The following is a 63,948-nucleotide window of genomic DNA, read 5'->3' as shown; positions in this document are numbered from 1 at the left end:
TATAGTCAAGTCACCTTTATTTATATAGCGCTTTTAACAATACAGATTGTGACAAAGCAACTGAACAGTATTAATTAGGAAAATAGTGTCAATAATGCAAAGTGACAATAGTAAACACTCATTTTTCAGTTAAAGACAGTTCATCATTGAATTTAGTGATGTCAACATCCAGCTCAGTTCAGTTTAAATAGTATCTTTGCAATCATGTCAACGATATCGCTGGAAATGAAGTGTCCCCAACTAAGCAAGCCAGAGGCGACAGCGGCAAGGAACCAAAACTCCATCGGTGACAGAATGGAGAAAAAACCTTGGGAGAAACCAGGCTCAGTCGGGGGGCCAGTTCTCCTCTGACCAGACGAACCAGCAGAACGGAAAAATCAATATAAGACGTAATAAAACAGACGATGAATAATATTAACAGCAATTATTATATGATGCAATCAAACTTGTAGCAAAATGTGGTAGTTCTGTATGTTGTTTCAGGGTTGGCATCATCTGAGGTCCTCTGAGGGGTTGCATCATCTCTTCTCAGGTGTTCTGGATCCAGACTGAAGCTTGTGTAAATCCTAGTTACCACGGGATGTTAATCCCGTGGCAAAAGACAGAGAAACAAATACAAACATAATTAGCGTAGCTGCTGTTCCAACCAAGCAAAAATGATTTGTTTAACCCAAACTAATGAATAATAATGTGCATTTGATTAGATATAACTGCAGTAAAAGATTATGACTGCAGTAAAAGATTATGAGATGCATTATTTGAATGCTTGGCCAAAGAGATGTGTCTTTAATCTAGATTTAAACAGAGAGAGTGTGTCTGAACCCCGAACGTTATCAGGAAGGCTATTCCAGAGTTTGGGAGCCAAATGCGAAAAAGCTCTACCTCCTTTAGCGGACTTTGCTATCCTAGGTACTACCAAAAGTCCAGAATGTTGCGACCTTATGGAGCGTGATGGATTGTAGCGTGGTAGAAGACTAGTTAGGTATGCAGGAGCTAACCCATTAAGGGCCTTATAGGCAAGTAATAATATTTTGTAACTGATACGGAATTTAATAGGTAGCCAGTGCAGAGACTGTAAAATTGGGTAATATGATCATATTTTCTTGACCTGGTAAGGACTCTAGCTGCTGCATTTTGGACTACCTGTAGCTTGTTTATTGAGGATGCAGGACAACCACCTAGCAGTGCATTACAGTAGTCCAGTCTAGAGGTCATGTATGCATGAACTAGCTTTTCTGCATCAGAAACAGGTATCATGTTTCGTAACTTGGCAATGTTTCTAAGATGGAAGAATGCTGTTTTTGTAACATGGGAAATATGATTTTCAAAAGACAAGTTGCTATCTAATATAACACCCAGATTTTTGACTGTAGAGGAAGTAACCGTACATCCGTCTTGTTGCAAATTGTAATCCACGAGATTCGGTGTACTGTCTTTTGGCCAATAAGTAATATCTCTGTCTTATCCGAATTTAATAGGAGAAAATTATTGGTCATCCAATCTTTTACATTTTTAACACACTCCGTTAGCTTAGATAATTTAGAAGTTTCATCTGGTCTTGTTGAGATATATAGTTGAGTATCTTTTTGTTGTTTCTATCAACGTTTGAGCCTTAAATGGAAGCTGTATCAAAGCAAGTGTGTGCAGGAAGTTTGATGCTGTCCTAATCTACCGCACAGTTAGTTTTGATGGCCAAGGACAAAGGTATTGAAAATAAAACAGCTAAAGTGGAGCTGCTGTTAAGCACTACCTGTGAAGTAAAAGAAAGTAGGCGGTAGATCCATCAATCACATACAGGGGGTGTTGATGACAGTTTTGTGGCTGGCAGACACTGTAATTGCATATCATTAACTGCAGAAGCTCCAGTTTGAGGACTTAGATAGCTGTTTGCAGGGCCTGCGATGACATCAGCTGGTAAACCTGTCTTCTCTAATGCATTTCTGCTCATTTGACACATCTAACATGCACTCTAAAGACAGACAAATATTCTGGAAGTGAGGGTGAGACTATTTTAGAGTGCCCAAGCTGAGTTTGTTTTTCTCTGGTTTCTATGATCTGAACCGATATGCCCAAGCACTTGGGGTCATTAGATAGTAGTCTGATTCATTTCGGGTGTGTTTTACGGTCCTGTGGCAGCCTAGGGCAGTCTCTCACAGACAGTCAGAGAGGTTGAGGGGTCTATTCAGGTCACAGAGTGAGAGCTGATGGATTCCCATGCCTGTTTTCTTGTTTACAGCTGCACTGGCAGATATGTAGCGTGTTCACCAGGCCCCCTTTCTTGCCGACAAATTCCTCCCAGATTAAGCAACAGTGCTCTGCCTTCGCGTCTAGTGGATCTTGCATTCCTTGGACAATGACAAACAGATCTAGGCTGAATTCTTCCTTTGCCCGCTGTCTCTTAAATTAAAATTGAATGGTCATGTCACTGCTCCAACACTATAGGGTTGAATGAACTTGTTTTTTAGGCATGTTAACAGCGAATTGGTATGGTTGCTCTGGCAACTGCAAAAGTGAATGAACGCATAATTTTGACATCCCTGAATGCTTCATATAATGAGACAAATGACACATTAAAAGCGATTTCAGTGTCTTGGGCTGTTTTCACACTTTATTTGATTTTGATTTGCTTGATCCAAACCATTGTCAATTAAAAAATTGCTGTATACAATATAATAAACATTAAAAAAAAAAATTTAAATGAAATAATTTAATTTACAAATAAATGAATTAATTACATGTATAATTTAATGCTAATTTTTTTCATTACCTATGGCTCGGACTGAGCGAATCAAATATTAATTTTTTTAAATAAAATAAATGGATTCAATTTTTTTTAATTAAATTAATTAATTATATTTTTATTATATTCATTATACTATATGCACTGTAAATTGCCTAATATAGTGTTTAATAATTTCAGATCAGAAAACTGATTTCAGACTGTCAAACTGACTTGAGTCCACAACAGAATCTCTAGTGTGAAAATATATTTAAAAAAAAAAGATCTTTTCATTTTTAAAAGAATAGTTCACCCAAAAATGAAAAGAGGATATTTTGAAGAATTTTGAAGAACCAAACAGTTTTTGGTCCCCATTGACTTCCATAGTAGGAAAATAAATACTATGGAAGTTAATGGGGACCATCAACTTTGATTACCAGCATTCTTCAAAATATCTTCTTTTATGTTCAACATAAGAAAAAAAAAACTCACACAGGTTTGGAACGACATGAGGGTGAGTAAATGATGACAACATTTTCATTTTTGGGTGAATTATCCCTTTAACTTGAATATATTTGTTGGTAATATCCAGTATGCTTTTTTCAGTTCTGAATCTTCTTGTTGAAGGATGTCGATCCTGAATGAGTCACAAACTAATCTTGGTTTATGCATTTCAGCGGTTTGATTGGCCTTTGTATACACCCTATTTATTCACTTCTTCCATTGTGTGAACAAAATTGTGCAAACAGAAAATTTTACAATAAATCTTCATTTATTCTCCTGTCATCTTATAGTTGCAAAATAAACGCTAACAGAATGATCTGGTCTTATATCACATTGAAAGGGTTTATTTTGTGATAATTACCTGCTGACTGTACATTATCCCACTTAATAAATGTTGACAAATTATTTTATTTTGTGAGAAAAACGAGATTGATGAATGCACAAGAGGCACGAAACTAGCACAGCGTGATCCACTATACAGTCTAGCAGTTGCACACTAAAATATTTGACCTTAAAATTGACCAATCACAATTAAGTATTTCAGAGAGCCATGTAGGAATAATAAATAACAGTCTTCGGGGGAAATTTTCAGCCACACATCCAGTATTTAGAGATTTTTGCAGTATAAAATACAGGTTATGCAGGCAAAGGGGCACATTATATGTTTTTTCTCAAAGGAGTAGAGCATGAATTCATAAAACTTTCACCATTAGAGGCTGTAAATAGTTTCAGCGTTCAGTCAGTCTTGTTACAGTGGACTTCAAAGGCCATGAAGCCCCTGGCACAGATTACGTTCATGCCTGAGCTATGAGGCTTCTTTCTCATTTGCTTAAACGCTTTGGTGTTTTTTCAGACACTAAAACGCCTTTGTGCGGTGTCGTATTTGACAGACATTAACAGCCTTTGTTCTGACCTTTGCATGGCCACGTATAATTGATAATGTCCATGTTTAGGAGATGTGTCGCAGACTATCATTTAATACAGTGCTGATTTGCATTAAAATGATTTTCCGGGGAAAAGTGTTTCCTCATGCGTAAATGAGGATTTGTTTAAACAAACAGGCAGTCCTAAAAGCGATTGTTTTATCATTAGCTTACCGTGACAAGCTTTCACTGTTTGAATATCACCAGTGAAGGTTTTCTAAGTGTTAGCGGATTTGCTCCATAAAATGTGTTTTCTTTTGCAGGTGGGAATGTTTGCCTGGCGGTGCACTTCATGAAACGACACGTCAACCTGAGATGCATTATCAGGCAGCACTACAGAGGTAGTTTATTTCCTCTTCTCATTAACTAAAGAAGACTGGTTTGAGTATTTCTTTCCACATTAAGTTGACTCATGAAACAGATGATTGTATCAGGAGCACCTGTGTTGTTATTAGTTCGTTTAGCTGTCAGGCTCAGTCGGAGGTCACTGTCTGGATCGTTTTTATTTTGGAAAAAGTCAGCTGAAATATGTTCACTTAGTTGGCAACTCAGAACATGATTCCAAATGCGTTTTATGCAGAACTTGTAGTTTCAAGTCAAATGTATAGAGAGAAAGTTCTTTGCAGAAACCACCCATTATATCTGGCTAGACAGTTAGAGACGAATGCAATCCTAATAGAGGCAGAGCTCAACAAATATTTGAGACTACAGCCAAGTCCACCCGAGCCTGGCTTGACAGCAGCTCACAGGGAAAATTTGGTTTGCTTATCATAGTAAACAAGTTCAGACTAAAGCGTCACTGTATCTTTAGAGATATAGCATGTCAGACTCTGAAGGGAATTACAGTCATCATTCTACATGATTTGTGTTTAACATGCCTCAACAAAATAGAAACTAAGTAGAAACATACAGACTAATAAGGCTGTCCGGTATAGATTATTTTAAGTGATCTAGGAAAAACAAAAAGAAGGAAAAGTAACTGACCAACAATTTGCTTGGCCTTCGTTTTTCAAGCTAAATTTGGACAAGTTTGAAGGAACTAAACCGGAATACATCAAACAATGTGGTTTGTTTTACTTATATCAAGTTACATATTTGAAACTTTATTGACTGAGGGGCAGTGGGGACGTGAAGTTTACATTCAACTTTATGGCAGCTTAGCCATTTTCTTAAAAACAACAAAGCTTTTTCAACATTTCCCATGAAGAGGGCATTGAGGTCATTTTAAGCTGTTGATGCTCTTCTCGTCTTAGTGGTTTCACTCCCATTTTATACTTCAGATGTCTGTGAGAATTTTATATGAATATCATGCATATTTTCGTCTCCCCTCCCATTTCACCCTTTGTTTCAAAGGGAACATTTACTGTATGTAATATTGTGCTAAATGGCTTCCACATCACTTTAGCTACAACTCCATCTTTATTTTTGTTTGACCTTTACAGAGTTGCGTGTGTTTCCTGAGCGTGTTGTAGTGTGTGCCAGTCCTCCAGAGAATTCTGCACTTCCCAGTGGAAATCTGAACCTGGATGTGGTAAGAGCTGCTTATGTTATAAAATAATGTTTATAATCAGTGTTGGAGAAGCTACTTTGAAACTAGCTTGCCAAGCTATACTCTACTTAAATAGATTTAGTTAAACTACTGTCAGATGACCTTCTTTAAAAAGAGTTAGCAACAACAAAAGTGTCTATCTGTATAGAAGCTCTTTAAAGGGGCAAACTGATTTTATTCTGTGGACAGTCTGTATTCTGCAGCTATTATATAAGTTCTCCAGTTATTCTCCAGCTCTTTATATAATGTATAAAGAATGTAAGAAAATTAAGTACATGTGTCTTTAATGTATGCTGTTTCTCAGTCTTGAGCCCATTCTATGCGAACACCATGAAGTGGGTTCTGGACTCATGTAGTTAATTCCTATGCGTTTGGTTCTCCCCTCTCGCTTATTATGGGGCAGCAAAAGAGTAGTTGGAAGGGGCTTATTGGTAAGACTCTTTTTACTCTATACTGCTCTCTGAGGTGGACCACTAAATGCCTTTGGCCTAAGACGTTGAGCTCTGTGGCCTTATTTATAAATTGCTCATACGATTGGATTTGATCCTAAATACCATAGCAATTAATTCAACATTGTTTATGAAAATGTAAAGATAAATACTGCAGGCAGTAACAACACACATTATTATGCACAAAGGAATAGCATTTTAAGTGTTTTTTTAAGAATTACATCACTGAAATTAGTTGTTATATTAATGATAATATGACTATATGCCTACACACATGTTGTACAGAAACTGGTCCAAGAGTGTGCATATTATCTAGATCAGTGTATTGAGTGGACTTTGCTGTTCCAATTCGCATGAACGGTATACGAGTGGAGCGACAGAGCGGGATAATACACAAAGCGTCACAACACGTAAAAGTGAAACCTGAGCGGTGAACAAATTTTCGGCAGCCGAAATTTCGGTGCATCTCTAATTATTGGCGACATCAGAAATGGATATTATATAATAGATGCTTTTTTGAACATTTTAGCAATTTAAAAATATAAAAAAATTATTTGTTACACGGCACCCCTGCTCTCGACAGACGGTTTTGGCAGGTGAGTTTTATCAGGGTTGGATCAAATCTCTGCAGGAAAGTGGCCTGGAAGGGCCAAGTTTGCCCATCACTGATCTAGCTAGTTTTGAAATCAAGAGTTTGTCTTTTGTATGTGCCCCCTAAGAAATGCATCTGATTATCTTTAAACCTATATGACTTAATTTCTTACTTTCTTTTTTTCATTCAGGTAGTGCCCTGACGACTCAATGTTTAAAAAAGTAGCTTTGTTTGATTTATTCATCTTGATGCTACAGTAGGAAATTGAATGCAGGATACTTATTCTGAAATCATGAGTTGCATCACTGGTACACTATGTATTTTGCTTTGGAAACAAGACCACAGTTTTACTTGGCTCACACACATGCCCTCTTACTCACCCACTTTTATGGCAACAGTTGTGTGTGGGGCTGAAGACTGATTTGGTTCAACAGGATACTCAGTGGTAGGATCTCTGGAGCCATGAATGTCCAAGTGAAAGCATCCTTGATCAGACTTCCTGCTGTGTGTCCAGAGTACTTATCTGTTGTGTCTCCGCCCCAGTCAGATCTTCTTCAAATCTTTTCATGTCCACTTTTTCCCTGTGAGTCTCTCTCGGTTGATCCTACTCTATCTTCCAATAGAATGCTGGGAAATGCGCACAGAGCCGCCCACCTTGGGTGGACATCAAGGATGAAGACAGTCTCCCATCTGTCCTGCCATTAATGTCGGTACTTTTTCGAGTTGAATCATTTGCCATTGTTTTTCTTTGAGACGTTTTCTTTCAGCCCTTTTTTCCTGCGTTGCTTTGGCTTTCAATGAAAGCAAGAATTGTAATAATTTGAGTGAAGTTATCCAGTTCGACAGTGAAAAGTTCACATTGTGTAACCGCTTTTCCAGTTCAGGGAAGCAGGGCCCTTGTTTTTGCATTCCCCTTGTCAGGATGTGGTTCTATGTGCTTGTATATGCTGCGAGGAAGGGTTAGCAGGAGCTTGCGGTGGTGCTTTCACTATTTGGCAGTTTGGAGGAGAGAGTGCATCAGGAGAATGAGCAAGAGTTTCTCTCATCATGACAAAACAATTATTTCAGTTGCTCCGCTCTAATTTGTCACTGGGATCCTTATCCTACAGTTTCTTTCTTTCTCTTTTTTGCTTAAAGTTAGCCAGGAAAGTTATGAATCTTAATAAGAAATGCGGCTCAGCTGAATGAGTCACATACGATGCAGAATTTCAATTTGAAAATGATAATGGCTTGGTGAATTTGTTCTTCCAGTGTTGTCATATGTTTATGGCGAGTTTCTCTCACCGCAGAGCTTGACAGTGAGAGTCTGAATGACGCCACATGTTTTGAGGCAGTTTGGGAATTTGTCTGTGGTCCTTCCATTTGATTTAGAGCTCAGTTTGCAAAACATAGTTTATATCAGCCACACAGGGCTGCCATAACACCTATCCAAAGGTCACAAGGTTACACTCCGATATAACGTGTGGTTTCTTGCAGCAAGAGAGCGTGTGAAAATTATATGTGGTAGGTACTGTGTGCAAAGTCACCAGTTCAAACCCTGGAAGGGCTGTTTCATGAACTGGAAGGTGACTTGTATCACTGTCAGAACAAGATTAACGGTTCCTTGAGTGATTCACATCCTGTGGTGTGGTATGAAGTGGGTAGAACAGGAAGGATCCTTTACTGTTGCGTAGCTAAGAAGCGATGGGGGTGCAGTGCACAGTCAGCACAGAATCACGTCATCACAACTGAGACGGCAGGCGTCTCTTCCTTTTCCTTTTAATGCACTTCCTGAAACTCCTCGAGAAGGTTTCTAGCAGATTGTCCTTACTGTAAATTGGGTCTGTGTTTGGTCACAAATCATACTGTACACTAGTGTTTGAGAGTTTTGAACATTTGAGTTGGAATTTACACTACAGTCTAAGTTAGGGATTGCATGGAATCATGGATTTTATTGATTTTTCTTAACCTTTAATTAAAAAAGTACCTTTTGTTTACTCACCCTAATGTCACTCCAAACCTGTTTCTGTGGACCATTAAAGAAGATATTTGAAAAATGTGTCTGTACAATAATATCCATAGTGTCAAATGTTGTTTGAACTCCCCTGACTTTCAAAAAAGATAAGAGAGTTTTGTATTTTGATGTTGCCGCATCTGTACCTCTGGATGTGTGCTGGAAGAATGGGAAAGATAGCAGCCTTGTAATGACGCGGTGGATCGAAGCTCAGCCAGGCAGATGTGTTTTTACAGCCTCCTCTTCTTTGGGGAGAGCTACAGTGTTTATGGACATAACTTTATCCTTTCTTTGTTCATCTCCTATCTCAGTCTCTCACTGTTTCCAACAGCAAGCCACAGAACACTGTCATTTCAAGAGCTTCTTGGCCCACACAAACTCATTGTCACCTAATCTGGTTTTTCTCCACAGAAACAAAGAGGTGGATTTCTAGAGTGGTTATGTTCTATGAATACTCTTCATGTCAGTGCTCTGGTTTAGATGGCTGGAGCGTTGTTCTGACAGGTACTTACAGAAGATATACACCATTTATGTCTTTTATGACTAAAAGAAGAAAAAGTTTCTTCTGGCATTCATAGAATAGGCAAATGTTCTTCCTCATGTTCTTTGTGTAGGTGACATGCATTGTAAGGAGTCCAAGCTGTAGTTTCTCTCTAATTTGTTTGTTGGCCTTGGTCTTGCTGTGGTTTACAGAAATTTAGTTCAGATGACCAACTGAAACAAAGCTCCCGATTAAGCAAGCCTGTGTCATGTTAGACTCAAGACTCCCCAAAGGCATCATCTTTGTGATGACAGCAATGTTGGCTTCCGTAGTTACGCAAAGTTGTCAATATTCAGACTTTCCATGATTGTAAAAAAAAAAAAAAAAATGTGTGGGTGCTGCTGTGGTATACTTCAGCATCTCCAAACATTAATGTTCACATTATTCATAGTAGATGGATCTCATGGCTAGTGAATGAACAAGGTACAAGCTAAAGTTATTGACCAATCAGAAGCCAAGATCTGTTTTATATAATGTTTTTTTTTTATGTACTTTAATATTATCCAAGCTTCTTATGCTTAAATTCCCACTCTGCTGCATTCAGATACACTCTAAAAAATGCTGGGTTAAATACAACCCAGTACTGGGTAAAATAGGGACAAACCCAGCAATTGGGTTGTTTTGACCCAGCGGTTGTGTTAAATGTTTAACACAACCTTCTGGGTAGTAACCCAACTGCTGGGTCAAAACAACCCAATTGCTGGGTTTGTCCCTATTTTACCCAGCACTGGGTTGTATTTAACCCAGCATTTTTTAGAGTGTAGGATGAATAGAAGTGAATGAGACACAGTCTAGTGTGACCGCATCTTTACTCATCATAACTACTGTACAGTACACTTGTTGGGACAGTCCTCTTAGGGAAATCTACAGTAGAGTTAAGTGCTTTTTCTCAAGGGCATTATGGTCACACACAAATTCCAGTACACAGATCTCTCCCTGACTGATCTTTGTCCTGATTCATAACTGCACCTCCACTACCCACACTGTGGGCCTCCAGGTGCTTGTGTAACAGTGATCTGCCTAATGGCTAATGATTCCAGGTCACATGACTAATGGTACATATTTGTTTGTTTACTAGTACAGATGAGCCGTTGTAAGGGTGTCCACGAAGCGTGCCAGCGCTTACAGCTCATTATGTAGGATTGCGCTTATGGAAATGTAAAGGGTGAATGAATCTTGAGTCAAAACTGACTCATTTCCTTTTATAAATGACTTGTAGTTGATAGAAGTAACTTTCTAGCTTATTTACAACAATCATTTAGTGTAAAGACATAAATAGATGCTATTTAAGTATTTATGTCAAGGGTATATGGCCTGCATTCCTCCTTACTGGATTCTGCATTAATTTCTTTCACTTTTAACTTAGAGGTTATATGCAATGAACACACCTTTTGTAACTGTAGAGGTCATTAGAGCTCTGATATTGTGCCAGATAATAATGTATGTTGAGTCTGTATTATTAGGGCTCTACTGATTATAGATGTTGATCAGATTAATTGCATGATAAGTCATTTATTAAGTGAATGATAAGTAATCACGTGTACTCAATATATTTTAAGTAAATTCCCAAATGAAGATAATTTTATTGTGCCAGAAATGTTTATTTTATTTAAAATTTAATTTTAATTTTTATTCATTTACATGGTTACAGGATTTTTTTCAGATGTATTTGAAAGTCTGATTTTTTTTAATATCAGAAAATACAGTAAAAACGATAACATTGTGAAATATTACTACAATTTAAAATAATTTTCTATTTTAAAATATATAAGTGATGGCAGAACTAAATTTTCATCAGCCATTACTCCAGACTTCAGTGTCAATTCTAAAATCATTCTAATATGCTGATTTGGTGCTGCAAAATAATTCTTTGATGAATAGAAAATTCAAAAGAACAGCATTTATTTGAAATTGAATTATTTTGTAACAGTGTCTTTACTGTCACTTTGATAAAATTTAATGCATCTTTGTTGAATAAATGTATGAATATCTTCAAAACGAAAAAAAAGTGTTAATGACACCAAACTTTTGAGCGGTAGTATAACTTCACTAAATTCACATGTAAATTGAAATCCTTAATTATATTTTCATAGATATTCCCTGTTCCCATAGACACATTGAATTGTGCCTTCTTTCACTCCATTAACTTTCTGACATAATTTTTTTTTCTTAGCATCTTTCTCTTTCCCTTGTTCTTCTTTGAAGCCCAGCGAAGTGCATGAGAGAATTGCTTCATGGGAGAGTTTCTCTGGGAAAGAAACACTGCTCCATTGTTGCTGTCTCTTTCATCTGTTTTCCGAAGGTTTGTAAAATGCATATGAAGGTATTAAAATTCAAATCTTCTTCCTCCCCTATCCTCCATGTTTTTGTCGAGCGTGTGTATGTGCGCTGTACCGTTCACGCTCACTGGGTGTGTTTATTTTCAGTGGACATATCGTCAGTGAGTATGGGTGTGTTTCTGCGCACTAGTGTGTCTGGATATCCCCCTAAAAACCGTCCAGTCTTGTTTGCAGTGGGCGGAGGGACGTGGTAAGTTGGGGGGAGTTTGTGTGTGTGTGTGTGTATGAGAGAGTTCGACAGACGGTGGTCATGGATGGAACACAATCTACAGATGAGACAGCAGCTTGCTCGCTCCGGCTTTGGAAATGGATTGTTTTTAAACATTAGCGGCCCACGTTGCAACATGATTTCCTATGAATACTTGTCTCTGTGGGTGGACACACACCGCAGAGAGTCTCTTGGGTTCTCATAGACTCTGTTTTCTCAGATCTTCCCATGCATTACCCTTCCCTGCACCTTAAAGTGAACCTTCCCACTAGTTATTGATCAGCTCATTTAGAGTGAAGCAGCACTGATTTATGTGTAGTCCTGCTAAACCTGCTGGTTTCAAACAGCTTGTGGGAAAAGAGCTTTGACGGAATTGGCTCTTTCTGTCTGTGGCTATGGTTTCCTTCAATGTTTTTTTGTGTGACTTATGGGTAGACATGATAAACCGGTAGAAACTTGACAAACTGTATAAATGTTTTATTATTGTTTCTGTTGCGGTTATGTTCTTGTGAGTTTACAGTGTTGTGTTATCAGTTTAATGTTTCAAGTGATTTTAAACCATTCAAGCGCAATGAGATGCAAAATAATTCAATTGGATACTCACGCATTATTGTTTTTGGCAATTTTGCCATTGTAAACTTATTTCTAGCAAAAATAATGTAATTGTGAAAAGAGACTTATATTGTGATGAAAGACTTTGGCCGTATTGCCAACTAGTGTGAATTTTGGACATAAAATACACATAAAAACATACACTTGCTAAAAAAAATTCTTAGATAAAAAATGAATGTGATTCGAATAAAATTAGCACAAAGCATCTCAAGTTTTGCTTGGGCATTCTGAAATGTCAAAATGATTTGCTGCTGTTAACTTCCCAGAGCTGTTTGACAAACTCCCAGACACAAGGCATCTGCTGTTGATTGCTAGCAAAAGTTCATCAGAGTGTTTTGCTCTAAACCACAAATAGTTTATTGCATTTACTAAAAGACCCACCGTGGCTTCCATTTCTATTTAGCACCAATTTTCCCATAAGAAATTATTTTGTTGTCTTGACATGGGATGGAAACGCTGCATTGTTTGCAAATAAAAGTACATTTATGCATTTGGCAGATACTTTTATCCAAAGCAGCTCTCAAGGTTTAAGTTTAAGGTTACTTTTTTCTGTTCATGCATTTCCTGAGAATTGAACCCATGACTTTGGCATTGGTAATGCCATACTATACTGTTTGAGCTACAGGAGTACAAATAAATAAAGACTTGGCTTGCAACAAAGATCTTATCTTGTGAGATTTTATAGTACTTTTGTCTTCATTTAATATTAAACAAAAGAGCATAGCAATACTAGTCATCTGACAGGTTGTGCCACAGTCACATGCTGCAGGATCACTTGCTTGCAGTAGGTGCACCTTCCTTGTGTGATTCATCCACTCATTGATGAACTCATTCAGCATGACTTGCTCACAACGCCTCAGTGCAAAGATGAACAAAATGGATAGCGGGTCAGTCTGTCTTCCTTGTTTCCATTTATATTTGTTGTATTGTTGTTGACATCACAGTCACATGCACTGTAGGGTTCAAACCTACAAACTTTTGGTTATCATCCCATATATTTATCCACTAGGCCACAACACTTTTCTCTATAAAACAAGGCATTAAGTATGGGTATATAGAGGCCTCTTCTTCAGGCCAGCGTCTGTGCACTTCATATGAAACGCATCCCTCTGCAATTTCCTCATTTCGCTCTAATGACTTGACGGGCCTTGTGCTTATCTGGCTGCTTGCTCCTAAAATAGAACTAATAGCCTATATATCTTGAACCTGTTCAGAGGCCGGTTGGTAAACCTACACTTTTATGAAATCCAATCAGTTTGGACTGGAATGATTGTTTTGTGTCAGTTAATCGCAGTTCAATGATCCTGTGCCCCGAAAGACGGCGGACACAAGCACCTGCTCTGTTCTTGCTCAGTCAAGGATTGTTCTGTTGATAGAGCTTCATTAGGACTGTTGAAGGTGTATGTTGGTGGGACTCAATAAGCTTCTTCGTCTCTATTCTTCTCAGAGCTGCCCGGTTAAGCATGGCTAGTACTAAAACAAGGACTTCAAAGTGTTTGTCAAACTATTCAGGTGGTCAAGCCAGGTCGTAATGAACACACACACACACACACACACACACACACACACACACACACAGTCAATGGATATTTAAATAACTACAAAAAATGTTTTGCTCAATGCGAGTGTATTTACTGATCTCTTAGCTTGAGAGTCTCAAATCTGCCACACATCAGCATTTAAAAGGTATGTTTTTATGTGATTCTTAGTATCAATTTTAATATCACAACAAACATGAATATTTAACACATTCAACCAAATTGGTACTTTTGACATTATTTATATTAACATTATATTAACACACAAACACATAAAATATACAATATGCACAAGCAAAAAAAAAAAGCAAAGCCGCAATAAAGCAAATATTTATATTTTGATAAGCATGATCAGAAATTTGATGACCAAGACAGAGAAAAGGGAAAAAAGAGAGCTTCCTCTGAATACTGGCAGTTCAACACAAGCTTGTGTTTTTACTTGGTCTCTTGGGTATGGCCGTCAAAACAAAACATCCCGTGGATTTGTTCCCATGGCTACACCAAATATAGTTAATTCATGTCAGTACAATGGACTTCTCTTAGAGTCCTTTAAAAAAACAAAAACAAATAATTGACTTCATAGTTTCTGTCAGGTGTTGAGAGAGTAGCTCTGTTCCAAAACATAATGAGATACCTACATAGACAACATCTAATGAATGATAAATTGATTTATATTGAAGATTTATTTCCACCATCTCAAATTTAAAGGATCTCTTTCTTTTTTTGTCTCAACAGAGTGAACCAAGCCATTCAAAGTATTTTTCTGGCTCTGGCGAGATGATAGATCCATTACCCAGCTCCACAGCAACAAAAAGAGCCATTCTTCAGAAGATGTAAGTACTGTTCTGATATACCTTGCGGTGATCCATCTACATCTTCATGTAACCTTTCCTTATTCCTCCAGTGCCAGGCAGGCTAAAGTCCAACCCCAACAACGCCAAGATGATCAAGCGGACAAAGCTGAGAAGGGGTCTTCTGAAGCATGTCATCCTGTCACCATATCGTCTAGCAGCTTTCTCACGGGTGAGTCATTGGAGGAAGGGAAAGCCGTGTTGTCATCTAAATTAAGTAACAGTAAAGAGATCACCGAACCACATCTTGACGCTACCGGTCCGAAGAGACGACCACGGACCCCAAGTAGCTCAGGGGAAGACGCTGACCACCAAAAGACAAAAATATCTCGTTTTGGAGAGCCTGCAGCGTCAAGCGATTCCAACAATCCCTCTTCCGACGTTGCCGCTGCAGACTCAGTTTGCAGTCCCCAGCCTGAGATTTCACAGACTAACCAAAGCGGGCTGGCTTCAAGTTTGAGAGGCCTATCCGTCAAACCCGTATCCTCTGGCTCCTCTATTAGTTCCAGATCTGTCGCCAGAGAGGGAAGGAAGGGGGGTGAGCCCAGAACATCCCGATTACGCCGGCTCAAGAAGTCCTGAGGGGTGCAGCGGTATTGAACGAGAGAGGATGTCTGAAGCCACCACGATAGATGTTACAGTACACACTTCTACTGTAATATTGTCTGTCAGCGGCGGTTGCACAAAGAGTTCACCACACACAGTCTTGCACATACAGTACTTCCCTTCTCCCTTTAAAGTAAAAAACACAAAACTGCTCAAACGCTTGAATTAGATTACCAAGAAGCTCTCAAATATTTGAATCGACTCCACTAGCAACAACTTAAAAGGAACTCAAGCAAACAGTAACTTCACTCTAAACAAAAACACAAATGCAGTTCGCGTTTTCGGTGTAAGATTTGTATTTCAGACTAGCGGGAGCCGTTGAGCACACTGTGGCTTCAAGCCCAATTCTCTGGCTCCATCCGTCTGAAATCTCCACTCTTCCAGCTTCAGCTGAGCACATGATTGATTTCGCTGTGTTCTCACATACACCGCGCTCCTTAAGCGATCAGGGGTTTTCACCGTTGGAGCCGACGGTCGTCTCCCTGCGGTTATTATTTGTAAATGTGTTATTGCTTTTCGTAACAGCTAAAAGTCTACTGCGGGATGACTGACAACGCTATGGAACGCTGTAGTGGCGTTCGCGTCCGATATTTGGCTAATCACGGGTGCAGTCGACATTGATTTAGTGCGTGATGGCAGGATGATTATATGCATGGACATAAATTCGTTGAGTCACATGCTTTATTTTCCAGCCGTGCTTACAAATCACTCAATGTTTATGTATTAAGTATAAAAATGTTATCAGAATATACAAACATTGTGCAGCAATAATCCCATAATGTGGCGGTCGGAATGCTTCTGGTTACAACATATTTCTCTGTATATTCTGATGTTATGTCATGAAATTCGAATCGTTAAAGATAGCAAACCATTTGTTCCTAATCAAACGTTTGCGTTGAGATACTTGTGAACTAAATGTCCAAGGAATATGTTAAAAACTGAATGCAATCTACTGTACTGCCTTACAATATAACTCATGTTTTACTATTACTTAACCATTAATAATAAAGGAATTCTGATTTATTGACTTTTAATTATCTAGTGCTCAGATACTGTAACGTTAGAGATCAACCTTTAGCTTAAAAGTTGCGAGGTTAACTGAAGTAGCAACAGATCTTTTCCATATTGTGACTTACATTCAAGTGTAACAGATTACTGAAAAAACAAAATTTAACGTAGGTTGGGAAAAATTTAGGTCTGTTTATTGGTTGTTAATTAGATTTTGAGATGGGTTGGGTTTTAAGTCGACTAAATGCTTGGAGAAATCCAGCATATATCACCAAGAATAAAATTGAGTTATGACATTTTGATTAAGGCCAGGATAATAACATGCATTTACAAATTAGAATTTTCAGTTTGTCAATTTAAAAAGAACAATTTTAACCATAAAAGAAAATGTCATCAACCCATTCCAAACCCGTTCAACTTCCTTTCTTCTGTGGAACATCAAAAGGAAATTCTGGAGGCTATGCTGAGCATTCATTTTGAGGTAATTGCAATGAATGGAGATGGATGCTTTCAAGCTTCAGAAATGACACAGAGCACAATAAAATAATCATAAAAGTTACTTGTGCATTATATCCAAAGTGTTCAGAAGTTATAAAAAGCCTTTGTGTGAGAAACAGACTGAAGTTTAAGTTGTTTTTCACCAATGTTCCTCTGTTGCGACCAAATTGAGTCAGCGAGTTTCTCTCAAGTCTGATTCATAAATCATTCAGACAGGTTTTACGAACTGGATCAACTGAGTGATTGAAAAGATGTGACTCACAAGAATGATTCGTTCACAATTTGGACTTATTTCACCAATTATAAGAAAATCTTGAGTGAATGTTCACTTAAATTTCTCTCAAAGCTATCACATGATTTAGAAGACTTTGAATATAGGGCATGAGTTGTATGAACCACTTTGATGTCTTCGTGTTTTTTTTGCACTGTGAAACCTCCAGTCCTCATTCAATATGCATGGGAAACAGCTACCTTATCGAAATGCCTTTTTTGTGTACCACAGAAGAAAGAAAATCATATGAACAAAACACCTTGAGGGTGAGTAAATGATGACAGCATTTACATAATACATGACTGGAAAACATTGGGAAACCCCTTTTTTCTTCTCATCACCATAAGCTTTTCCTTTTGCCCTGCAGTTATTTTACTGAATACCTCATTCATCATTTAGGTTGGGAAGTTCAGTCGCAGCGTCAGTCTTCACATGGTACAGAGTACAATCAGACCCCGCACGGCTGTACCACGAAAAGACATTTAGACAGACCTTGTGCCTCACATATCATTACGTCAGCGCAAGAGAGGATTCAGCTCCTCCCAAAGCAGCACAAATCGAAAACAAACATTTAATCGTCCTTTTATACAAAATGTTTAATAAATATAACTCAAAAAATATTGCCAGGAACAAACTAAAAAATTAATTTACAATAAGGTCAAATATGAACATTGAATATTGCCATGATCTACAAATGTGATAAACTTGTCAGTTTGGTGTTTTAGAGAGCCTCGAAATAAAAGAATAACGAAAAGAACACTACATGTGCACAGCAATAGAAATGGACTCCTGAAAGCAAGGCAGTCATCTACAGTGTTTCCATTGGCCCCCTACTGTTCAAGTATTCACAGCCTAGCTTATGACATACTGCAAACCGAAGCGGAAGATAAATGATTTGTGTGAATCAGGTTTACCAACAAGCAACTAAAAGACTCGTGTTCCCTTTTATTTTAGATATTTTTAATGATTTATTTTTTTCTTTTTCATCCGTGGCAAGCAATGTGTCTGCCACCAGGTATCCAAACAAAAAGCAGTCATGATGTTGACATTACCTGCATTGAGCAAGTCAGAGTTGGCAAAATACATACAATAGAAGTTTCAAATATTGAAATATCTGACATTGTATAAAAAGAAAAAAATCTCAGGCACACAAATGCCCATCTTGTTTTAAAAAAAAAAAATAATAATAATAAGACTGCTTTTTCTCTCTGAAATTTTGGTATGTGAAACATCAAACAAATGTCGTCCGAACAAAGCTATAGGCTTACAAAGCTATCAAAACCTTCAAAACTAGACAGGACATATAAATAAAAAGGAATGATATTTTAAGGCTCTTGATTATTAAGTTAATAAATCAAATATACACAGTGATTAATTAAAAAAAATATACATATCTACACTAAATTGACACAATTCTTCATATTGGCAGCAGAAAGCTAACCGACCTATCCCGCCCCAAGAAAAGAAAAATAATAAATAATTTTTTTGTTTTTTTCCCCCATTTTTCATACTCATTTCTGACAATTGCTGTGGTGCTTAGCTGTGAAGGCACTTTCAGTTCAGAACTAGAAATAAAACCAACTAGAGACAGTTTCCACACAGCCGCTGGATAAGGAAGAAACAACTACTTTAGCTGTGAGAGCATTGTCATTATGAACGAAAATAACACTTAAAACTATTTGCAAACACTATGCAAACTTTTCAGACTCACTAAGATACTCAAACGTATCCACAAAAATATAGACATTTGAAATGTGTATTATTATTTTGTTAACAATTTTTTTCTTTTACGAAGGAAAACGCAGGATGCGAAACACAGCATTTTGGGTTTTCCAGCCGTCCACAGCAACTATTACAATTGCCAGTGTGAAGCCAGCTTGTCAAAACTTAAATTAACACAGGATTCTAGGCAAATAACAGCCTTGGAGTCCAGAAGACGACGCAACCGTTTTAAGAAGCCCCCCCCCGAGACCCTGCCAAATGACCGGTAAGTGCAACAGGGGTTCGGTCGCACGGCAACACAGCTGCCTGCTATACGATATACTCCATCCTGTTTAAACTCTGTGCCGTCTCCAAGTCTCTGTTGTCCTGTTTGTTAGTCCAGTTTGGGTTTTTGTTGGGCGCGCGCTCCTCCCGCTCCACCAGCGTGTAAGCCGGCTGCTTGGTGAAGCGTGCTTTCTGCAGGTGTTTGTCCATCTCCTCTTCCTCCACCTCGGAGTTATGCGTCCTAATTTTGGCAATGATGGAGTTCTTCCCCTCGTAGTCTTTTATGGTCACGCCGTGGGCCATGTGTTTCTCGATGGGGTTCTTGATTTGGTTGAGCTGCTCGCGCACGTTATTGGTGGTATTGTCCTCTGTAGCTGAGGTAGTTGCATTGCTGTGGGTGTTCTGTTTCCGCCGGCGGTGAATGCACCACAGGAAGGCTGAGGCCAGGGCGAGGATCCAGAGCACGATGAAGATGGAGCTGAGCAGAGGAACCAGGTAGTCTGGGGACAGAAGAACCAGAGGGACAGTTAGTCAGTATTTGGGATAACGAGAAGACTGCAAGGGAAACTATTGAAATGTCTATTTACTGGTGAACATTTGTGCATTGGAAATGGGAAAACCTTGGAGTTTGAAAACAGAAGTGGTGTAGGAAAAAAATAATCCACACTTTAATTCAACAGCAACATTTTCCTATTTTGGACAAGACATACACTGTTTATACCCGGTCCCCTGGCCCAATCTACAGAGGCTGGCTCACACGGTTTAAAGGTCTCTTAAGTTAGGAAGAGACTTAGCAGCTTGGCAGAAACATAGGACGCCATTTTTGATGAACAGCATGCAAGAGGGCCCTGATGTCTAATTGAAGTTCAATCCAACTGGCAGAGCTGATGTAACATTCCATGTGTTCAATGACTTAAAGCTTCGTTTGACAGTTAAACATTGCTCAAGCAAGACAGACCAAGGACAGACAGTTCAACATGACTGCCCAGATTGTGGAAACCTTAATACTTTCATTTTTGACAACTTTTCAGCAAAGATGGACCCAATGTCCAGTGTGATGGAGAGCTGCTTACCAGTTTTGGGGCTTGGTGTCTGGTGAGCTCGTACACCGGTGATGGCTTTGATGATGGTGCTGTTACCATTGTGCTGGCTCACCAAGTCGAATATTTGACCCGTAATATCTTTAATAGGATTCCTGTCCAACCTGGGCTCTTCTGTGGACTGCACAGGAAACGTAGACTCATAAATATCACAAAAAATTTACTTTTCTACAAATTCTGCCTTTCTTGAGATATTTTGAAGAATGTTTCAACTGTTTTGTCCATAAAATGGAAGTCATTTGGGTCCAAAACAACTCTGGAGGACATTTACTTTCAACGTATGAACAAAAAAAATCATTATCTTATATTTTTTGTGTTCCACAGAAGAATGGAAGTCATGCAGGTATGGAATGACATTAGCATGAGAAAATTACAAAAAACGTTTTCTTTAAATAAGTGGTGTCCACCTCTTAATTAGAAACACCTGAACCAGCTGATCTTCTAGAGTACTAGAAACGTCCTGTCAGGTGTGTTGGAACAGGTTGGAACTAAAGGTGGCCCACTAAAAACATCTTTAAATGCTATTTTAGACCCATTTAAACTTGTTGAAAAGCTGTACTTACAATGCTGATGTGAATCTCATTGCTGGCTGAAGAAGATGGCTCACAGGTGATGGACACAGCATACTCTTCCGTCAGGTTCCTCAGCATGTACCAGTGCCTCAGCTCATTACAAACATGCTCCACACTCAAGCCCTGTCGCAACAGAAAGATCTATTACGAGTTTGTTCAAATTTAAGCATTTTCCAACTAAATAATTAGCGCAATATGTATTTAAATCCCCAAAACTACTTCTCGGTTTTTCTCCAATAACGGAGCAGACAGTGTGGGCAGTGCGAAAAGTCCAAAATGAAAGATTTAATCAGTTGGGAGAAAGTTAAAAAATGAAACATAGTTTGCAAGGTTCTCCCCCTGTCAAATATTAATCCTATACACTTCTCCCTAGTTTCTGTAGCCCATTAGTAGAAGAACCACATGTTTTTATGCTTGTCACTGTCCTTTGTTGCACTCGCTTGTCTCTCGTTTAGCAATTCGGGCTGGCTGGTGGGCAGCCGCCAGCAGTGTTTCTCAACAATGACTGCCTAAGTATTAAACCGTTACGGGATATTAGCTCAGGAATGTCTTGGTTCGGAAAGGGATACCGAGCCAGAGTTTATTGTACAAAATTTATTTCTTGCGCTTTCATTCATCTGAAGAAAAAGTGTTTGGATATGACAACAAAGCTTGTGAGAATCCAACCAGCATGGAAAACTTCACCCATGAGGAACGTTGTCTCCTAGATGAAGAGAACCTGATCTTTCACGCCCCACTGCGCTCTCAGTTCTCCACTGAATTAGAGAAGGGTGGAGGAGACGTTTGGAGAAGGGGGAAAATGGCTCAAAAGCTCATAATTCAATCGCTCTCCTCTGAAAGTATGACTCACTTGAGGCATGTTCTCCTTGTTAAAGGTGAACGTGATGTTGGCACAGCTGTCGTCCTGGTAAGAGAAGCTGGCGTGGCATTTGGAGGGTGGAGGGGGTGCAGGGGGCCAACACTCTCTGAGACTAGGACAGGGTTTGACAAAGCAGTGCTCTTCTTTGATGGGAACACAGGATTGGCCTGCAGGACACCCACTTCTGGCCTTTCCTGCCCGACATGATTTTGGTCCACACCACATCTGAAGAACAAAAGAGCCAAAAAATAGGCATTTTTGATTGCATAATTAAGAGAAGTATTAGTAAATGCCTCAAGAATACGATGCAGCGGCAGCTAAGTTACCATGGTGCAATGGATCTTTCCATTTTGACACTGGCAAACGTTGCAGTCTTCCTCCCATTTGGCACCATCAGCAGTTACTTGTCCGTTAGCAATACAGGGTCTCCCAATGGCTGTGAACGACATCAACAGAAGATTATGACATGGCAAGAAAGGCGTTGGTATGGTGTGATCATCTTGAGTAAAAATTCAAGCATTTCCATTTAGTGTGTATATTTTCTATTTGTTTCTTTTGTCACATTCATTGCAGCCCAAGTACATCATATTGATGTGAATCCTCAAACTAAGGAGAATTTTTTGGCAACTTTGAAACTGTTAAGTCAACAATATCACTGCTTTTTAGGAAAGCAATGGTTTAGGAAATGCTAATGCAGGTCTTGATGTTCTTTTCAATAAGAAATAAGTGGTGTGTAGCCTGTTTGCACAAGCGTATATGACTCTTACCTTCTTGACACTCTGGTCCTGTTCTTCCAGGCGGACAAAGGCAGCGATAACCATTGATTTCATCTACACAGGTAGAGCCAATTGCGCAGGGAGAAGACTGACACTCGTTTATATCTGAAGGAATTAAGAGAATCTGTTAGGAATCATGCTTTGAACTTTTCAAGTCCTAAAACATTCCGATCACATGAATAGCAACAGGTATGGTCTTGCTTCCCAGTAAAAACATTGAAATATTGTTACAAATGAAATAGATTTACCTAATAATCAAGACTGCGTAAGATGTTTAAGGCTTGTTTTCCAAGAATATCTTGAATTAAGGTTTGTTTTTTGCTTGAGACAAGACAAAACTCATGCCGTCTTGCTTATTGAGATAAATGTACCCAAAGAGATCATTTTGATTGATGCGAGTTCAGAAAGTATGACCGAAGACCCTGTCCTGATGGACTATATCATCTTAGGCTCAGCTGACATTAACGTTATGAGCTCATTTGCAGGTTTGGATGCATCAAACAGTAAAGCCTGAGTTATGTCTCGTGTAGCCAGATGAAAGCTTTTCAAAGAGCAAATCGAGCTGGATAACCAGGCTGATTGGCTTTCGGTCACTGCGAGTCAATTTCTCCAGAGGGGCCGTGAACATCAGCACTGCAGAATGCGAGGACGCTGCTCGCTGGGCTGTTGGCATTCTGCCCAGAGGGCTGGCTAATTGGGTGGCTAGACCGTGCATTTTGCTCCAGCTCTGTTTGTTTTTGGAGAGTTGTGTTGCACATTTACAGGGCTCACAGCCAAGTGGATCAGGTGTCATCTAACACTCACTTATGCGGCAGTCTGGCCCAGCGAAACCCGGAGCGCACTCGCAACGGTACCAGTTTTCACCATCCACACACGTCCCGCTATTGTAGCTATGGAGAGAGAAAGACAGAAGGTCAGACACCGTTCGGTTCAGGCATCATTGCAGCATTACAAACAGGGTCCAAAAACAGCATTAGTCAAGCACCAAAGGAGAGTCAAAACTGGCATGTTGACACACTGTATAAGAGCTGTTAGCTGACAGTGAGCAAACTTCGAGTTTGGTCAACTAAAGTGGAAAAAGTAATAAATAAATAATATTAAAAATTACAATAAAAATTGTTTGATATAAAATGAATTAAGTAAAATAAAATGTAATAAAATAATAAAAAGTCAAATAAAAATGAATATAAAAATCATAAAATAAAATGAATAAAGGAAAATAAAAATAAGCATAAAAGCAAATAACAAATAAAAAATGTATACAAACATAATATAAAATAATATTTAAAAAAATAATATAAAATGACAAATGAATAAAATAATATAAAGTAAAAAAAACAAACAAAAAAAACATTTAATTTTATAGTAAATAAAAGAAAAAAAACAAATGGAATCAACATAATATGAATTAAAATTAAAATAAATAGATGAATAAAGAATACATAAATGAATAAAACTGGTTAAGGTATAACTTTATAAATTTGCTACAAAATTATTTTATATATCAAAATATCCCAAATATCTCCAATTGTAATGTCAGACTCTCACTGATAAAGTGACAAAATTATTCAAATCAAAGACTGTCTACTAATAAGAAACATCCACAGCTTGCATGTCACAACAACTTTTACAACTATGCAAAAACCGGTAAATCCAATTATTGTTATTATTAAGTGCATTTTATCAGTTCACTGTTATTAGTGGCCCCTAATTCCAAATGACAAAATCCTTATCAAATGAACTCATGCTAATCTGTTTTGCTGGGATATGTTACTGTGAACTCAGAATCTTGCTTAGACAACTTCTCGAGCAGATGAACCCGATGTCAAAAGCACAATAGGCAGCGAGCTTAACGCACCCTTGGAATGACAGAAGCAATGGGAGTGCCTGTTTCCCAGCACTGAGAGAGTGTGAGAAAGTGCGGCACAGCTGTACGGGCCTGTTTACAGCGGCAGGCTGTGTGCGTAAATGTTTTGCCAGGACTTACCATGGGTGTGGGTTGCAGTCGTTGGTATCTGAAAGAGAGAGAGAGAGAGAAGAGGTTTTGATTCACTTCACACCCATGTGAGCATATAAGAACGAACACAACAGTCAACATGTCAGAGCTTGTGTCGGAGCACGCGTGCGTCTGCGTGCTTGCGTGGGCGTCCAGTTTGGCAGAGTCGCTGATTGCTCGGTTACTAACTGACTCGCTGTCTCCAGCTTTTCTTCTCTCTTCATTTTTAGGACTCCAGGTTTCTCCGTTCTCACAGAGCGAGAGGTGCACAACAATACATAAGAAAGGCACATCGAGGAAAAAAAAGAAAGAGAAGCGGTGGGCTTGAGGAAAGGGGGGGACGTCTGTCTCCACTTTCCCTCATTTAAGTTTTTTCCTTCATAGCTGGCAGCAGCCGACAATGTCCAGCCAGGGTGAGGTGGGTTTAGAGAAAGAATGGAAAAGAACGAGCAAGACAAAGCCAGGAAAATGGATCCCTGCTTTATTCTCAGACTAAATGAGGGTTGAAAAATTTACTTTTATGAGTAAAACTATTCCCTCTTCCACTTTAAATCTACCTAGGAAGTTAGTACTGCGGTACTCACTCTCGGTGCAGGTGGATCCTTCCCAGCCTTCCTTGCAGACGCAGGTGAAGGAGTCGCCGTTGACCACACAGGTGCCTCCGTTCTCACATGGGTTGGGCAGACAGCTGCTGTTCTTGGCTGCAGAGGTGCCACAAGAGAGGTCAGAATGCTTTGAACTGAACAGAGCAACACGAGTGCAACCACAACAAGACTGCCACACTTAAAATGGACCGGCTACATCTTGAAGTATTACCAAGTACAACATTTCTCAAGACTCCATCCAACTAAATTTCCCATCAAAGAATTGGAGCCGACCGTATGCCAGATATGATATTTTCTGCATCAAAGAAATCTGCAAAAATGCTCGTCCCAAAATCTGATGGAGTTATTTTACAGATCGTGCTATTTGAGGCGAATTGCAGCCAATACATTGACAGAAAGAGAGAGAGATTTCAGTCTGTGAGCTAGAATGATTGAATGTGAACAGTGTTTTCCCCCTATTTTGCAGAGCAACTTCTTCTTAGTTTACATTTGAAACCATAAAACAGTTTCTGAATATTCAAGGGGCCATGGAAAATTTCAGTGATTAAAAAAAAAGTTAAAAGATAAATGGTTATAAAATGTTTATATATGACTATATTTTATATTACATAATTTATATTTCACATTATTTCACAATTTACATAACCATTAATACTATTTCATTTAATGATTGGTTGGAAATACAGTGCTATAGCAATACATTTAAATGAAAAGGTCGTCTTATCATGCAGATAATAGTTTCCAGATGAAATTGTAATATATTTTTGGCTTTAGTACAACAACAACAACATAAAAGTAAATTGTTTAAATTCCCCCACATTTTAGAAGGGGGGTAATTTGCAAAGTGATCAAATTTGGGGGTCCTTGGTATTATAAAGTTTTAAAACCCCTAAGCTTGAAATTTAGTGGTCATATTCTAGAAAGAATCAGTTTAAAAGGTTCTGAAGCACTCACAAAAATACTTGTAGCCAAATTATTTGCTGCACAGTTGTACTGTAGCTTGCAACTGCTTGCTCCGACATTGCACAGTGCATTTTCATGTTAAGTATGACTTTACAGCAAGAAGTGTGCTAAAGGGGTTTGTGGGAATATGATATTTTTGCAAGGGCTTGATTCACACGAGCTGTATCACATTCTAAGATAGAGCAAGTGAATGGGTGTCACCCAAACTGACCTATGTTACATGTGGCTCCTTCCCAGCTAGGTGAGCACCTGCATTTGAAGATGTCCCCTTCATCATGGCATGTACCTCCATTATTGCATGTGGCTTCGTCACATTGACTATCACCTGAAATTACAGTTGATCCAATAGTATTTTATAACTCCATATATACACGCTCACACAAAAACACAAACTCGGCAAACTGGGTGGGTCATAAAAATAGTCTTTCTTACGGGAGTGGCAGGTTTTTCCCTTCCAGCCATTTCTACATTCGCAGTAGAAATCGTTCACCAGGTCTCGACATGCTCCCTTGTTCAGGCAGGGGTTCAAGCTGCAGTCATCGATGTCTGGAAAAAATGGGGAGAAAAGAAAAAGAAAATTAGCTTAAAGTAGCACAAACATTTAACAAAAGCAGAGAAAAATCTATTCAATTGAACATACTGATTTCACAGTGAACTCCTTCCCAGCCGTCAGCACAAATGCACTGATAAACGTTCACCTTATCGATGCAAGTACCGCCATTGCGACATGGGTTACTCTCACAGTCGTTTATATCTGAAAAAAGACCATAGACACCACAGAATTTAGGATCATCTGCATAGATGATAAGGATGCACAATATATCAGTTGATTATCAGCCGATATGAATGATTTTGTTCATTGTGGTTGATATTGATTGGTTATTGCAATTTTAATTGCGGAAGCTCATTTTCTGTACTTTTACACTAAGATTACCTTTGCTGTCATCTAAAGTGCACAAAGTTAATTTGCAAAAACACTAATAACTTAACACTGTTAAATGCAACCTTTAGCAAATCTCAGATTGATGAATCATTTATCAAACTTATAACATTATGATGCATAAATTCACACGGAGCATTTAAAACAACTGATTTTAGTTTTTAGTGTTTTAAACATAAAAATAAAAATGTATTTGGACAAAATAGTCTGGAATTTTAAAACATGCCTATAATCCGATAATAATGTTTAGTCTTACTCTCATGGCAGTAGGTGCCTCTGAATCCTTCCTGACACTCGCACGTAAACTGGCCTCCGGCCTGACTCCTGCAGCGTCCGTGAGGACCACAGACGTTTGAGGAGATATATCGCACCCCTTCCTGCGTACTGTTGGATGCCACAGCAACAGTGCAGCTGTCAATCACTGTGAAAGTTTCAGAGAAAGAACGAAACCCAGCTGTTAAAACTCTGGGTTCATTGTGAAATAAAAGCTACACTAAACCCACATTAGCCATTCTTCCAGTTTATTTCAATATTTATGGGTTTCTAAGTTTTTACATCTACTTTTGCAGAAAGAGTGTATGAGGAGGCCATTTAATGCACATAAGCCTTGAAAGTTGAAAGAAACTTGATGGGCTTATCTAGCTGTGGGGTTTGCCCCTCCTCAAACACACACACACACACACACACTTTTAAACATCCAAGGCAGAGAATCCCACCAAGTCATTACCACGAAGAACACACACAGAGCTGTTAAGAAACTGGCAAATGTTCAGGAGGATTTGGGAATGGAGAAAGTGTTTAGGAGACTGTGTGTGTATGTGAGCTGTGTGTCCAGGGAGGTTACTGTCAAATAGCTCACCATGGGCTGAAAAAGCCTCATGTAACAAAATATGAGTTATTTTTCCTCATCTTTCCCCCTGAAGGTGGTGGGAGAGTCCACTGGCCTGTAATCTAGTTTTACTCAGCAGCTGAACAATGGCATGCAACTGGCAGATCAGCTTACTCTAGGTTTTAGGGGTGGTTTACAAAGAGATACTGAGACGGGATCCGTCCCAGAGACTGAGATTTCTCACCTTGGCATGATGTGGTTCGACAATGGTCCTTCAGGTGAGAGCAGTTTTTACCCTCGTAGTCATCGGGACATTTGCAGAAGTAGTCCGAGGCCAGGTTGAAACACTGCGCGCCGTTCTGACATGGGTTGGGCTTGCAGTAATCGATATCCAGCTACACCAGAGAAAGATTTACAAGAGGAGAAAAGAGAGCTCAATGATGAGGGGAAAATTATATCCAGGCATTTTTGGATTCTTAGAAAACACAGCGCAACCCTCAACAGCCTCGACACAGTGTCTGCCAGGAAAAAGCGCACCAAAACGCTCAGGAGAATAAAAACAAATAGAAGAATAGTTTATAGAGCTAGCCAAACCCTGCCTGTCTCAAACCTAGCCCGTCTTTCTTTGTCTCTCTCTTTTTCTTCAGGTTACATCTACAGCTGGGTGGATGAAGGTATACACTATATAAAAGTTTTTAAAGAAATTAATACTTTTATTCAGCTAAGATACATTAAATTGATCAAAAGTGACAGTAAAGACATTTATAATGTTATAAAATATTTATATTTCAAATAAATGCTGTTTGAACTTTCCATTCATCAAAGAATCCTGAAAAAAGTTATGGCTTCCACAAAAATATTAAGCAACACAACTGTTTTTAACATTAATAATAAGAAGAAATGTTTCTTGAAAACACATTAACATATTAGAATGATTTCTGAAGAATCATGTGACACTGAAAACTGGAGTAATGGCTGCTGAAAATTTACAGAAATAAATAATATTTTAAAATATAAAACAGTTATTCTAATACTATTTCACAATATTACTGTTTTTAATGTATTTTTGATCCAAGTGCATAAGAGACTTCTTTCAAATACATTAAAAAGCTTACCAACCCCAAACGTTTGAACAATAGTGTGTACTAATAGAAATGTCAAAATTCTGCTATACCGTTTAAACGTATATCAATACAGTTCATCTTTATGGGAGTGATTTATTTTTATTTTTTTGGTGCATCAAGAGTCCAGTTTAGCAACTGGACTGAGTTATATAAAAAAATAGGCAGGAAAGAAAACAGGACATTCTCTCACCTGACACAGCTGACCCGAGAAGCCGGCAGGGCACAGACACTGAAATCCATTGACTTCATTCTGACACCGACCACCGTTTAGGCAGGGACTGCTAGCACACTCGTCCACGTCCTTGTCACAGTGTTCACCCGAATAGCCAGGAGGGCAAAGACAGCGGTAACCATTCACCAAATCCTGTCAAAGATGAGAGCTAGAACGTTACTTAAAAAAAAAAAAACCTACAATAACTCAGTGTAGTGACCAAGGTAAAATCATCTCTGTGCCATAATCATGGGCATACTTTCCGGGGCACTAACCCCCAAAAAATAAATGTTCAGCTTAGAAGGCTTACATTTTTTTTGTACAGCGCTCCTGAGAATGAATGGTATCAATATGTCAGCCTCAGGCGGCACAGCCATGTTTCTGTTCATGTTTCTGGATGTTTACGGTTTCTAGTCTTCAACAATAAGCCCTTCTGGAGATGAACTAGTCACTGGATTTGTCAAAGTTTGAGAGGTTCATGGCATTAAGCCTTAGAAAATGACTCAAGAGTTTTGTTTGAAGCAGTCACTAGCAATTAAAAGGGATATCCTTGAGCACACCTGTACATTCCACTTTGTTCTCAGTTATATCCAATTTCAGATAAACCCATCACTAAACATCACATACAAAATAACTAGCTGTACTTGGCCTCTTTACATGCCAGCCCCTTCCTGCTTAAATGAAACAATATTACACTACCATTCATAAGTTTAGGGTCAGTAAGATGTTTTTGAAAGAAGTCTCTTATCTTCACCAAGGTTGCAGCTGTTTGCTCAAAAATACAGTAAAAACAGAAATATTGTGAAATTTTATTGCTATTCCTAATAATTGTTTTCTAAATGAATATATAATAAAATGTTATTTATTCTTGTGATGTCAACGCTGAATTTTCAGGCATTACTTTACGGTCACATGATCCTTCAGAAATCATTATAAAACGGATAGTTCCGATCCTTGATTCTGATTGGCTGAGCCACGTTCGAAGCTGTTGTAAATTACTCTACAAACATACAACTTTGTTTACGTTTGTGTGTTGCTCGGCACAACTGATTCGGAGGAGCAACATTGTTTGGTGGAAGAATAATGTTTTTATTAATATCATTACACTTTATTTGCTCTGTTTTATTTTGTAAAACCTTACTACATATATGGAATAACAGTTTAATAAAAGCAATAAGTCCCGTGAAGCCGCTCCGCTTTGTGTCGTGCCTAACAACGCCTCTTAGCTGTTATAAATTCACTGTAAACCACGGCTTCTTGGGGCTTATTGCTTTATTCTAATATTCTGATTTGGTGCATTTCATATTTTTTATCAATGTTGATGTTTTTGTGGAACTCTTTGATGAATAGAAAGTTAAAAAGCACAGTATTTATTTGAAATAGATTTTTTTTGTAACATTATAAAAGTTAACTGTCACTTTTGCTGAATAAATGTTTTCATTTCTTTCTGACCCCAAACGTTTGAGCAGTAGTGTATATTGATAATAAAACATCAGAAGATCTCCTACCTTGCAAGTTCCTCCATTCAGACATTGACCCTGACAGTCATTTATATCTGAAATTGAGAGAAATATGTCTGAATTTTTAAGCCAAAAACAGCAGATTGAAATCTACAAAAGCACATGCAGAGATAAAAAGAAAAATAGAGATTGTCATGCTCACTTATATCACAATTCTGACCCGTCCAGCCAGGGAGACACTCGCAGAAATATCCACCAATCAGATTGTGGCATGACTTGGCATTCACACATGGCTTGTCCTCACATTCATTGGCATCTTTGAAGAAAAAACAATTTGTTGTAATTAACTCCTAGTTAAAAGCATGATGAAAGTCAAACTTCAAATTGCTTCACTAATCTCTCACCAATCAGACACATTTTGCCAGTCCAGTGAGGAGGGCAGGTACATTTGAAGCCATTAACCAAATCCTGACAGGTGCCTCCATGTTTGCATGGGTTGGGTGTACAATCATCCACATCTGTGAGATCAGAGCAGGTTAAACAAATCAAGTGTTGCTGGATATATTCTTCATAGTGTGTTTGTGCGCCTTCTTACTGATTTTGCACGATGGGCCGCTCCAGCCGACTGCACAGTGACACTCGTAACCCTGACTGGTCTCCTTGCACGTCCCTCCATTCGTACAAGGGTTGGACAGACAGGCGTGTTCAGCTGTGAACGCAAGCATATAGTATCACTTGTTTGCCGTTTTTATTGATTTTTTACCTGAAAATCTGACATTATTTACCCTCAAACTCGTACAACTCTCCTGTAAAGCCTTATTATCATTATATTGAAACAAAAAGTAGCTAAACAGAAGAAATAAACTACATGAGGATTCGTTTCTGGGTGAACTATTAGGTCTGATATGCTCTCGAGCCTGACCAGAGTATGTTGATCTAACCTTTGCACTGTAGTTACATGACTGACCCCATTAACTTAACAGCTAGTTAAGCTTTTATCTTCCTGCTTAAGACTGAACGATTCCTCCAGTGGTTTGGATAGGGGAAGATTTCACTGCCCCAGGAGATTGTCACCACCCTGAGGGCTTGAATCTGGATCATATGAATCCGAGAGGAGGATGGGGAGGAAAAAAGCCATGACGGTCCATCTGGCAGATTTCATCACTATACCCATCCAACCTCTGACTGTCAAAACAGATGAGATTCACTGGCAGGACATATCATAACAGAGGATTAGCAGACCTGGGCGCCCTTCCTGACACTGTAGACAGTTAAGGCCCGTGGTCTGACATCATCTGATCCTTTATAGGCTCGCTACACCTTTTCCATCTTACTATACCAGAATGCAATGCCACTGCTGCAGACTTTGACTTGGTGTCAGTAACAAAATGGCATTGTATATAAAATGGACTTGTGCCAACAGAAACACAGAAAGCAGCGCATAATGACTGTTAAGATTCATTAAACAAGACGATCAAATTCAAACGACTGCATCTAAACTGCTCCTTGTATCAAGTTTCAAGCAGCTACAGAGTCATTATGTTTGAGAGTCGTAAACAGGGAGAGATGATAAAACTTTTGGGCAGTACTGCTACAATAAATCACACACACACACACACTGAAAAAAGGTACAAATCTCTAAGGTACACATTTTTGCTTTATTTACCCCTAAAATGTTCATAGTTGTACCCTAAGGGTACATATACAACTCTAAGTTAGTAATTTGCACCTTTTAAGGGTAGATAAGCTACAAACCCAACCCTTTACAGGGACTACCCCTAAAAGGTAATTTTTTTTCTCTCATTTGTTTTTGACAGTGCATTGAGTGGTTCTTTATAATGCAGTGCATCAATCCAACTCTCATTATATTCAAAATGTGCATTAACCGATACATCACTGTTGTATGCTTTAGATATTATATTCATTAGAATGACATTTTTTTTACACTCATTGCTACAGTAAGTGCGCACTTGATGAAATTCCTTCTGTGGAACTGAAATCTGATGGCCAGAACAAATATTAACTTCAAATCAAAATTCTTGTAAACTTGGCAAACTTGAAACACACCACATTTAAATGCAAAATACAAAAAGGAAACCTTAAAATGGAATAAGGAGATCAATAAAAACAAAGAAACAGGAAAAAGAACACTTGAGAAAGCACAATACTGACATTTGCAACACAAAACAACTAGTCTCAGCCTCAAAAACCGTGATGCATATTGAATACAAAATGGTCAAAAATCACCATATGTGATTGGTTTACTTTTGTAATATCACTATTTCAGATTAACCAACACCTAAAGAGCACATAAAACAAAACAATGTGTGAATGGCCACTTTTCATGTCAGTCTTTTCTTGACTACTTGGGACGTTTTTGGCCACAATCTGCAAACTGAACCAGACTAGTGTGATGTTTGAAAGTGTGGCTAGCATGATGGACTCACCTCGTTCACAGTTGACCCCAGAGTAGCCATCTTCACAAGAGCACTGGTATTTGTCAGGCCCTGTATTGCTGCACGTTCCTCCATTCAGACACGGCTGGTGAGTTCCACAGTAGTTTAAATCTGAGAGGTAAGAACAGGATTAGTATTGAATGTTCGGAAACAAAAATAGAATAAAAGACAGAAAAAGTCAAATTGATGCGTGCTTACCTTTGTCACAGAGTTGTCCACCCCAGTTAGTGTCACAGAGGCACTGCCAGGGTTCAACGCAGGTTCCGTGTACACAGCCTGGGTGAGGGATGCACTTATCACAGTATGGACCCTGCCAGCCGTACAGACACCTGAAAAAGACAAACAGACACTAAGGCAAGGTTTTATAAATGCAAATTAAACGACCACTAAAAACTGCATATGTCACTAAATGGCAGTATATACAGTGGGTACGGAAAGTATTCAGACCCCCTTAAATTTTTCACTCTTTGTTATATTGCAGCCATTTGCTAAAATCATTTAAGTTAATTTTTTTTCCTCATTAATGTACACACAGCACCCCATATTGACAGAAAAACACAGAATTGTTGACATTTTTGCAGATTTACTAAAAAAGAAAAACTGAAATATCACACTGACAGTATTAATTTTAACAGTTTTTTAAATCATATTGATTTTGACCTTTTAGACCAAAATGCCCACTACATGTAGTTCAGTTTGATTTTCCATTTTACCCATTATTTTCTGAATAAAATGGCATACAATTTGAGTTAACACAAATAACATTTTAGTTATGATAATGTGCAATTAAAGTGAAATAACTGAACATAAAAATGCTCATTTTAGAAGAAAATTCCAGACAGCACTTTTGGCTTTTGCATCTGAATGTATTTGAGTGAGATGAAGTTATCATCTGAGTTGAGTTATCATGGACAGAATGAATAAAGTCAGTAGTTTAATGACGAGATTAACAGTGCAAAATAATTTTCAACATAATATTACTTTAATGACATGTTACTTTGATAAAAAGAGAAGAAAATGTTCTTGTTTACTATTAGTATTCACCCACACCTCTTTTAGAAGGAGTTTGCTTTTCCAATTCTCTCATTTTCTCAAGAGGCGTCAGGGCTGAAGAAGTATGTTCTGTTACAATGACAACACCACACAAAAACAATGTGTAGTGATTTTCTAAAGCATAATTTGCCATAATTTTCTCAAAGTACTTATCAAAACTTTGAGAAAAGTGTTGTTTTTCAGGGCATCCAATGCTAAAAGGTTACCCTTTCATAAACCCGGTTTTAAAAGTTCACTCCAGTCCACTGGGAAAAGGGAACCGCCGACAACTTCTTGTCTGATTACTTAATGCCAAGCCATGCAAACAACAAACAGCAGCTTTAAAACTCCACTGGGTCTTTTAGAGAGACTAACATTAGCTTGTGGCAGGACACTCTGTCTCAATAAAAGCGGAGCGGCTTGGCCACAGAACTGCTCGGACCATCTGGGTGGGGGGGATTGTGTTTGTAAACCGCTCCATTGGCCAATGTATTTATGGCGGGTTCTTTTGCATTCTCACTCCTGTTCCCATGTAGCCTTTCTCCGCCCAGGGAATGAAAAAACAGAGCCACAGAATATCTCTAAGCCTGTAATTAAAAGCCATCTCCAAAACAGCTCAGCAATAGCTCTCCCTTAAAATGGCAGTAATTAAACAGCCTGAGCGATAACCTGCTCCTTAAAGAAGGATTCAGATGAGATAGTAAGTCACTTGAGCGCCACAGGAAAACAGACTGCCCTCTGGGGAAAAAAGAAAACAATTAGCCTGAGGCGGCAGTTCAGCTGTAAAAATAAACACGGTGGTTGAGGAAACCTCTCTCTGTGATTAAAGACAACTATTCTTAAATGTGCGAGAAGATTTTGACTATGAGAAACATTCACAAAACCCTATTTCACATCAGTAGTGTCTTGGAAGTGACTTTGAATGATATTAAAGCAAAAATATGTCATTAAAGCAGCATGGCTGAGTAACATTTTCACCTCGACCGTAGGCCTCGGCGGTTCCAATTTAGCGCAGTAAGAGCTCTTGTTACAACAGTTGCACAGTTGCATGGTTGTGTGTTCTGGCAAGCTTTCAGTGAGCGATGAATAGGTAATGGGATATAATCATGCCAAATGTAACAAAGAGCTGAGGTTTTAGTATACATTGCATTCCGTAGACATCCAGCCTTGATCTTGAATGCTTTCAGAGCTGGTACAATGATGAGAATTACTCAAACAAAAAAGATATTTGTAACAAAACATCATGTCTATCTGTTGACCGAAAAACCAGAAAAAGCCCAATGCAAAACCTGCCGTGACTTGCCCCAACCAACAGAAGATCAGTTTGTTGCACACGAAATTCAATTTTCATTAACTCGATGCACTACTCAACACAAATAAGTTACACATGGCACATTCCTTTATGACGAAGCAAGTAACTTCAGAAAGCCTTGTTTATGCATTTTTCCCATGCATGCTACAATCGTACATATTACGAAGCAAAACCTAACTCAAGAAAATGTCAAGGAAAACTTGTTGCTATGGAAGGATTAAAAAATTGCTTCAAATTCTGTTCTCTTGGAAAACAACACAATAGAATAAACCACCATTAAACAAGCCACTTAGTTTGACAAATTTTTTATGTGCATCAGTGTTACAAAGAGTATTTATTATGCACTCATAAATCACTGGGCTATATCTGTATACGAACACACACAGATACACATAGCTTTCTCTTCCCCTGTGGCCAAATTCATACATCATTAGTAAAACAAGCAGTGCATTTTAAAACCCAATTAAAGATTGAACTTGGCAGAAGATGGTTTGTAGATAAGGCTTCAACTTCTAGCCAGACAAAAGCAAAGTGGCTAAAAATAGCTTTGTGCTTCAGTTGTCTTTACAACATGGCCTTATTGACACCGTTTCACTGCTAAATGCCAGCCATGTTGGAATACTTGGAGGTGGATGTCAGTAATCTGTGCTTTTATTGTTTGTGGACCAGAAACGGAGCTTGAGCTATCAGACCTTGATAGGTCAAGCAGGACACATGGATTCTAACAAGATTTAACCATGAGCCTCTAGTTGCAGTGAAAGCTTGTACTGTTGCATCTTTCACACTTTAACAAGGCTTGGCTCAAAATGTTAAAGAGCAAAGGTTGAGGACAAAATAAACCTGGTGACAGTGTAAAGTAAATTTTTGCAGGAAATGCCACAAAAAATATAGAATAATATTGCAGATTACTCACTTGCAGCCACCTGGTTCCTTACAAGATCCATGCTCGGTGCTGCAACCTTGTCTGCAGATCGCTGGAAAACCGAAAGAGTGGGAAAGGATGAATAAGAGTAAGTTTATTCCCCATTCTTGCTGTAAGATATACCACGGGCCTCAATGTCCCCTGTTCACCCATGAAAACATTTTGGCAATGTATGGGGTGGGAATCTTTCAAACCCCTGATCAGCCTAACTGAATCCTACTCTAATTTGAGTCCTGTCGTCAGGCTTCGGGTGCTGCGCTATCCGTTCACGGCTAATTTCAAACTATTCCATACTAAACCCACCAGCCTCTTAAAATGGCAACTGTTTTTTTTGGCAAAAAGCATTTGAGTTAACAGTTTGCAAAGCATTTTACTTCATTATCGGATGCATTCAGGGATGCCCAAATAAATGAAATTTTCTGTCCTTCATCATTGTTAAATAAAAAAATAAAAAAAATATCTGTATAGAAATTAGACTCAGGAGTAATTTATAGAATATAAATATACATTTATTTTTATATTTTAAAATGTAATATAATGTACAAAAGTTTAGGGTCAGTAGGATTTTTTAAAGATTTTTTTTAAAGACTTTAACATGATATTTTAAAGACATTTTTTTTACTTTCTAATCATTACAAAATCATAAAAACTGACCGTTTCCACAAAAATATTAAGCAGAAATGTTTTTAACATTGATAATAATAAGAAATATTATAATATTAAAATATAATATATACAATTATATTATATTAAATTAGGGCTGTCAGTTTTAACGCGTTAACTTAATTAACTAAAACAATTACGCTTAATAAAATATTTTAATGCAGTTAACGCACTGGCCCCGCCCCCAGACCTGTACATCATCTTACATTTCATACAGTTGACTTGACAAATATAATGCAAGGCAACAACTCCATAAATGCAGCTATGCCCTAAAATTCAAGATATTGGTGCAAAAAATGCCCATGTATGAGTTTTTGTCTCATATTTATATCATACGATAAGCGATATCACACGAGCAGCGAGAGCAGTATTACACGAATAGCACGAGTGTAAATGTGATTTTATGCAACATTTCAGTTAGAAACTGATATTGTGTTATATTTTAAACACAATATTGTCTGTTTTTGCTCTGTTTTGCCAATAAAAATATTACCTAAAGCCACAGCAGAACTGTTGTGCATCTGTGAGCAACACAGCGGTGTTTAGTTTCTGAATGAATCCGCGTTTTGAACAAATCGTGTGAACAAATGATTCAAAGCCCCATTCATAAAGTGAGCCGTTTACTGAATTCCTGAATGAATCAGCCGTTTGAACGAATCAAATGAATTTTTGACTCAAAGAAATTTATCGCCACCTGCTGCCAGGTTTAGTTCCTTATTTAGAGTATTATTTCATTAAAAAAAAGGGATTTATTTTTTTTAATCATTTACTCAAACCTGAATGACTTACTTTCTTTTGTGGAACATAAAACAAGGTATTTTGAAGGCTGTTGGTAAGCTGTTCTGGTTACCAATGACTTCCATTGCGTGAAAAATAAATAAATAAATCAAAAAAAAAATTTCTCAAATTATCTTCTATGTTCCATAGTTTATGTTAGGCCATTGTAACCTAAACATTTATGTGTGATAAATTTTATGATAAATCAAATAAAATATTTATTTCTAAAGCTACTAGTTAATACTTTCTCATTTAACACAAACAATCTTTAAAATAATCTTTTGGGGGTATTTTCACAGCCAAATGTAATTTGAAAAAAAAATTGCGATTAATTAATCGACACATTTAATTAATTCGATTAAAAACTTTAAACGATTGACAGCCCTATAGTAAATCAGTATATTAGAATGTATCCTGAAGTGACACTAAAGACTAGAGTAGTCTCTACTGAAAACTCAGCTTTGCATCACAGGAAAAAAAATATATTTTCAAATATATCAAATTAAGAAACAATTATTTTACACTGCAATAATATTTTCACAATATTACTGTTTTTACTGTATTTTTGACTAAATAAATACAAAAAAGGGGGGCCTTAACACAGTCTACTTGCTCACCTGTATTGCAGTCAGGACCCGTCCATCCTTCCAGGCAGGTCTTGTTGCCATTCTGGTCACAAGTGTAATGTCCAAAGAACTCGTCACGTGGCCGGCAGAACTTGTTGCAGCCAAAGCCGTAGTAGTGTTCATCGCAGGTGACCCGGATCTGGTACTCAAACTGAGCGATGGGGCCGTTGTGGGTCAGTTTCTGCCATTGTCGATTTGGGTTGATCATGCCAGAGTGGTACGCTTTCTCGATGAGCTTTCCACCTGAACAGTCAATGTGTAAAAGTTAGAAAGGCCTTGACACAATAACACCACACACAATTCAAAGAGTTAAAGGTTAGCCGAGAAACTTCAATGTCTCTATCTAGTTGCTCACAGATTAAAGATATCACTGGCCTAAAATGACCCCTCATGTTTATAGCTGAAGGAAAAGCCACAATCACTATTAATTACATTGTGCAAACAATATGCTACTAGCAGCAAGGACTCATGACATCAGTGAATAAACACTGCTCACTTTTTCTCTCTCTCTGTCTGATATATTCACCCCCATAGATTCAGATCCCATGCAGAGAAGTGAATTAGAGCAGGGGTTTTAAACTGGGTTTCTGGAGACCCCCAGGTGGCCACAAGGGGGTCCATGGAAAATTACAGAGAAAAAGTGTTGGTATTAAAGGGGTCCTATTATGCTCTTTTACAAAGTCTTGATTTTGTTTTGGGGGTGTATTAGAACAGGCTCTCATACTAGGTTGTTCGAAAAACTAATTTTTTACAACATTTTACATTATTACAACACCTCTCTCCTCAGTCTGGCATGAACGGCTCGAATAGTTCCTGTATCAGATGAAGGCTTCTGAAATACGAAATGTGCTGTGATTGGTTAGCTGGGCCAGTGTGTGTTGTGATTGGCTCCACTCTGCGCCTGGTCAGGAAATGTCATGGCCCTTACCATAGCCACCTGCGAGCTTCAGTGTAAGTATTGCTTCAAAATCAAATCAATTTGAGCGTGATTTAAACCCAGATGATTGTAACCAAAGTTCGTGTTGTGATTGGCTCCACTCTGCGCCTGGTCAGGAAATGTCATGGCCCTTACCATAGCCACCTGCGAGCTTCAGTGTAAGTATTGCTTCAAAATCAAATCAATTTGAGCGTGATTTAAACCCAGATGATTGTAACCAAAGTTCGCCTTGGGAAAGCTAGCGTGTCTCTGACATAGTGATAACACTCGTTGCCTTCTCTAGTGCAGCTCAACCAGGTCTCGTCTCATTCGTCGATATTTGCGATATCACAAATCCCGGAAAATATGCGTTGTAGTCCAAACGAGTCGTTCGTTGTAGTTTTTGAATAGTGATTTCTGTTAAATAAAATATCTCCCTTTGAAGTGGACTTTGAGCTTTGTAACTTTGCACATCTTTTTTATGCTCAAACAGCAACATTACAGACTAACTAAAGTTGAAAAAGTAAAAAAACAGTATAATAGGACCCCTTTAAATCAGCACTAATACTCATTTCAATTATTTAGAATTTTTCCAGCTAATATTTTAATTGTTTATTTTGGTAAAATGACAAAAATTCTATTTTTATATAAAATTGTATTTGTTTTTATAATATCACCCGTAATATTTTTCAATGTAAGGGGACATTTTGCATTTAAAAACAACAAAAATAAAAAAAGAAAGATCTAGAGATGCTGCACAAGTTCAATGGTCAAACACATAGTCTATCGCATTTTTATATACTGTAGAAAAACAATGGAAAAGCAACAAAGTCGAATTAAAAAATGCATTCTGTGTACAAACCCTAAATGAGTCTTAAAATAAATAGCAGCCTTTATATTTATGGAAGGGAATCATCCTTGGCATCAAGTTTGAAAACCCCTTGATTAGAACAGATAAATGTAGAATCTGTGAGACACTTACTAGAAATAAATGTATGTAAGCACTAGTAAACTAAGTAATCTGACATGTATTCCCTTCAAACACTCTGACCACAATCAAACACCCGCCCACTCACCCACAGATTTCATCCTTAAATTCTTATTATACTCTCAACTAGGGCTGGGTTGCGTTTCTCAAAAGCACTGTAGACACCATTGGTCTCCATGATATACTTAGGCTTACAATGCTGTCTGAAATGCAGTCGTGGGCATCATGACAGCATATTCTGTACATTTGATGGTAGAAATGTGGTGGAGGTAATGTTTATACCACAGACAGTTCATCCGTGTGGCTATCGGTGGGCAGGACTGAAGATACAGAACGAAACATGTCCAAAACAAGTCAGGATGTGGAAAACCTTGTTATCAAGGGGTGTTTGTTAGGAATAATGTCAAGCAAAGTATACACTTTTTGCAGCCACAGAAGATGAAGAAAGCTGATAGCTCACATCTTTCACCATTTTCCCGAATATGACTAGAACAGGGAACCGTGAAATATCTATTCCTCCCTTTCACATAAACACATATCTTTAAAGTTCTCTGCAAACTGATGCAACATGGGTAGCTATATTAACTGTTATTCCTAGAGGAGGTAGAAAGAGTGAAAAGAGATGATATTATGGAGGACAGGTGGGCCTATAGTTCATAGGACTCTGGAATGCAGAGGGTCGTTGTGGCATTTCACTTGCACCCTGAACCCTGCGGACAGAGCCAAGTGTCACATCTTTACTACCTGCAGCCTGGTCCACTTCACTGTGGGGTGAGGACGTCACATTAAACTGACAGAAAAAAAATCCACACCCTCAGGTCAAGGAATAAGGAGATTTGCTAGCAAAAATGAATAACAAATTCTACTAATGATGTGTGTGCATATATTTCTTATATATTTGATAAATAACCATTCAAAAGTCTGGGGTCAGTAAGATTTTAAGAAATTAAAACTTGTTTTCAGCAAGGACACATTAAGTTTACCAAAAGTGACAGTAAATACATTTATAATGGTAAAAGATTTCTATTTCATGTTGTTCTTTGAACTTTATTGACTAATCTCATAAATCCTCTACATTCATCTCAAGAATCCTGAAAAAAATGTACCATGGTTTCCACAAAAATATTAAGCAGCACAATCGTTTTCAACATTACTATTAATAAAACATGATTCTTGAGCACAAAATCAGCATATTAGAATGATTTCTGAAGGATCATGTGACACTGAAGTCTGGAGTAATGATGCTGAAAATTCAGCTTTGCCATCAAAGGATTAAATTACATCATAAAATATAAAAATATATAAAAAAGTTGTTTTAAATAGTAAAAATATTTCACAATATTGTTTTTAATGAGCCCAAGTGAGATTAAGAGACTTTGAAAAACATTTATCAAAATCTTGCCAACCCCAAATTTTTTAATTGTGGCATATATGGATAAAATGTTTGATCAGTTTCTACATTTCCTGGAATCAGATCTATGACTTTGGTGTTGCCAGCACCATGTTTCACTGTTTGAGCTGGTACAGCTTTAAAAAAAAAACAAAAAAACAACGTTTTGGCCTAAATCTACCTTTGGCGGACAATGTTATTTTACAATATTTATAAAACTTAAGTTGTTACTAAATCTTCTCAAAATGCAGCAAAGTCACAAATGTAAGCAAGTCTGAATTGGCTGCAGATTTGGGGATTTCCAGATTCTAATATTTCATTTGAATATTCAAAGTCCAATAAACAGAAATAAATGCCTCTAAAATGTAGCACAACACATATTAGGAAGTATTTGAAAAGACAACCAATCCAAATAGTACAATTACAGGTTCTAGCACCAGATAAACCATTAGCATAAGCAGTCTATAGTACAAGACAAGAGTACAACTTCAACATAAGCTTTTCTGCAACAAAAACTTTGAATTCAGAATATCTGGATATAGCTGGAAGTCGCTATTCCAGTTAATGGTAACACAACCTAGAAGAGATATTCAAATAAACTCCACCAGACTCAGTTTAGTGTCTAAATGGGACTGTTTCTGGAGTGTTAAGCCCTGTTGAGGTGTAAGAAGAGAAAGGTTATAGCAAACATAACCTTGTGCTTGAGCTATGCACCGTGACAGAGAGGCCATGAGACCTTGACTGCCAACACCTGCCATTAGTCATCAGGTATTCGGAAACATTTTCATAAGCATGAGGCCCCCTCAACAATGTTTCACAGACAGACACACAGTCTTCCTCTTCTTCCCTTCCCTGTCCTGTCACACACACTTGTCAGCACATTTGGTTTAAAGACTAGCATGCTATGAGCGGAAATGGTACAAAAACAAACTTTAATTTCTTACATTTCCCAAAGTTTATACAAAAGAGAAAAGAAGAAACAAAACAAAACAAACTTTAATTTCTTACATTTCCCAAAGTTTAAACAAAAGAGAAAAGAAGAAACAAAACAAACTTTAATTTCTTACATTTCCCAGTTTAAACAAAAGAAAAACAATTATGCAGAAGAAACAAAACAAACTTTAATTTCTTACATTTCCCAGTTTAAACAAAAGAAAAACAATTATGCAGAAGAAACAAAACAAACTTTAATTTCTTACATTTCTCAGTTTAAACAAAAGAAAAAAGTTACAAGACAAAACAAAAATAGAAACAAATCAAACAAAACAAGAAACAGAAAGGACATCGAAGAGGGAAACAAAACACAGAAAAAATATATCAACCAAAAAGCAAATAAAAACAAAACGAAGCAAAACAAACAGCCAAAGATGCTACTCACTTTCGCTGGCAGTATCGTTATTGAAGTCCAAGGCCTCCACTATCAACGTGTAGGACCTCTGAAAGAGAACAACACACATGCAGTCAGCAATGAAACCAAAACAAAGAAACATCAAAGATCATTTTACATCAACAGAGCTTTAGTCAGGGACCTTGAGTCGTAACCAATAAACACCAATGACAAAATGTGACCATGGGGACATGCTGAGAAATGTGGCATGAAAGATCAGAAGAATAATACAACCTTCACCTTATCTGGTAGTGCTCTTCTGAAACTTTGGGCAGATACAGTATCACCATCTTTACAATTTAAACAATGACTGGCAGAATAGATCAACAAGCATCCTTGTTGTGGTAATATAACTGTAGGAGACTGTTGTTGATCCAATCGAAAGAACCAAGCAGCTCTCTAATCTTCACAGAGTGACATTATTTAATCAACAAATTTGTTCATTCAAACTTATTTGCTTGTGCACATGAAATTAAACTATTACATTTGGTGCCATTTGAGATGTTTCTTTACAAAAAATGTTAATAATAATGAATAAAAATGTAATAATCTTAGTAACAATAAGCTTTATTTGTATAGCACCTTTCATACAAGGAATGCAGCTCACAGTGCTTTTTAATAAAAAAATAATTACAATAAGCACAATTACTTCACATGGAAACAAGTTAAAAAAATTAGATTAAAGATAAAATCCCTTTTGTAAAGATTATAAAAGATAAAATTATTACATAGATCAAATGGAAATTCAAACCAAGTAATAAGGAAACAAAACAAATTAAACCGGCTTTTCACTGTGCTTGAGCATTGCAGCATCATGCTGTTCCTCTCCATTCTGAATTTTTTCCCCAGAAAATAATGAAATTTCCAGAAATGACAGACCTCAGACTTCTTTTACATGTGTGTGTTTATTATGTGTGAGGGTCTAGTAGAGTTGAATCACTGGGTCATGTTATTCTCACTAACAGTTATGTGGCATCAGTTCAGCGGTCATTGTAAGGATATAACGGTCCAACATTTTGTACATTCAAAGAAGTCCTTCTATCTTAGTACTAACTTTATTATGCAAAGCAGCCATTTAATTTGCAGTTTTGACAAATTGGAAGGAAATAGCTATCCTATTTTGACTATATAATAGATGAGAAACACAGTGATGGAATTGGATGGCTGCATCATGGTTCTTTAATATATACAATAATGCTGAATGATTCATATCCATGTACCACATTATTTACATGGTACTCTGAGAAAACACCACAGTTTGGTAGATGCCATAACTATGCCATTAGAGGGCAAAAAACAACTTTTCCCCTTTGAAAAGTTTGGGATTGTAAATGTCTTGATGATGTCAGTTGCTGGTTGGCTGATGTCATCATGTGATTAGTCAAATTATATTTGTGGTTATTGGCTAATGTATGCAGATCTGAGTGCTCTTAAGCAATGTTGGTGGAAATCAAATTGTGTACTTCTTTTCTGTACCAGTTGAGCAATGGGAATGCTAACAATCCAGTGCTGTCCAAGTATTATAGACCTTCTTGGTTCTACCAAGGTTCATATTTAAAAAATATATTTTTTTGTTATTTCTTCCACAGAATGCCTTACAGTACATACATACTAATAAATTCCCACTAATGCCCATTCTGCATAATTACCTCACATGACAGAAAGAGTTACGAGAAGGAGAAGAAAATTACAGGTTGAAAGTGAACTTGTTTCTTTGAAAAACCCACAAAAATCCCCTTTCACTTCTCACTTTCAGGTCTTTTGTGTGCTGTGTTTTGTTCCTCTTTTTCTCCACGGAGAGGAATTTGGAGTGAGGATCTGAGGGAGTTGTGGGGGGTGGGCTGCTTGACTCCAATGCAGGCCGAGATCTCTGGAGGGGTTGGCTACATTTCAGCACTTCTGAAACGCTTTGTCTGACTTAAGGTCATCATGGCTCTCACCGGTATCAGGTAACAAGAGTCACAGAGAGAGAGAGAGAGAGAGAATACTCTGTCTGAGAGAATAAACTGAGCGTCCATATCTAGGATTTAGTGTTAGAAGTTGATCGAAAAAAGCAAAAGCATATGAGAGAAAACGAGCGTGCGTGTGAATGCGCCTGTGCCAGAATTGAAGCGTCTCTTTTCGGCACCTACTTGTCAGATTCAGATGAGGGACCACGGAATTTCCAACATCTCCAAGGTTCTCACTGCCCGTTTGCAGCAACAATGGATCCCGAGTACCCTACGCCAGACCATTCAAACAAACCAATGTGCAACACCTCTCACTGTACAAAGAGCTAAAATTAGTCTGGGTCATTCGGATCTCGATGACCTGAAGAATATCAAGATAACAACGCCGCCAAAACAAAGCATCACCTCAAGTGGAAAATGTCAATCAAGTGGTACTAGAGATTCTAGTCAATACAATACAACTTTCTCTTTAAGATTCTATACTATTTTGTCTAAATAAATGAAAAATTAAACACTGAAAGCTACAAATGAATTTAGGTATCTAAATGTAAAACTATAAAAAGTCTGAAATTAGCATGCACAATTGAATTTTGGTATATATATATATATATATATATATATATATATATAAATAATCAATCGGATAAATAATAATAAAAATAAATAAATAGGAAGATACCTGTTAAGGTGCTGATATACTGTGCATTCCTAAAAGGTACACAAATAGGATGTGCTAAACTGTATATTTTTAATATCCAAGTTTTGGGTTCTGACTAGACATTCTGAAAGTATTTTAAACTAATTTCCCCAAAAAACATCATGTATGGCCAAGATACAACAGCCAAGGACGTCCATCTGCATGTAGAGGTGGTGCTTCAGGTGCATTAATTTAAAGATACAAGTTTTAAGGACAAATTTTTACTGTGCAAAATCTCCAAGTGCTAATTAAAGCACAGGTGCTAAAATACCTAAAATAAATTAAAAAATAAAGTCGGCGCTGAATATCCTTGTGGTTAGTGCATACATACAGCGCAACTGTGCTTGCAGCGACCCGAGTTTGATTTCCGTCTCGAGGTCCTTTGCCGATCCCGCTCACTTCTCTCCACTCAACGCTACTGTCCTGTCCCAATAAAGGCATAAAAATCCCATTAATATAACTTAAAAAAATGACACTACTCAAACTCACTAACCAGCTACTCAGCCATCTCACAGTCACCGTGTTTATGGTTATCAAATATCAGTTTATTTGATGCAAGCTGTGTCACCTCCACTGGGATACACCTTGTCCTTCCTCTCCTTGTCCACACTTGAACGCATTGTTAACACAAACATGCTGTTGATTCACAGCCCCCATTGAATTAACAAATCTTGCCAGTTTATGTATATCAAGCACACAGCTCATTAATTTCAGCTGCCCTGCACTTCCACACAGTGTTTGAAAGTGCCTGCTGCCGTATATTACGGACATGTCCGGATATGAGCTAGCACAACCTCCCATCAGATCAGGACAGTGACTAAAAAAGGTGATGGACTTAGTAACCTAAGCAATTGTTTTACCTGAAATTATAGTTTTATATTTACATTTATGCATTTGGTAGATGCTTTGATCCAAAGTGACTTGCATTGCATTGAAGGCATATTTTTTTTATCAGTTCATGCATTCTCTGGGAACCAATCCCATGACCTTGGCATTGCTAGCGACACACTCTACTCTTTGAGCTACAGGAAAGTTTTGTGCCTTAAAATGGTTTAAACAGGCTAAATGAATGAGAAACAATCATGTTTTTTTCGGTGAGAAGCAGGGGAGGTTTTAAAGACAAGGCCCGCTTTGGATCTCACTCCATAACTTACAATCTGGTTATCAGCTCTAAATGCCTGCTGCTGCCAGGTTCATTTTTCTCATGCTTGACACTGACCTCAGTGTCATCATTGAACAATCACTATCGCCATCAGCAGACTCCCAACCTTTACACTGCATTTGCCTTATCGCTCTAGGCCTTCACAGACATCTGATAAAGGCCTACACTTGCTCCCAAACCCCCTGAGCTCTGATATGGGACATATTCGGCTTCTACAAATGGCTGAGGCTCCTCGGTTTTTTGCTTTTATCACACTCACTTGCTGTGGGAATCTGCTGAGTGATGTCTCCACTGGTAAAAGTGTGATTGCTAATAAGGAGAGACTGACATGTAGAGTGACAAACGTTCAACATTGGCTCCGGATATACTCCGCCAGATTCCAATCAATCAAAATCAACACGGTTTACATTAGCAGCTTGGAAAACCCGACTATTACCAAGAAGGTAACCGCCCTTTTTTGCCTTTCAGGAGGTGCAATCACAGAAGGAAGGCTTTTTTGTGGGAGATTCCTATCAGGAGTGGTGGCCGCAGATAAGGGGGGCTCGCAGAGAAAGTTTTTGACAATCTTTCACTGCTCTCTCTGGCGTGGAAAATGAGACAGGCTTCCCTGATAACATGCCTGTCAGTCACCTGTGCACACACAAGAGTTACTGGCAGCCATCTAATCTCCTGTCACTCAGGAAGGCGATCGCGGGCAGGGACTGAGGAGAGAATCGGATCAAACAGTACAGCTGTCAGGTATCCAGTCAAAGGGAGGGTATTCAAGATTAAACATCTCAATACAACAAAATGTTTCCTGGTAACATCATAAATCGGAATTGAGTAAGTCATGTGTGAGGTGACTAAGAAAAGTTAGCTAAACAAAACATCAGTACTACACTACTTTACAATGGCCTAACAATACCTCATTCAAGACCTTAACAAGGGCGAGAAAAAATACAAACGATGCATTCACCAGTTCTATGACTTGAGTAATTGGCACTTAAGTGCCACATCAGAGGAGACCGTATACAGCAAACATATCATTATCCCCTTAGCTGCCCGTAGCTCTTTCCATCAGGCTTGTGGATGGTTTACCTGCATTTTATTCCTACACCGACCTCAACCCTCAACCTGCTGTCTTTCCCAACAGCATAAGATAAATTGATAGAATGTGCTCAGAAAAGCAAAAGAAAGACTTTAAAATATGGTTTGGATTACTTCTGTTTACTTTGAAAGGGACATGAATTAAATACACACATAAATAATATTTTAGCTTAGAAAGGGAACGGGTTCACAGACTATTAAACAGAATGGAAGATGGGACAGGAAAAAAAGAATTATCCAATTTGCTGGTGAACCAGCTTTTTGGCTCATGCTGAGCAGACAGGCCCCAGGTGCATTCAGGGCCACGGGGCCAGAGAGCAGCACTGTAATTTGCTGAAACGGCCAGTATGAGAATTAAGGTCAGGGCTGGGGCGGGTTTGTCTAGGAGCCGATCTCATCACTGCTGAGTCGAACGCAGCTTCCTGTTGCTTGCACTGGGCCGGCATTATTCCTGGACTGGCTCCATTATGCACAGTAATCCTCCCTGTAGCCAGTTTGGCCCGGCTATTGTCACCCCCTGTTTCATGTTCACTGAAGCTGGCTCTGTCTGGGTGGGCTATGACTAAAACCCTCTCTCTCTCTCCCGCTCTCTTTTACTCTCTAAAACTAAAAGCACGGGGCAATCAAATGCAGTAAAAGGTGCAAAATAAATGGGTGGTATGTAAATGAAACGGTTATAGTTTGGCGACGAGATTTGGCTGTTGTGTCTGGGAACTTGCTGAGAGTAATTACCGAGGGTTGCAAAGTTAAGGTTGCAAAAAAAGGTGCCATACCTAGTCTCCAGTCAGCCGTGACTGACACAAAGCCTAAACTTTAACTCTCCCCAGCTGCCAACCGAAAAAATTATTAGCGACTGACTGAAGTGTGCTATATCGTAATTTTAGATTTTATCATAATTTTGATGATTAAAAGAAACCATTTGCAGTATGCTTTGGAAGTGCACATCACAAAAATAGCTGAAGTGTTACATGATCAACACATGCCCACTGGCCATCTAGTTCACATACTGGACAGGTGGGCAGCTCACTGGGGCAAACAGTTCAAACAGGGACACGTTTTCTTTGTCAGACCGACAGTTCGTCCTTTGGTTTTTTCATTTTGACCCTGCTGAGAATGTATCCACAATTACATCATCAAGCGAGCAGGTGCACAAGCACTCACGCCAACAGAACGTACCAAAGGACAGTTCAATGACCCCACAGTCAAGAGCTCCTGAGAAATTAACACGAACACAGGGTCCCTACGCTTTCTGACCAATTAATTTTTACAACCGTTACACGACTTTTAAAATTTGATTAATTGATTATACTTTTACAGGCCTCAAAATCACGTTCCCTGACATTTTCGTGTTTTCCAGGACTGTGGGAATCCTGTGAATATCTATTTCTGAATAGGAAATCCCAGAAAACTGTATCAAGTAGATCAATACCACTAAAATAGCTCCAACAAAGGTATTGCTACCAGTTTTAGGTTACACTACACCAAGGTTTGCGACCCCCAACCAGACTGTCAGCCAACCCTGTGACCCAGAGTATAAATAAAGCTAGATTTTCTAAGAGTAACACTTTCATTAAGAATATTAACTAACATCACAACATAACATATCATTAAACATAGTCAAAAGTATGTTTTATCTAGCTTACATTCTCCATTGACCCCCTGGAGTACCTTCAGGGACCCTCAGGGGTCCACAAGCCCACAATTTATTTAGTTAATACAGCTTAAATGTTGGCAGACTTCACACTACATACTACAGTAGGAATTCTATTACACGGCTGCATATCGTAACACACAGGTTTACTGCAAATCACCTGCAGTTTATACTGACTTGATAACACAGGTTATAAAAGCCCCTTAAACAGATGACTACCATTTCAAGAGATCACGGTCAACTCATAAATTCTTTAGTGCTGCGAGACAAACATTGGTAAATCTCTCTTCTGTGGAGCTCCGGCTCATGTGCTTCACACCAAACAAATCTTCTTTTATTTGCATTCTACTGCAGTGACACAAATTAAGAGGTTTATTTGATGTATTTATTTACGGAGTTAGCTGACTGCCAAAAAGGAGACACTGAAAGGAGCTTCACGAGGAGTGAATTTACTGCAGGCCACTGTCAACATGGCACCAAATTCTAATCATGACATTTATAAATGTTTTGCCAAGGAAACATCCGTTTAACATTTAAATGTTATCCCCTTCAACTCGACTTTATTCGTCAGTTTATTGGTTGAGTAGTGTAATGAAGAACTCGGAGTTGTTGTTTTTGTTTACGGTGTCATGCACACACAACTAAAGCGAGCAGGCATAAACTCCAGGATAAACCGCACACGTGGATCGAAACATTGCTACGATGTATCACCAACGTTGCGTCATCATAACCCGCTATGACCTCATTAATTATGCTCTAAAACAAGAAATATGACATCTACTCACCGGCCACGCAAAACTAAAGGGTAAAACAATCCTTGACTTTTTAGCTGACTGCCAAAAAGGAGACACTGAAAGGAGCTTCACGAGGAGTGAATTTACTGCAGGCCACTGTCAACATGGCACCAAATTCTAATCATGACATTTATAAATGTTTTGCCAAGGAAACATCCGTTTAACATTTAAATGTTATCCCCTTCAACTCGACTTTATTCGTCAGTTTATTGGTTGAGTAGTGTAATGAAGAACTCGGAGTTGTTGTTTTTGTTTACGGTGTCATGCACACACAACTAAAGCGAGCAGGCATAAACTCCAGGACAAACCGCACACGTGGATCGAAACATTGCTACGATGTATCACCAACGTTGCGTCATCATAACCCGCTATGACCTCATTAATTATGCTCTAAAACAAGAAATATGACATCTACTCACCGGCCACGCAAAACTGAAGGGTAAAACAATCCTTGACTTTTCACTCCGCGTACCCTTGGTCGAAAATTTATTCCCACCGAGAACGGGAAAAAATGTTATAGATATATAGTTTTAAAGGAAAAGGAATGCAACATAATTAGTTCACTGTATGTTAAATACTTTAAATAAAATACAATATAACAATAAACGCATCAGCGTTTAAAAAGGATGGCTTGCAGCCAGACAGATATGAGAGGTCACAGACACTGTTATTTAGAATTGTGGAATGCACATTTAGAAACCTTCAAAGTCATACAATTTTTCAGTGTAGAGATATTGACACAAAAAGGGACATTCACTTTATGATGTCAACATTCAGTGTCTGGCCGTGTATTTTGATTCCCATGTGTGATAAAATCCCTGAGGCATTCTGTGTACATAGATCCACATACAGTAATCTTGAGTTAATTGCCCCCATAGCTCTTGCTGCCCTCTTGTGGGCACGGGGCAAATCTGAAAAGCTATTCGAATACAGAATCCCACAGACGGGTTATGTAAATCAAATTATGACTTGAGTACCTGCCAGATAGCTTTTACTCTTTCTCTGACGTCATGCATACAGGTCACGCTACAGGTCATACCACAGACCTTAGTGCAAACAGTCCCACAGCATGAGACAGTGGCTAATCAGTAACTTGTGGGTTATTTCGCCACATCATTTTACAACTGCTGGATTGTGGTATGAAATCTTCTGATAATCAACCCTATAAGGAAAAGTGCATTTCTACATGTCAATCAAATAGCTTTTTAGTCACAGTGTTGGGAGTCTATTAATCTTGACGTTGAAAGATGAGTGAGGATCTCTGTTTATCTCGGTGTTGGATCTGAGTAAGGATGCGATACCACAGAAAGAAAACAATAAAAAAGGAATTACAACCATTTTTATGTCATGTTAGTATATTACTCTTTATTAGAATTCTTAAATTTGAAAATATATAGAATTTAGTACCACTAACAGTGCAAACAAACTCTCTGTCTGCCATTGGTCAGTCAAACACATAGCCCTGCCCTAAATGCACACCATTGGCTCAACCAATAATGCTGTTTTAAAAGTTCAGTATTTACATTTATTTTGACCTTCATTTGGTTCACTTAAAGTTGTTTTATAGAAAGAATATGTACATGACATGCACATACTATATGCAATACAATTGAAAATAAACTGTTTTTTTAACCGTTTAACCGTTCACCTTTATATTGTACTTACAGCAGAATCACAGCCCTCAATAATGTGTGTGGCCCCATAAAGGAGATCCATAGCAAGTTGAGGGCAAGATGCCAGGCTGACATTTCCTGTCGGTGAGGTTCAAGATTAAAGGTGTGCTGGACCTTTTGTACCGGCCACTGTGCCTTTAAAAGATTCTGACCCCCAAGAGAGGTCTCAGGTTACTCACTGCATTTAAATAGCCACTCTGAGTAATAAGGATTAATTAGACTATTTAGACCTCAAAACTTGAGCGCTTTCCCTTCAAAGGGTTTCGCCCATTTTGATATCCGCATTCACATTTCATCTGGGATGCCAAAGCCCTTCTTTTGAAAGTCAGACAGGTTTGTGGGATTTAAACCACTGCTTTTGTTAGAGACTCCTGGCCTACCGCTTTAGGCTGGTGCTGGTTTAAAAGCAACTATCAGTCATAGATTATAGAGTATATCATGTTCGGTATGCTATTGTAACATCAAAAGTGGTTGAAGGTGGAGATCTATTCTGACAATGTAATTTGAAGATTTAGTTTCGCAGTCTTAAATAATGGTCATGATTGTTGCTGATAATTATATAAATATATATTAGTGACTATATTTAAATGTTAGATATTTTGTATAAATATACCTATTCATCATAAAATGATAGTCAAAGTTGTGAATAAAAAAGATTATTACTAAAAGAAAATACTATTTTAGTCTTTCTACTTCAAAATTTCACATTTAACTTGCTGTTTCTTCGTAATTTTTGACATTTTCTTTGCAATTTCTGAGTGAACATTGTTTTACAGCAAATCATACACCAATTTGTGTGTGTGTTTTTATAACTTTTTTCCATGTCAGCTTATCCACAGGCCAAAATCTGTGTTTGTAAAGCTGCCCCAGGGCTAATGGGATTTGAGTAATGACCGCACAAGTAAGCCGCAAACCTTTGGGGAGCCCAAATTCGACTGGGGACCCGAGATGTGTACGGGTCATCAGATTGAACTAGACTTTTCCGGTCCCACTCTGCTCTGCTCGCCCCCTTTTTCATCCTTGACTGGGATCAAACCAGGCAGTTATGGGCTTTTAAATCACGCCTGAAACCAGGAACAAAGGGTCAGATGGCTGTTGCAGAGATGACTATCTATTGTCTGACACTCAGTGCTATATACCAATCCAATTTCTTAAGCTTGTTGCCACCTCTCATATTACAGTTCACCAATGCAAGTCCAGCCTGACAAGAATGTGGTGAAACAGATTATGTCCTTAATAAGAAAGCCCATGTGCTTTCACTGCAGGTTCTTGGATCGTGACAACCTCTGACTTTTGAAAAGCTGTTTAATTCATATGAATTAGATTTTTGTCTGTTTGCCATTGGGCCATATATTATATATATTTATCTTTATGTATTATCGAACGATAATTAATATCAGAATGTTTAATATGGTGGTTGTAGTGTATTGGAGTGACCAGAGGTCTGTCTAGGGATTTATGAAAGATCAATGCTGTGAATCTTCAAAGTGCGCACAGCTGGACGATGGGGAAACAGAACGTTGCTGGCAGATGATTTTACAGAAATCAAATGTCTCCCGAGCCCATGTGCTTTCACTGCAGGTTCTTGGATCGTGACAACCTCTGACTTTTGAAAAGCTGTTTAATTCATATGAATTAGATTTTTGTCTGTTTGCCATTGGGCCATATATTATATATATTTATCTGTATGTATTATCGAACGATAATTAATATCAGAATGTTTAATATGGTGGTTGTAGTGTATTGGAGTGACCAGAGGTCTGTCTAGGGATTTATGAAAGATCAATGCTGTGAATCTTCAAAGTGCGCACAGCTGGACGATGGGGAAACAGAACGTTGCTGGCAGATGATTTTACAGAAATCAAATAATGAAATAATGATGTACTAATGTTGATCCAAAAATAATACTGTTGTGCAACATGTTGTCAACATGTGACTGGACAGGGAAAAAGAGAGAAAATGAATAATAGATGTAGGAACCGTCTGTGTAGAGAGAGGGAGTGTAGAACATGAAAGAAAGACAGTAAAGGTGCAAGGAGATATTTTTTGCATATATGGGAGTCATAGAATGTATTGGATTAAAAAAAAAATTTTTTAAAGAGCAATCCTTATAATTTTATAAGATTCATTCTAATTTAATTCTAAATAACAGCATTTATTTGTAATAGAAATCTTTAGTGACATTTTCAATGTCTTTACGGTTTCCTATGATCAATTTAATGCACCCTTACTGAATAATAATTTTGATTTCTTAAAAAAAAAAAAAATCATACAGACCCCTTTTGAACAGTCCTTTAGTTTAGAAAAGTTAGATTTTTTTTCTGGATTTCAAAGAATTGCCCTAATTGAAGGAAGGAACACCCATATTCTGATTTACAAGGCAGGCAAACTTTATAAATAATGGACATTTTCATTTCAGTGTTTGTGTATATGTACTTTCGTGTGTGTTTATGTAGGTCTTCATCTATGTGCTCTCTTAAGCTGTTCATTGACATTGACAGTCTGATTGTACTTTGTGAGGATGGAGAGAACTGATCCTGGCCAGATCCTGACACTGTAAAGGCAGTGATATTTGAGGAAGTGAGAGATAGAGTGCTTTGGAACATCTTTCTGCTTAGAACTTCTCACTCACACTTTTAGAATATTTACACTTTCTGTTTACGTGACCAGCTTTTACTTACCAGGACCAGGACGGCAGAGACGGTGGGTCTTGATATAAATATTATTCTCCCCTGATATGTGGGACCTCCATTGTTATTTTCAACATTTATCTTAAACTGGCCCTTGTGAAATAAATAATGGAGATTCCATTGGTGACTGCATCAGGTGGCAGATGGAAATAAATCAAGCTCTAGGTCAAGTTATAAGTTTGGCATTTCATTTTTTATGCTTTTATTACTGCATAGGGTGAAGTATATGAACTAAGCATGCTAAGTATAAACTTTTACCTGGATGACACAATATCATAGATCTTGATGTAAATTGAAATTATAAGCTTCAGGCAGTAGTAAAATAATGCTCTACTTTGATACAATAAAGTAAAACAAATACGGCTTTGATTATTGGATTATCATAAAGGTACTCATACTCAGCCTCATTCTCATTGTGAGATTTTCAGAAATGAGAATCTATCTATCTATCTATCTATCTATCTATCTATCTATCTATCTATCTATCTATCTATCTATCATCGAGTGAATTAAAAATGAAGCAATATGTCTTGCTATGCTATGACACCTGTTGAAAGTTGCAATCGGAAACGCCCGATAAGAACACGGAATCAACTCTAGTGTTTAAAAGGCTTATTTTGTACCGTTCTACTTTTAACGCATAATAGCCTACATTAACTTGTACTATATTTCACAAAACCATGCTGTTCTTTATTATTTCGAAGTTAAGAAATAAATAGTGATTATTTTTAATGAATCACTGGAATCGGTTCGTAAAACGAACTGAACGATTTGGGCTGATTTTCAAGTAAACAAATACGGCTTGTGCAGGTTTATGGCGTTAACTTTTTTGATCAAATCCGACTTGAAATTAGTCAAGAACTTGCATAAATATTATCATCAGAGATGACATGACTGGAGTGTTTGACTGACTGAGGAACAAGTAAGTAATCAAAATACTTAAACAGCAAACATTTTCATAACTTGTTTGAATGACGCTGATATCATTGTTATCAGCACATACTTAACTGTTTTATAATATATTTAATATATTTAAAGAAGATTGAAACGTCTGGGACAACAGGTGTACACGGAGCATGTAAGGGCTACTTATATTTTCATCAGGTTATCTGTATTTTGTTCTTTCTCCATCCCTCCAGAGAAGCAGCCAAGAGGGAAGAGATAGACAGGCAGATTGAGCCTAAATCTGCTTAGAAGGTGTTATGCTGTATCACAGTCTACACTGTTGCTTCTTGTCTTCCACAAGTGTATAACTTCATCCCCAGTGACACCATAAAGAAACTGTGACGTTGCTAAAGCCTTCTTTCTTAGCTGTACAGTACGTCAGTTTTGTAACGCATAGGGATCCAAGTGGATTAAGGATGAGAGTGAGTGTGTTTGTTGGTCTGTGTGTCATGAAGACAGTAGGCCTGTGTGTGTCAGTCAAAATGGCGTGTGTCAGTTGAGAACATGCTCATTAATCCAGAGTTTTGATCCGGTCATAGGTGGGGGCAGAGATGACTTGTGTTGCCTACGCACTCAGTGAGTCTGAGCCGATCATCCCTGGCTAATGCTAATACGAGATGCTGTCATCACTTTCCCTCTCAGTGATTAGCATGAACTCTGTCACATACAGATGAAGAAAAATAAAAAATGGAAAATGGAAAAAAAAGGAAATGTAACCAAATGACAGTAGCTGTAACCGTAGGTGGTCTTCTTCAACCCTGTCTTATAAACAGCCTAACAAATCTGTGATTGTTACACATTTGCTGAAAACAGTAGCTGCAGTGAGCTAAAAAAAAAGGTTATTGCTGAATTCTGATAAAAAAAATGAAATGTTTGTTATAATAAATATTATCCTAATATCCTCAGTCATAATGTCACGGATGCATTTTCCATCTCTCATCTGAAATGTCACAATTACCTAAAAGTAAACCTACTAAGGTACAAAATTCAATTTTTTATAATTTTTTGTTATAAAATTGTATTTTTATCCAAATGGATGGCCACATGTACAGAGGAGAATGATAATGACATTGTATGATGACAACGGGTTGTTCACTGTTGTTTTGTTTACACAGCAAGAATTAACCAAACTCTTTCAAAATTTGGTTGCAAATCCAGAGTCGCTTTGGTTATGAAGAAGAGTGTCAGCTGCGTTCTATAAATGGTTACTTTAGACTAACAAACTAATTTTGGGAGGGAGTTTGGTTAACTTGTGCACTGTGAACAGAAGCGTTGTTACGTTGTATTCACACATAATTTAGTTATGAATAAAACTGATAACTGCGTGGTTTCAAACTAATTTTGAGAGTATAGTTTGGTTGACCTGGGCTGTGAGAACAGAACCATTGTTATGTTATGTTCACACAATTTATGTTATGAATTTGTTAATCTGGACTGGAGACACTTTGGCTAAAGAATGCAGTTTTCACTTATATTCATAACTAAATTATGCACGAACATAGCATAACAACTGTATTGTTCACAAAACACAGGTTAAACTCACTCTCAAAATTTGGTTGTTAATCTGGAGTCACTTCAGTTATAGAATGCATTTGTCACTTACGTTCATAGCTAGTTGCAGTTGTCACTTACGTTCAAGTAATATATGAACATAATGTAACAATAATTCTGTTCACACAGCATAGGTTATTCAAACCCACTCTCAAAATGTGGTTGTTAATCTGGAGTCACTTTGGTTATATAATGCAGTTGTTACTCCTATTACATAACAACAGTTCTTGCTTTCAAAATTTCTAGATTGTTAGTCCAGAGTCACTTCAGTTATCTAAACTGGATTGTGTGTAAACGTAACAGTATTTAGCACTTTAAAACAGACTGACAACTGTATTCTGCATGTGTGTGAATCTAGCCAGAGTGTCCACACAGACCATAAATTCCCCTCTTAGCGTTAGTCAGCAGAGGACGAGAAACAAAAATGTTAAACTGATTAGTGGATGTTGGCAGGGGGAGATGAACAAGTCAAATGATACATTGTTTCCTCAGCGACAAGTGGGCCATCTCAAGTCCTGATGAATGCTCTCACTTTATGCACATAAGTGCCTCCTCTGTACATGCTTGAGCTGTGCGTGAAGGGTCGCATTAGCACAGCTGTGTGGGAAACCCATGTCGCCGCTAAAACCCCTCGTGCCCAGCGTCCTCAGTGTCCGGGCTAACATTAGCGTGAGAGAGAGACCATCCACAGATGAAAAAAAAGTGAGAGCGAAAGAGGAAGGAACTGCTGGCATCATGATCGCAATGTTAGGAATGGGGATGATTGATGTGACGAGGGAGCGAATCGAAGGAAGTGAGGAGCACTCGCTTGTATCTCTCTGCATGCACTGAAACAACATGAGCTCTCCCACACCGGCCCCCGAGACCAGAATTCTGCGGGACTTTGGGAGGGTTCCACTTCACTAGCTCAGGGTGCCATGTGACAGATTCTCAATGAGGTGGAACTGTGTCCTCCTTGGACAGGAAATTACTTGCTGGGACTCGTGAGGCTAATTATTCACATTTCCCATCCACAGGAAAAGGGGGTTTTGATTGACTTTATCAAGCACTTCCGCTGCTATTTCCCTTTTGGTTGTCCTAATCCTTTCATCCCCTTCCAAAACCTTTAATTTCATAAAGATTACATTGTTTAGGCGTCTAGCAATGCCTGTGGTTCTTATTAGTAATGTAGTTTATATTGTGTTTGTGTATAACAAGAATGAAAAGGGGATTGACTTTCGTTACTTGTTCATACAAAGATTGCTCTAGTGCACAGAATGCATTTAAAATAGCATTTCTTTATTTATTTTTGTACTTTTTAACATTTTCCTATAATTTACCATTATTGCCTGTCTGATGGACTTTGGTTACTCAACCACAGAAATATTGTTGTAGCGCACACTATACACACATCATTCATTCATTCATTCATTCATTCCGTCACTCCTTCACTTATTTATTTGTTTGTTTGTTTGTTTGTTTCCCTGTACTTTACTATTGCTGCTTGTCAGATTGACTTTATAGTTACTCAACCATATACTTATTATAATTATTTAATTTTAAATACATAAATTATTTTATTGTAAATGTGATTTTTTTTAAATGTTTGTACTTTATATATTTTAGTTTTTTTATCGTTCTAATGCACACTATGCATTTTGAAAATTGTTTTATTTGTTTATTTAGTTATTTATTAAATATTTTCCCCCTGTACTTCACTATAGTTTCTTGTTAGATCGACTTTAGTTCAACCATGTACTTATTATAATAAATATATAAATTAAGATATATTCTTTTATATAAAAAGTTATATAATAAAAGAAACACACACAAACAATTAATTTATTACCACCAACCCCAAAATCCAAAAATCACTATCACTAGGCAATATAATTATTAGTTTTGAGGTCATCTTTACACCAGTGTACTCCAAAAAGTGGATAAATGTATTTATTTTATATTTTCTTGCAAACATCATCTGTTTCTGCACTCTTTATCGGTAATGAGAATATTGATGACTAATCTTAGCTTCACAGGCATATCCATATAATTTTTATTCCCTAAATAACACCTGTGGCCGACTCCTCAAGTCATACAAATCATTATGGTTTGCTATTTTAAGTAAGATTTTCTAATGAAATATGGAAAATATTGATGAAAATTAGCATTTACTTTTGTTCTTTAATTGTTGACAGAGTATTTTTGCAAATGACACAGGATTGTCTCTTTATTTTCTGTGGAAACGTCTGTGATCTGGAAACTCTAAGTTCGCTGTTGTAAAGCTATTAAGGCTTAAGTGCTATGAACTTCATTTTGCTGCATCTGCTAGTAAGCTTTGTGGCTGGGGAAATACCCATAAGCCCTTGTGAGTGAATAATTTTAGAGTGTGCAAATAATTGCTATTTAGAATTAACAGATGTTGTAGCTGTGTTTACTGCTTTTGACTTTTTGTAGAGAGTTTTGTTGTAAAGAGTTGTGGTTTATTCTGAGTCATTGTTAAGGTGATTAGTGCTTCTTTTGGTGAATTTGGATCCTGCTTAGTTAAAAGAATTTCTCGCCTGTGACCAAAAAAGTACATTTTGTTTTATTGCGGAATATTACGGAAAAGAAAAACCCACAATCTGGTCTTACTTTACATCAACACCCTAGTTACTAAAATACTGCATTGAGTCAACCTGAAATATTTTACTGTGTGGGTTAGGTGCACCACATGTGGTTAAATTATGAATTTCTCCTTGTTTACTCTGTTAGAAATGTTAAATTGCTCATGAATAGGTTGACATTTTTTTTGTCATCTTAACCTTTTTGCATTAGATAGCTTAATCAACCCTTATAATAGAGTTTATCTAACAACTAGGATTTTTTTATTTTTTTTTATTTTATTTTACAGCTTGTATCTCACTCTGAAACTGTAACATTGTCAGTCGACAGACATGTTGAAGCTGGGTGAAAATATTGATGCTGGCGGAGTGAAGGAGTCTCTAGCAGCTCATGACGTGGCGGTTTTTCCATGACACTTGTGATGATTGTTGCCAAATGGTCCTGTCAGTATTAATAAATCTAACATAGACATTCCATTTAGTTTCAAAGTAAACAAAATCCTTTTCAATCCACATGGCTCATATGAACACATAAACCAATAACTTCAAGTGTTTCAGGCAGCATTGTAAGATGATGTATGTTTTTATGTGTGAGGGGTTCTTTCCTCCTTTTCTTTTTTCATGCGTTCTCCCTTTTGTGGAATGTATGAAGCACTGGAGGAGGGCGAAATCAGATTGATACTGTTTTCTTAACTTTACAAATGGCAAAACCCCACTGTAATTTAAGAGAACCAAGTGTACCAGTAAAGTCAGCTGTAGAAACATCTAGCAGCCTGGCCTAATACTAAAATAATAACGATTTGTAAATTACAGCTAGGTGTTTATCTTATTGTCCCCAAAGATGGAGAATTTAGAGTTCATATTTTTATTGTTAACCCCACCAATAGAGAATCCAGTGGAGAATGACTACTGAATCTTGGTGGTATCTCTCTGGGTTTCAGGAAGTGCACACTTCAATGAAGTGTATCAATGAATGTTTAATGCTGAACCGATGAGCCTGTTCTTCCTGCCTTCATGATGGATTGATGGTTAAAAAGGTGTTTTGTTAGGTGTAAATTACATGAGCCTATCACTGGATATGCACCTCTGCACATGTCCAGCGAAAAAAAACTTGTAATGCTCAAATCTTCATTTGGTGGCTTTTTTCTGCATTTTATATACTATTATTAATGTTAGTAATTAATTCTGTAGCAAATCAACCAAATCTGAGAAAATTCCCAAGCTAAAATGTTTGACTTTGATTTTGAACATTTGGTTTTCAATCATTGAAAGGGAACGAAATTCAACTATTTGCAAATGGGGCTGCATTGAGATTCCCATATCTATGGGATGCAAACTTGGTGGAAAAATGTAAAAAATGCCTTTTCCCCATTTTTGAACAGACATCATTAATGCAATAAGTATTTCTAAAGTTAACTGACTAGATCTACCAATCTCTGTGTAAAAATAAAATAATGATGCTGCCAGTTTTCTGCCATCATCAATTTGGCTTAAAATTTCACGTTAAAAAAAATCTACAAAATATTGGATTACTCTGTATATGTTCATCCATAACATTTAATATTTTGACTTTCTTCTTTATTTATATATTTCTGTCACTAGAAAAAAATGATAAAAATCACGGAATGACCATATTATTATTATTTTAAATTTATTTATATATATACTCTTAATACTTTGTCCTTTTTTGGTTCTTTTTTCTGGGACATAGTGGTTTATGGCTTATGCAGTTGACTCTCAGCAGTTTTATTTAACAAAAAATGATACACTTCCCAAATACAGGTATTAGTAATGCCTCTTACTCTCCAAAGAGAAAGCAGAGACCTGTCCTGGTTAAATATGCTTTGAAGGTGTGTTGGATATTTGAGATTGCGATCAAAACTTTTTGATGAATTTTGGCCATTTTGTTTTCTTCCTACGATTTGACTTAAAACAAAGCTGAACTGGGATGCTGGTTAAAAAAAACAATAGCTTTGCAGTCAAAGAACAGCTGAAACTTGATGCCGTGTAGTAGACTATATTAAAGTGCGGTGTGTGCGTTAGTGAGAGAGATAAGAGCAAAAAGAAACAAAAGAATGATGTGAAAAGGACAGAAGGTGAAATGTGTGCAAATGAAGCCATTGGAATGTTGATGTGAAAACATCTGTTTTGAGATCTAAGTCATCTAAAAAGCTTGTTCTCAGACTAATTAGGAGTAAAGTGCTGGACTGAAGTAGAAAAGTGTGGCATGCAGATAAAAATTCCAAACAGCCCAGATCTTAAATTGCTCTGTGATGTTTGTCAAAGATGAGATGACAAGAGACATGAGGTCTTAATTATGCTGTACTGTACGGCAACAGATAAAAAGCTAGAATACATTTTGTAAAAAAAAAAAAAAGCTTTGTCAACTCTCCATCCATAATTTAATTTCAACATAAAACACTACACACTTTGTCAAGCGATAAACATTGTTAATTATGCATCAAAGTTGGCAGATCATAGTTAACGTAGTGACATGGGAAAGTTCTCAGTCTTCTTTCTTTGTTTTATTTTTATGACATTAAGCCAAGTCAGTTCACTCAGTGGCAATCTTTGTACTGCCCCCTAGTCATCTACTAATTTTTTTGACAGCTCTTATCTACTTGAAAGGGGAAAGAGTGACATTTCTAAAATGGTTTCTCAGTGTTTGGTTTAAATAATTTATATCAGGATTGAAATCTAATAGTTACAAATTATGCTCTTTAGCTCAAAACAAGCATAAAATGAATGCGCATCCAGGTAATATCTGAATTTCTTTTTTCCTTTCCTTTCCTTTCCTCTGTCCTGTCCTGTCCTGTCCTGTCCTGTCCTGTCCTGTCCTGTCCTGTCCTTCCCTGTCCTGTCCTGTCCTGTCCTGTCCTGTCCTGTCCTGTCCTGTCCTGTCCTGTCCTGTCCTGTCCTTTCCTTTCTTGTCTTTGCTTGGCTCTTTCCTTTTCCCTTTCCCTTTCTGTCATTTCCATGCCTTTCCTTTCCTTTCCTTCCCTTTTCCATTTGATTTTCCTTTTCCTGCTGTAATATTGCATGCTATGATTTATTTCATACATTTCTATGCAAGGGGTCCATTTCCTTACCTTATATGTCTCTGGATGAGCTCTGTAAATGCATGCATTCAAGATGGTCAAATTTGAAAAAGTTTAAATATTCTTGTAATTCATTCAATACTGAAAAGTATAGCTTAATATAGTGTGAAATAAGTAAGAGATTCTATCTTCCATGTGCTAACATGCAGTTTAAAAACACTATTTGTATGACGCACAGAGTTCCTACTTCAGTAGAATGTTCCAAAGCAATCGCTCAAGATGTTCCACTGCAGTTAGGATGCTGCCATAAAAAGCAGCTGTCTATATAGGAAGTAGACAGTAAAGCAGTTTTGGTGTAACTGTTTGTAGTTTTAAAATGATTCTTTTGGCAAAGGAAAAAGGTACACTGAGGTCAGATACACTTCTCTGCCAACCTGTCCTTTTAATTTGAGCCACAGCCACCGATCAACCCACTCACACGAACGAAAATGTAGCCAGAAGAACGTCTTGTTCAATCATGCTTGGGTTGGAAGTCAAATCTTATCATGCCACCATCTACTAGAAGAGAGCCAGAAGGCACACGTGTGGTGTGAGAACGTGCTCTTCATGGTAAAACCTCTGGAGCAGGTCAACATGCAGGCGGTATGAAGTGTGACATGAACGAGCGTGTCTATCGGTTGCTTTGTTGGCAATCATTGAAAGAAAAAGGCCATGCTTGCAAGTCACAAGGAATTTGAATCACTGTCTCTGTTTGTCTGTAATGCACTGATGGACGGAGCAAATTTTGTTTATTCTGTTGGACCCAGACAGGGATTTGCCCGCAGGGAATTCTGTCCGCTCTTTTATTTCTTTTCCCTCATCCCTTGATAATTTTATTTATAGTAATTTCATCAGAACTTTAGTAGATGTTTGTAAATTTTATGTTTTTGCTCCATGCCTGGGTGTGTATGTGGCTTCTTATGATCATAAAATTAGGCTGACATCATATTGAGTTATAAAACATGACTGCTGGGAATAAATTATTTTCCTTTTAAGCAAAAAC

General features: G+C 37.8%; 2 protein-coding genes across 2 annotated transcripts in view; one reads left to right on the top strand and one right to left on the bottom strand.

The window, feature by feature from the left end:
• LOC107602937 (protein SLX4IP-like) overlaps positions 1-16,381 on the top strand; it is a 50,800-nt gene extending 34,419 nt beyond the window's left edge. The window contains exons 5-8 of the mRNA XM_016295561.1: positions 4,410-4,487; positions 5,589-5,677; positions 14,703-14,800; positions 14,872-16,381. Of these exons, the coding sequence (XP_016151047.1) occupies positions 4,410-4,487; positions 5,589-5,677; positions 14,703-14,800; positions 14,872-15,400 (794 nt within the window). The 3' untranslated portion in view covers positions 15,401-16,381. The remainder of the gene's footprint in view (positions 1-4,409; positions 4,488-5,588; positions 5,678-14,702; positions 14,801-14,871) is intronic.
• A 2,593-nt stretch (positions 16,382-18,974) lies between these two features.
• LOC107602913 (protein jagged-1b) lies at positions 18,975-46,357 on the bottom strand. The gene is made up of 26 exons (XM_016295535.1): positions 46,306-46,357; positions 44,842-45,008; positions 43,083-43,140; positions 38,402-38,653; positions 36,336-36,396; positions 33,277-33,407; positions 33,070-33,189; positions 31,218-31,331; positions 31,027-31,140; positions 30,825-30,938; positions 30,671-30,717; positions 29,142-29,315; positions 28,072-28,222; positions 27,255-27,419; positions 26,699-26,812; positions 26,491-26,604; positions 26,270-26,383; positions 25,075-25,191; positions 24,482-24,509; positions 23,299-23,384; positions 22,486-22,599; positions 22,045-22,154; positions 21,710-21,943; positions 20,851-20,982; positions 20,261-20,408; positions 18,975-19,687 (listed from the first exon to the last, which is right to left on the bottom strand). Exons 1-26 carry the CDS (start codon positions 46,355-46,357, stop codon positions 19,233-19,235), a joined length of 3,486 nt encoding a protein of 1,161 aa, XP_016151021.1. The 3' UTR covers positions 18,975-19,232.
• Between the last annotated feature and the right edge of the window lie 17,591 nt (positions 46,358-63,948).

This window comes from Sinocyclocheilus grahami, unplaced genomic scaffold (assembly GCF_001515645.1).
Source record: "Sinocyclocheilus grahami isolate Dianchi unplaced genomic scaffold, SAMN03320097.WGS_v1.1 scaffold338.1, whole genome shotgun sequence".
Classification (NCBI taxonomy): domain Eukaryota; kingdom Metazoa; phylum Chordata; class Actinopteri; order Cypriniformes; family Cyprinidae; genus Sinocyclocheilus; species Sinocyclocheilus grahami.
The sequence above is the reverse complement of the archived record's forward strand: the minus strand, read 5'-3'. Positions and strand labels throughout refer to the sequence as shown.

Coding starts and splice junctions, on each gene's coding strand:
- LOC107602913 (XM_016295535.1), bottom strand. CDS start 46,357: ATGCGTTCAAGTGTGGACAAGGAGAGGAAGGACAAGGTGTATCCCAGT. Junction 33,408..36,335: donor AAGGAACCAGGTGGCTGCAA/GTGAGTAATCTG, acceptor TGTCTTTTTCAG/GTGTCTGTACGGCTGGCAGG. Junction 19,688..20,260: donor GACACCAAGCCCCAAAACTG/GTAAGCAGCTCT, acceptor TTCTGTCCCCAG/ACTACCTGGTTCCTCTGCTC.